The sequence below is a fragment of the Lagopus muta genome, chromosome 6 (assembly GCF_023343835.1).
Source record: "Lagopus muta isolate bLagMut1 chromosome 6, bLagMut1 primary, whole genome shotgun sequence".
NCBI lineage: Eukaryota > Metazoa > Chordata > Aves > Galliformes > Phasianidae > Lagopus > Lagopus muta.
The window spans coordinates 59,042,687-59,114,775 of record NC_064438.1 but is presented as its reverse complement, the minus strand read 5'-3'; the positions used below and the strand labels follow the sequence as shown (position 1 = coordinate 59,114,775).

Sequence of the window (72,089 nt, the reverse complement as noted above, 5' to 3'; positions counted from 1 at the left end):
GTAGCGTTCTGTACGCCCTGTGCTGCGAGCAGCTATTAATTCAGCCAAAATGCAGATGAAGGTAGGCATGATTTGATGAGAACCACAGAATCACAGCATGGTTGGGTTGGAAACCACCTCACAGCCCTCAGATCCACCCCAGAAGGCAAATAGAAAGTGAAAAGAGAACTTTTGAAGCTTCCTTGTAAGTAATCTTTCCCTTAACAGCGTGCTGTTTCCCTGTACCTACCACGTGCAGCCTTATTTAAAAAAGCCAAAAACAAACAGCGTGAACGTAAAATGTAAGAGATACCTTGGAAATGTTTTCATTTCCAATAGATTTTGGAATGACAACTTTAGCTTCACAAATAGCAACAGAAGCAAAGCTACAGTGCAGCAAGAACCATTCATTTAATGCAAACATTACTTTGAATGTGAGCTTGGTCCTTTACAGAGCATTTCCAAGACAAACTGCGCAGCAAGGAAACCCAAACTGCCTAAAATGTGTGCTTGTAGCTTGCAAGTTTCTGACTGTCTTTGTGCATATTCCAGTTGTGAGTCTAAAGGGCAATAACTGCAAAGAATGAATGCATACGTACAGCTAGGCCAGGCTGGATGTGGCTTTGGGCAGCCTGGGCTGCTGATTGGCAACCTGCACACAGCAGTGGGTTGGAAATAGATGAGCATCGTGCTCCTTTGCAACCCAGGCCATGCTGTGATTCTGTGACTTTGCAAAGTAGAAATAAATACACACAGTGAGCAAATAGAGCCCAGCAGAGCAATCCCCTCAGGCTGGGGTCACCCCGTGTGCCGCACAGCTGCCCTCAGCCATGGTGAGGCTGTCTGCTGGGGTGGGAAGGAGCTGAGAATAGCCTGGGTCTGGCAGGAGGAAGGTGACCACAGCGACTGAACTGCTCTGGCTGGTTTTCTCTCAGCAGCTTATCTCACACACCACTGTCTGAAGACTTCCTCCTCTCCCTTGTAAGTAAGAATCCCATCCGTGCAGATGGGGACACTGGGGCTGTGCCGTGCCCTGGATCCCTGGTGTGACCCACATTATATAACTCAGGAATGTGAGTGATGAAAATAAACCTGAAGATGAGACAAATGAGCTGTCATATGCAACTGAGCCGCTGTGCTTTCTGAACAAGGCAGAGTGCAGTTAGCTTTTAGCTGCTTTTAGCTGCTGCAGAAACAGTCCCACAGTACCTGAGCATGCATTATTTGGGAGACAGCACATCCATGCAGCTCTGTGGGAGCTCTTTTCTCTTACTGTTGTGCTTCTGGGGCCTGTCGAGCTGGCACTGCCTTGCTGTAAAGGCACATTGCACCACTTCCCTGTGGTTGATGGCCGTGCCCAGAGATGTCCTGCAGCTGCTGGTGGGTTCTGAGGTGCAGCTGCTCAGCCCCTGGGCTCTGAGCACTGTGTGTGCAGCTACAGGGAGAGCAGTGTGGGGCTCCTGGGGGCCTGCAAATAGGAGGATGCTCCTGCTGGATGCCGGGTCCCTGAAGGAAGTTGAGTTGAGTGGAACTTTGCTCTAAAATAAGAACCTTTGACTTCTGCTTCAGTGAAGGAGATCTCTTCTTCTCCAATCTGCTCTGCAACCAAGCGGTTCAGGCAGGGTGAAGAAAACCAGGTCAAAGCCACCAAGTCAAACTGCAGTGGAAGGATTTCTGGTGAACATGTCATCTGTTTTACTCGTCCCAGCTTAATAACTTGCTGCTATTTGTAGGTCATGCCTGCAAACAATGGGAAGAGAGTGTGAGAGGAAGAGGACATCATTTCTTTAAAGAAAAAGGCCCTACAGCCTGCAGCAGCCAGAGAACAGGGAGATGCCCTTTGCCGGGCAGGGAGGCAGGCACAAGGCTCAGATACACTTGCTCATCTAATGGCACAAAAATGTTTCTGCTGGGGTTGCTTTTTCAGACACAGAATTTCCTCTGTATCTTTAGCCTCAGAAACAGATATTGGAGAAGAGTGCTTACTGTTGTCAGTATCGATGAGAAAATGAGTAAATCTGGCACCGAGATTTCTCCTGGGATTGCAACTGCACCGAACTGATCTACAAATAGTAGCATATCTATAATTTCAACAGAGACCAACAGCATTGATTTCTTTCAAAACAACAAATTAGGCAGTAGGGAAAGAGCCATGAATCAAGACACGTCACCGCTGTTTCTTCAGCAGAATTTTGTCACTGTTTTCCTTCGTTTGTGCTGAGCCAGCCCACAACCAAACCCCTCCTGACCAACGTGCTCCATGTTGATGTGGTGGTGGTGGGAAAACAAAAGCTCTGTGCCCCAGGGTGGGCAAAGCACCGAGGTGCTGCTTGGCAGGGACCTGCACCCATGGCAGATGGGATCCTCACAGGACCTGCACCCATGGCACTGCTTCCAGGGGAGGAGTGGGATATGTAGAGCCAGGCAGCTATTGGCTGGAAGCAGGGTGAGCCTGCAGGCCTCCTCTTCATCTGGCCACATCTGTGGAGACTCGTGGCTTGTGATATCCGGAGAGTGATGGAGCTGGTGCTTTATACATAAAAGCTCCTTCTAACAAGCAGTTCTGTGATGTATTCTCTGCTCACCATTCCCTCACCTGATTTTCTGCTGTGCTCAAAGACAGACCTCTCTGTCCTCTGGAAACCAGCTAATCAATGCCACGAGATCTGAGCTATCCCCACTTGATGTGCAACAATAGAAGCATTGTGTTCATATTGAAGACATATGACTTCTCTGCTGCTGAACAATACCAGCTTATCAGTATCTTCTTGATCTAAGCTGGACCAATCCACTCATCTGGGAGATTCCTATAGAGCTATTTGCACTGCTGTCATAGATGTTTTGATAGCATACCATCTTAATCTTCGCCTTTTTTGTAGTATGTGTGGGGGGAAAAAAAGAACCTGTAATTAGGTATCTCTCAAAAAGAAGCTGGGAAAATTGAGTTGTGCCACCTCCTTGCAACCAAAAAGAAAAAAAAAAAAAGCTTAGAAAAATGGAGTCGGAGGATAGGAATGTGTAAGGAGAGGTGAGAAGTGGCTGTGTGCAGCTGGAGCAGGGCTGAAGATTTCCACCTTCAGCTGCCCATGGAGCAGACAGAGCCAGGGCTTCCTGGGGCCTGCTCATGTTCCAGAGGAGCCAACGGGACTGGGGAGGGGGCTGCATCCTTGGGAGTACTCAGAGCTTCACCAGACAAAGCCCTGTCAGCCTGATTAGCTCTGGTGTTATTGCTAGGTGAGTCAGATGTTTTGCTTGGGAAACTGCTGGGTCCCTTGCCAACTGAATTTGTCCACTGGTTCAGTCCATGACACTGACTAGAAGTGTGATCTGGAACACATGAGCAGGGATTTGCCTCCTGAAGTCCACATGGACAGAGAGTGGAGATCCATCGTAGAATCATAGAGTCATAGAATCACAGAATCCTAGAATGGCCTGGGTTGCACAGGAGCACAGTGCTCACCCAGCTCCAACCCCCTGCTGTGTGCAGGTCGCCAACCAGCAGCCCAGGCTGCCCAGAGCCACATCCAGCCTGGCCTTGAATGCCTGCAGGGATGGGGCATCCACAGCCTCCTTGGGCAACCTGTGCCAGTGCCTCACCACCCTCTGGTGAAAAACTTCCTCCTCATATCCAACCCATGCCTACTCATGTAGGCATGACCTACAAACCTCCCCTGTCTCACTTAAAAACCATTCCCCTTGTCCTATCAATATCCACCCTGTAAGCAGCAGCCATCCCAGAACCATGTCCGATACCTGCTGGTGCTTCAAGTGAATATACAGCAATAAGGGAAGGAATTGTAAGATGCCCTGTAGAAAAGGCTTAAGGATTTCAGCTTTTTTTAAGTACTATTTTTTAAACAAATCATCCTGAATATTCTTGCCTACAGGTGTCAACACGCTGATTAAATCATAGACATCTACGGGAAAACAGACAGAGGTGTGAGTGTGCAATGGGACTTTGCTCTTCAGAATGGAGGTATCCAGGAAGCCCAGTGACAATATCTGTAATTAATGATGCAGACTGTTAAAAAGCCACTTTATTCCAAGCAAACATCTGGCTTTACCTGGAGTGATGTGAGCATAACTCTGTAAGTCCAAACTCAGGGCAAAGCTTGATGTACCATGTTAGAAAGCAGAGCTGAAGAATGTTTTAAACCTCCAGTAGGAAATGAACAGATGTGAAAAGCTCTTCTGTGAGAAAAGAGTGGCATTTTAGAAAACCTCCCTGCAGTCCTGTCATACTGAAAGCAATGAAAATAAGCTCAGATTCTTGTGTTTTGTTCTTGTTGTTGGGTGGGTTTTTAAAAAATGTTTCTCAGAAAAGATTTCCAATTGCGAGATTGTCAACAGAATTTATTCTCACCTATATTAAGACAGTGAGAGCTCCCCAGGAGTAAAGCTGGTGCCAAGTGCTGCAGAATTCACTGTCTTCAATTCAGACTCAATTATTCTTTGGTGTTTGCATAGCAGACGCAGGAGATGGCTTGAATCAGTGCTGAGTCTTACAGAGGTTTCCCCTGGAGGTTCTGCTTGATTTCAGTGCCAAGGCAGTCAGGCCTCTGGACCGAAGGGACTTTTCTCCAGCACAACCAGGAGACACAAAATGAGGACAAGAGGAGACAGCGGTGATACTTGAGTGGGAGATCACAGCTCTTCCATCTCCAGCTCAAAGATCATCCATTAAATGTTAGCTAGGGAACTCGGCCATGGCAAGTAGTGGCAGAGATGGTGGCTGTGAAACAACATTCCTGGAGCTTTACTTTTTCTAGGTTGACCCACAGTGTATGAAGAAGAAAGGTTCTTCAGACTGGGGTGGGAGGATGGAGGTCTGAATGGGGCTGCCAGAAGATGCAAAGGGCCATGATTTGTTTCTCACAATAGAAGGCACGTTGTGATCTGACAGCTCATCTAAAACAAGCCACATCATTGTTCTCAGAGACCTTTATTATCTTTGAATCCTTTGTTATTCCGAGGACAAAACTCTGAAAGAATCCAAAGGAGATTAGGGAGCACCAGCTGGTACTTCACCCAGGGCAGAGGGCCCCTGTGCTCACTGCTGCTGCTTCTCTCCCCTAACCAGATGCCAGTGCAGGCGTATATGTGTATGTGTGTACTTCCACAATCCTCATTGCAGCCATGGCTAATGATCCAATGGGTGCTCATTGCCCCCTTGTCCTGGTTCCCAAAGCTGGAGCATCACCAGGCAGTGCCACCTGGCATCCCTTGCACTGCAGCACCGGGCACTCCTGCTGCTGCCACACAAACATCTTTGGGTACAGTGAGTGTGCACCAGTGGGACAGCTGTGACATACCCCAGGAGCTACAGAGAACTAATTAGTGAGCTCATCAGGGTATTGCTTTGCTTCATAATTCCCATTTTCTTATTCTGTCAATTAAGGATGCTTCCACTAAACCACAGTGGTTATTAGAAATTTTCTGCAGTCATCTTGAAATACCAGCTGCGTCATAAATATTTTATAGAATTTTTGGTAACCAAGGATGACTTACACTGATCCCCAGAGAAACCCACTGAAGCCAGGAGAGCGTTCCAGACCAGCGTGAGGTGGTGGCAGTGGTGGCAGCCATCTGACTCTTCTCAGCTATGGCAACACTCCTGCTGACAGCCCAAGAAGAGGAGACGTGTCACATGAGTGTCCCTCTGCAATCAGTACACAGCACTCCTGGCTGTCCCTGCTGCAGGAGCAGAGCTCAGAGGAACTCCTCGCTTGCTCTGCCTCACTCAGTCCAGGCGAACTGGCACGGCCACATGGTGACAAAGCCCTGGAAAAACAAAGCAGCACAGCAGGGAGCTGCCCAGGCTGGCAGGTCTGCAGTTCTGGAACTTCCTGGGGAGATTCAGGTTGGATTTTCTCTAAATGAGTGGTGATTGGCACAGCTGCCCAGGAGGTGGTGGGGTCACCATCCCTGGAGGTGTTCAGAGCCTCGGAGATGTGGATTCAGGCACTGCAATGGCTGCCCAGGAAGGTGGTGGAGTCGCCGTCCCTGGCAGCGGTCAAGAGACGCCTGGATGAGGAGCTGTGAGATCTGGTTTAGTGCTTGTGGTAGCAGTGGTGGTGGGAGGACGGCTGGACTGGATGGTCTTGTAGGTCCTTTCCAACCTTGTGATTCTATGATTCTGATTCTATGACTGAGGGATGTGGGCAGTAGGCACAGTGGGGTGGAGTTGGGTTTGGGGATCTTTGTGATCTTTTCCAGCTGGAATGACTGTGTGATTTTATGACTGAATGATTCAATGACCTACACCTTTTCTGGGGTTGGAACCAGGTGGGCTTTAGGGCTCCTCCCAGCCCAAGCCATTCTGTGATCCTTTTTCATTTCTTCACCCAGAGAACATTGCCTGAGGCTTGGAAAACATTTCTAACACAGTATTACTAGAACCAAAAGGTATTAAAAATGCAGTCATGATCAAGCCAAACTGCAAAGACAGTTCCCATGTATTTCTCATGCGATCCACCCTCTAGGCCTGAAGCTGAATACACCATTGTAACACTGAACAGCAGCATGGCAATGTCTGATGAGCTGATGTAACCAGTGGTGGAAATGCTTCAAAAGGTGTGCGTGCCATTTTGTAGTCAGAAATTCTTTGTGCCATGCAACCTCCATGGCTTTCCTTACAGACTTTGGCTTCATGCTCAGCTAGAGGGAGAGCAGCGGCTGCTGCCCCATGGAGCCCTGGCTCTGCCCTCACCCCACTGTGCTGCTGCAGGTGAGACTGCAAAGAGAACCTCACAGTCAGCATCAGCAGACCCTGAGGGTTGCAGGCAGCATTTCCTGGGGTACGTCATGATAATGCCTCAGCTCAGAGGTGGGGGGTCATGGTGCTGCTGCCATTGACCCTTCCCCAGGCAGACAGTGGGCTCAGGGCTCACTCCATGAGCTGCAGCTCTCTCCTTTTGGGCTCTGCAAGAATCATAAATGTTAAGATGGAAAAATTGCCACCTGTACCTTGGGACAAATCTCTAGAGATAATTAATATCTGGAGTAGACTTGCTATCAGGCTATTGGGCTGCGTGTCTGCTGTTCCCATGTTCTGCATTACAGCATCCCTGTCAGGCAGTGGGGCTACAAGCAGAGCTGCAATTCCGGGGCAGATAGTGGTATGAGCAGGAATTTAACCTGCCTTGGGCCTGAGAGGATCCCAGGAGGTGCTTGTGTCCTGCAGTGATTTTGCATGAGGAAAATGCTGAGATCTGAAAGAGCTTTCCCAATGAAAATGAGTCCTGAATCTCTAGATAGTGTCTCAGGTGTTAGCTTTTCCTGTCTTTTTCTTACAGGCTCTTTAGTTTTAAGGCTGCCTGGAGGATAACGAGCTCTCCCTGGCACACTGGCTGAGCTACTGGGTACCCCTGCTGGGGTCTCAGTGCCATGCAGCTGCGGAGGGAGGTGGAGGGGCACAGGCTGCACAGAGCAGGGCCTGGCCCATGAAGGATGGGCCGTGTTATTTTGCTGATGTCACTTATTGCAAAGGCAAAATCTATAGAAATGGAATGCATTCCCCTGTGTAAATACAGGAGACGTTTACTGTCACAGAGCTAATTAGGCTCCTGGGAGAATTTATGCAGAGCTAATAACAAGCAGAACTAAACATTGTCTTAATTTACCCTCAAGCTCACAAAACTGTTGTTCATTCATGCTGCACTAATGAAGCCAGCAGCCATTAACCCTTTCTGTAGAGTGGGGACATGGGCACCGATGGGCATTAACCCGCAGGAGCAATCCCTCACCTGGTGCTGTGGGTGCTCGGTCTGTGCAGAGCCACTGATGGAACTGGAAACCCTTCTGGAAGCCAGCTGCTGGCTTTCTGCACACTCAGTTGCTGCAAGAGATATCAGGTAGGATGAGAATCTTGCCCAAGGTGTGTTTATTCCTGGCGTGTTTCAAGGTCAGTTTTGGAGATCCACACCTGGCACAGTCTGGGCAGGTTCAGGCAATTCTTCTACCTTGGGAAGCTGTGCTAAGCTCTGCCTGGGCTCAGAGCATTTCTAGGCGTGTATGTGTCTCTGGTAGTTTGCAAGTGATGGATAAAGTAGGACTTACTGGGGGTATTGGAGAGCTGTAAACAAGAAAAGAGATAGAGGGCTTTTTTCTGTTTTCCTTTGCTTTTTTTTTTTTTTTTCCCCATCAAGCAAAGAAAAAACATAACTGAAGGTAAGCCAAGCACAGAGGAGGGGTGACCTGCCATCCCATGCTGGCTCACTGCTAACTGAAGCTGCCAGCAGCTGTTGCCCTGGCCCAGGTGTGGCAATGCAGGGCAGCCCCAGCAGAGAGCGAAGGGCACTGCATGGCATTTACTGCCTGTGTGCTTTGCAGAGCAGAAGAGCACCCTGAAAGTGAGGCAACACGTGGAGATCTTCCATGTCCCATGTTGCAGAACAACAGCAGTGAGCCTCCTCGAGTACACTGACAACTGGACACAGAGCTGCCCCCAGAGGAGTGCACCTTGTGCGTCTGCCCAAGGTCTGAGGGCAGCAGTAGGGTTGTTGGCAAAGCAGGGATGTATTACTGTGCCTTTTCATTTGAATTTGCATCAAATCAACTACTAAACTCATCAACAGTTCCCTTATTTAGGCATTACTGCTCTTCTATAAGCCGCTGGAGGACTCCAAGCAGATGACAAAGAAATAAAGCTTTTATGAACGTGTAAGCTATTTGCCCATCTTTTTCTATTCAGAAGGCTTTTCATTACTTTAATCATCTTAATGCAAAATCTTGTAGTCACAAAACGTCAGCTTGGCCTTTCTGCACTGCAGAGGTGTGATGGTGCTCGGGCAGCACTGTGGGCACAGCGCGGACCTGAAGCGGGCTGTCAGTAAGGATTGCTTCTCCTCTGAGGCGTGAACAAAAATCTGATCTGTTTGTTTTGGAGGGGTTGGTTTGTTTTGTACACAAACACAGCGTATTCCCTATCTAACGTGAGGGGAATTGCTCTGAGCTGGGGGTGGGAGGCAGTTTAGGAGCTATTTGCTATGTGTGCTGAAGGCAAAAACTTCTGCAGACTTCTTAGAGAGAGGGGCCATTCATATTCTGCAGGTCGGTGTGTGAGCTAGCTCCCAAATTATCTATTAAATCTGAATATGAGCCAGAACAAATCGGCTGGGAAACATAAACTCAAGTAATACTGACGAAATTTGTATTCATTTTAAGTGTTTCTAATACAGCTTCAATATTGTATTACAGTGATATTCATATTTGCCATCAGAACTTATCAGATCGAATCACTGGTAGCTGATAGGCTTTTATATAATATTTTTCAGATATGAATCTCCTCTCTTCTTTGCAACTGGAATATATTTGTGATGGTAATGAGGCAGCAGGACAAGGCCATTGCAGTGCGGCTGTCCCCGCTGCGCCTCTCGCTGTGCAGCCCTCACAAGCTATTTTCCAAAGGCTGTTTTCCAAATTTCCTCCTCCAATTTGGGCGGTGGATTTTTTTGGGGGCCATTCTGAAGTCAGGAAAAATCTCCCTCATTTTCAGTAAGCGTTTTTATGTTTGTACCTTTTTTAAAAAGTCAGTCCCACGTTCAATTAATTTCATCATCTGTTGACAGGTGCTGCTGCTTAGTCAGTGATGGATCACGGGAGGTGGCAGTTACTTTGCTGAAGAGCACATTGATTTCTGTGTACCGTTACGATGTACCTGCTCGGTCCTAACAGTTTGCCTTGTTCTCGTCCATTTTGTACATAGATTTTATTTTCAGCTTGGGTGTTACTGAAGTCAATGGGTTCACAGAAGCATGACTGCACAGATTGTTTGGATTTTCTGGTCTCACAAAAATGGGACAAAAAATCGTTTGGGTTGAGGTCATCTTGTGATTGCTTTGCAGTAATTACAGCGGAGCCATTGCAGCCACCAGCTGCTTACAGAGCTGCTCTGCTGGCACTGCCCTTCCTGGAGTGCAGCAGCAGGCAGGTTGTATCACGGCAGCATCGATGTGCTGAGGCCAACGGGATGAGGTTCAACACACCAAGTGCCTGGTCCTGCAATTTGGTCACACCAACCCCACACAGTGCTGCAGGTGTGGGGCAGAGGGACTGAGAGCTGTGTTGAGGAAAAAGCCCTGGGGGTGATGGGCAACAGCTCTGAATGTGAGCCAGCCGTGTGCCCAGGTGGCCAAGAAGGCCAACAGCATCCTGGCTTGTGTCAGCAGCAGTGCGGCCAGCAGGAGCAGGAGGGGATCACAGTCCCTGGAGGTGTTCCAGAGCTGTGGAGATGTGGCACTGAGGGACGTGGGCAGCAGACGTGGTGGGGATGGGGGGGTTGGGCTTGGGAATCTTCGGGGTCTTTTCCAACCTGAATGATCCTATGATTCTATCGCTGTAATTTGCATCCCTTCGTTCTGTCCCCATGCCCGGTTAAAACTAGCCCACCTCAGAGGTGATTAGGAGTGTGCTGTGTGATCACAGCCATCAGGGGGCCGTCCTCCAGCTGCCGATGGGAATTCAGGCTGGGCAGCTCGTTTCCCATGGACCTGGGGAGATAAATTAGAGTGGGGAGGCTGCTTAGGAAAGGAAAGCAAAACCAAGGAGAAGATGCACTAAACTAAGAGATGCCATTGTGTTATATGCAGAACTATGTAATGTGACTGTGAATATATATAGCGTGTGCAAATTAAAAGGTGTTAGCAGCAGAGCAATGAAGGTTGGTGAGAACTCAGAAAATGCAGAGCATGAGAAAAACAGACTTCTGACAGAGCTGGGCGGTGTGCTGCTGTGGCTGGGAGCTGGGAGAACTGCAGCTGGAACACTGATCTCCATCTGCATTTTCATGGAATAAAGGAACTATTTCTGAGCTTATTTTTCCTTTTCTCCTTGCAATCTTGTGAATATTTTTAAAATGCATAGACAGGTTGGGAGTTATTTGTTTGAAAATGAAAGCCAAATTTTAGAACAACGTATGCCTGGCACATCTTCATGATGAGATCCTTGTATGCAGGAGTTGGATGATTCTTATGGGTCTCTTCTACCTTGAGATATTTTATGACTCTATGAAACACTTGGCATGTGCTGTGTTTCACTGGTGGCAGGGCTGGGAGATGCATCCTATCACATCTGTGCTTATATGGTCGATTTGCATCCTGCTCTGGGATTTCTGGCAGCATCCATCCCTCACCCCACGCTGCTGCTGACCATAGAGCAAGATCAAAATGCAGCATTTTTTGGTGTTTGGATGAGCCAGGCTTCACAGGAGGTCAAAAGTGTGGCACACTCTTGATTTCAAGTCCTGTGAATCAGGAGATGGTCTGGAAGAGTGAGAATTTCATGCTGCTTCCTCCAGACCACCAGTGGTAGAAATAGGAAAACCCTTCCCAGCTGGTCTGGCGTGGCTGTGCAAGGTGAGGGCTGAGCAGCAGCAGGACAGCTGTGCTGTCTGCAGAGAGACAGGTTCACATGCCTGACAGTCATGATCCCCTGATGGGAAGAAATGCAATGCTTTCCCTGTTTAGCTCTGCTTAGCTGCAGTTTCCTATGTTATTTTAGCAGGGAAATGAAAGCCAGCAGCTTAATACCTTGAGAGTGAAGCTTGCTGTCACATCCGGTCCTTTGAAAGAATTGAGAGGAATTCTGCTGAGATACTTGGCAAATTTTACACGTGGACAATTTCTTGCTCACTGTCCATTACCCTTCCATGAGTTGCTTTAGTTGTCTTTACATCTGCCTGCTGCTCTCCCTCCTTCCTGCAGCAGCAGTGCATTAACGAGGCAGAAGGGCCAGCAGCACAGTGAGACCTTTGCTTTGCTCCGAGCTGACAGCAGGCCAGGAGAACCTGTCAGTGTGGGGATGTGCAAACTTCTTTCTTACTGGGAATGCAAGGTATTGGGTACGTGTAGCTAAATAATGCATGCAAGTCAATCATGTTCTTGCACTGACCACTCAGGAGATGAGAAGAGCAGCTGCAGGGCTACTACATCACAGTGCCATGCCCAGCTGTGCTGCCCCCTGATTGCTGCAGTACCCCAGGTGGCAGTGGCCATGTAGGGCACCCCGAGCCACCATGGCTCCAAGCACATTCACTTCCTCTCCTCCTGGGTGTGAGCAATTCCAGCAGCTCCCTGCAAAACTGCCCACCTGTTCTGCGTTTCATAGAGTCATAGAATAATTAAGGTTGGAGAAGACACCTAAGGTCATCCAATCCAACTGCCAACCCAGAGGGTGTTGTATCTTCAATGACATTTGGTTGTGCAGTTCTCTTCTGAAAATGTATGGTGTGTGGACCTCTGTTGTTTGGACAAAACTTCTTTTCCTGATGAAGATCTTCCCACTGTTTAATGTCCTCTTTGCAGTGATCTTTTTGCCTTTCATGAACATGAGCTTTGGGTTTATTACTCTTCTGGGGACTGAGAGCTATATCTGATTTTCTTCTAAATCATCCCTGCTCTCTAGCTACCATGTTATTTTCCTTACAACCCACACTTCTAATGCTAGGACAAATGTAACGCCCCCACACCCTCCTCCAAATGACTCATCTTTGGGTTTATTATGTAAACCAGCGTAGATAATTCACATACATCCTTACAAACATTTTACACAGATTTTTGGGCTGTTTTTGGATAAAAATACCTCCTATGCTCACCTGGCACAACCTGACGCCTCAGACACTGAGCTGTTATCTTCCAAACCTCCACAATGCAGGCACAGGAGTTTCTCCTGTGGTGCACTCACTGCAGGCACAGCTTGCAGACCCAACCGTGTGATGCTCCAGCCCCTGAGCAGCCCAGAGACACGGGGACACATGGACACAGTGATGGGACTGGCCGCACTGGTGACAGCAGCCTTCTTCCTCCTGGCCCACAGCTCTTTCCCATCCCTCCTGCCCTTAACCTCCCCCTGCGTGGCAGTGCTTCTTTATGCAGGGTGCTGACACGCAGCTCCCACAAGCCCTGGCTGTGTCACATCACAGTGTCCCACTGCAGCCTCCTGATAGCCCACAGACAGCAGTTTTGTGTCAAACAGCTTCTTCTAGCAAACTCACCAGATGAAAGACTTCTGCCTTCTGTGTGATATTTCCCCACATTTCTTTTCTTCAATATTTCTGACTGGTCTGTTCCTCATTACTATGATGCTCTGAGCCAAAAGAAACTAAAAATTTCTTCTCATGAAAAGGAGAAAGAGGGAATATAATTAAAATTACAGGCAAAAAATGGCTAACCTTGTACACAGGTGGAAGATGCAGGACTGAGGGTTGGTGCACATTCAGCTGTGATAATAAACACCAGGAATGCCAGCAGTTTAAGGTCATCTGTACAATGGGATTACCTGAAAAATTAGCATACCAAAATCACCATACTGACACTATTTTCTGAAGTGGGATCTGTTCCTGTGTTGCTGGTGGTAGTTATGTGGCTCGGTGCCTCTTCTGGGCTACGTGCTACAGCAGGGCCCTTAGAAACCAGGCATTTAGGTAACACATCAGTGTATGAATGCATTGCATGTGCACCATGGGGCCAATGGGAAAGCTGCAGCTCATTGGCCCTGGCAGCACTGGAGAGGTCTGCATCTGCCTACAGAGCACTCAGCCCCAGACATGGCACTGACATGGGGCTGTGCATGCCAAGCTGCTCGTCACGACCACAGGAGTCGAGTCTGTTGCAAACAGCACAACTCTGGTCCCAGCAGTGTGTGTGCCCAGCTCTGCTCTGCTCCCTGTGCTCGAGGTGCTGGGGCTGCAGAAGCTCCTACCCAGCAGCTAACCCTGCTCTGCATACCTTGCACCTCCTCTGTACATTTCTTTTATTTCTCATGGGTCTTACTCAAAGTGAGTAGGAATTACAGTCTAGGTACATATTTTTTTCCCCATTTCCAAAGACAGAACTGGGATTGTTTCCTCCCGTGATTTGTACAGATCTCCCCTCCTTGCCTTGCATGTGGTCTTCACTCTTGGTAGAACCAAAGGATGGGCACAAGCTGGGGCAGTTTGCAGTTCTGCTTTGGAAACAATCATATTTTAACTGAGACAGGGGAGGTTTAGGTTGGATATGAGGAGGAAGTTTTTCACCCACAGGGTGTTGAGGCACTGGCACAGGTTGCCCAAGGAGGCTGTGGATGCCCCATCCCTGCAGGCATTCAAGGCCAGGCTGGATGTGGCTCTGGGCAGCCTGGGCTGCTGGTTGGCAACCTGCACACAGCAGGGGGTTGGAGCTGGATGAGCACTGTGCTCCTGTGCAACCCAGGGCATGCTGTGGTTCCATGATTCTATGATTCTGTATTCTCACATAGGAAGTAGGAGCTCATTTCCCTTCAGCTGAATGAAGTCCCTGAGGGCTGGAAATAAATCTGACCATTTTTAGTTAAACTGACACCTTTAAGTGATCAGTTATGGAAATGAATTTGTGGACTTCTCAGTTGTACTCAGCTGGGTTAGAAGAGAAAAATGCTTGTGTGGGTATGCATCTTCCAAAGCAGATGTTCAGTTAAATCCTGTGCATCGTATCTGAGCTTCTGCAAAATAATTGAGACACAAGTAGTTATCAGGATCAGTACGAAGCCTCGATGTTACATGTTCTACAAACACAATGAGAGCACTGTCATTCCCAGAGGGTCTCAGTGTAAAAAAAGGTTTTTATCTCTAACTTCACCCAACAATATTCAAAAGGTTTCTCTACAGGTACAAACTTAGGGAAGAGATTCTGGATGTGCTCCATATCGGTGCACTGCCTTTAAATATGGCTGTGGCTGGTCAGACACAGCCCTGCACATCCCTCAGTGTGACACATCAGTGTTTTGGGCCCACGCTGTGCAGCCCCTCCGTCACTGCAGGGCTCATGCAAAGAGGAGCCCGGTGTGTTTGTTCTCCTTTGTATTCAGCACTCAGTGCTCTGAGATGTTGACTCCCACAAATGGATTTCTTCTTCATTTGGGGAAAGCGAGGTGAGCCATAAACCAGGAGCAAACACAGTGCTGGATTGCAAAGCTGTGCTACTGTGTGCTTTGAGACAGCCTGCTTTTCTCTCCAGCCATGCTCTGTTATGATTGGTTTTAATATCCAATTAGGGAATAAATCCCTGAAATATGTTCTAATGGGAAAAAAAAAAATGATATCTTTTAATTCTGCAGATAAAATCTACCCTATTTTATTCCTGCTTTTGTTGAAACGTGTTCTAGAAATCTTTTCCTTTGCAATGCAGTGCAGTATGACCTGGGATACCACCTTTTAATGTCTGTTAGTTCCAGCTGTGTGTCTCTAACAGGAATGTAGGAATGAACCGGCGGTGCCACACTGCCCCTTCCCCAGCTCTGGGCAATGACACTCCTGCTTTGAGCAGAGTGCTTTGCAGGGAGCAGCAGAACAAACCTCACCCATCACCTGGGATGCATTGCTTACAGAAGGCTTTTTGTGTTCCCCGTTTTTTGACTAACGAGAAGGTAAAAATAAGGACCTATTTTCTCTATGATTTTCTCTCTGTTTCTATTGGCCCTTATTACTTATTGATTTTTCCTCTCCTACAGCTGTGTTCGGAGTCAGCGGAGCACCCACTTGTTCTTGGCTGCCATGGCTCATAACATTTCTCATGTGTTCATCAGCTCTTTTTAATGCCCATTCTTCTGGCTTCATTGCTTTTTGCTGCATTGTGTCACAGAAGATACAGCTGCAAACAAACCTTAGGATTTATCCCCAGCCCAGCCGGGTGCTGCAGCAAAGTGTGACAGTGACCACGTGCCGCTCGCCCCTCTTTCCTTGCACTGCTATGGGAAAGCAATGAGAGAAGTGGGCAGCACTGGAATTTCCAGCTGGGATTCCCACCTGGGTGAGCCCCTCCACCTCCATTAAATGCTCTTGTATCAAAACCCAGCCATTAAACATTGTTAACTCAGTTTGTTTGGCAGAGATGCACTTACAACAGGCCGGCAACTGCGGAACAACCGGTGCTGCAATGGTGGGAGCAGATTATTTCAGTCCTTGCCTTCATTTAATAGCCAATCTGCCATTTTATTTTATGTAATGCCCTAAATTTTATTACCGAAATTAAAATGGAAATAAAAACACAACTTTCTCTTTTTAATTCTTTCTTTTCCCCCACAGAATTTTCACCCAGTCTATCTTTGAGATGTGAGGGCTGATCCCTAGCTGAAAAAGAAAAAGGAGATTTTTTGGGTATTTTACTGTTCTCTGTTAAAAATAACGGCTGTGTTCCGTACTGCTCTGCCCAGTGCCTTAAGTGTTATGGCAAAGCAGAAACCAAAGTGTTGAGAAGGTGTCAAAGAGCCCAAGTGGCATCTTGTGTTGCTGGAAAATATGTCAATTATTTATTTTACTTATTTGTTTTTTTTTAAACACAGATGTAACTGCTATGATAGGGCAGGAACACTTTGAAGAACTTGGACACAAGTAATTTATGGGGTTGCTTTGCGCTGTGATGCACACAAATCACCGCTGTTGGATGGAAATGATTTTTAGCACTCCTCTACTTGGGGGCAGTTAAAACAATGCAAACACCTTCTGGAGGACAGGAGGTGATTCTAACTTGCTTTGTATCACTGCATTCATGATTTAAAGTTCCTAAATGGCAAAAAAAACCCTTACTTTTTTTTCTTCCAGGAGAGCATTTCCAATCACCTTACACACCAGCAGAGATTTGTTCCGGTTTATGGGATCCCATAATTAGCACTGTAGAATACAGAACTGTCCCAGGAGAATATCACTGGTTCCCAAGGACAGGTCTGATGGATGCTCTTTGAGTCCCGCTGCCACCACAAGCACTGGGAATGCCACCTCCCTGTTCCCAGAAGCTGGTGGCCACAAGAGAGAAGGCATGTAAGACGGCTCCAATTCCCCTTTTTGTGCCTGTTATTCCTTTGTGTTTTTCCTCCCAAATGGAATAGCAGCTCAGCAGCTCTGCTCCACCACTGGGAGTGCCTGGGGCCCATGGGGGTGTGCAGGGGCAGCAGTGGTGGGAGTGCAGCTCACATCTTTTCCCTCCTGCTTTGTGATCTGGTCTCACTGGAAATAACTTAACAAATAGTTTAAAAGCTACCTTTCTGTTCAAACAAGCAATAAGCTCCTGTTGCTCAGGAGACATAACAGAGGGGGGTCATTGCTGAGGTATTTCCATCAGAACAGCATTACCTTTTGATTAAAGCCACCAGAAGCTGAAGAGCTCCCACACTGACTGGGGTTTGCTTCTCTGCCTCAAACAGCAGCTCTGTGCCCTCATGGCTCTCACTGAATGCAAAGCCTTGGTGACTTCAGAAGGCAGAGAACCAGGGCCCTTCATTCTGGCAGGAAAGGGCACAGGAACCAATTAAAAATTCATGTTCAAAATTAGAAGCACATCTTTATCAGAGAAATTGATCAAACACAGAACAAACAGCTTTGGAAGCACTGGAATCTGCCCATTGGCATCCTGACATCAGGGCAGGCTGGTTGGAAGGTGACGTGCTTGATCTGAACACAGTCTGTCAACCGTGATGTGGGCAGATGCTGAGCCTGGCCACGCTGTCCCATGGCTGGGACCCCCTCGTCTGCATTGCTGCTGCATGGCAGAGCTCCCTCTGGGAGCCATTGCACCGCCTCCATCCTGCCCCAAGACTTTCTTCTGTATTCTCTTGTGTTTTCCCCCTTCTCCCATAAGCATTTTGGAGCGGTTGGTGAAAGGTCTGGTGGTGCTGTAAGGCAGCTGCTAGCAAAGGGATGCAGCAGTGATACCACATGGACCAGGAGGCAGTGGCAGCACGATCCCAGCACAGCTGCTGCTCGGAGCCTGGATGGGGGGTGGTTGCAATGCCCAGATTTATGCAGCTGTATGAGGGGGCAAATAAAACAGGTTCTTGGATCCAGGTTCCGCCTGTGGAACTGCATTGGGTCCCTGCAGCGCAGAGCTGCCCACCCCACTGCCCCCACTCACAGCTCTCCTGGTAGTTCTGCACCGCGAGCGCTTTTCTGAAGCAAATCTCCCACTTCTGTTGCTATCTGCTCCTTACACATCGTGCTATCAGCATTTGCATTTACAGGTTCATGCTCCTCCTAATCGCACATGCAGCTTCCCAGGCGCCTGAACAGAGGGGCGCCTGCTAGATAAAATAATTATAATCAAATAAAAATAAATACTCATTATCTAAATAGCGTATACAACAAATAGAACCTTTCCATTTAAAGGCTAAATGACAGACTTAACGATGAATGATACAGACTAATTACAGGTTTCATAACTCATTAGCATGGAAATGCAGAAGCGCTTTTAAGGCAAGATAAATTGCTTGGGGTAGCCCTGCAGTTGTGGGTCACAGCCGCCAATGGAAGACACAAAGGCAAGAGCAGATTCCCCCCCATCCAGCCAATTTTATTTAAAAATTGTCAACAGAGATTTAAAAAAATAAAATAAACTCAGAAAGAAACAAAAAAAGAGAAACATCCTGCAGAGTCACTACCAGCTATATCCTAATTTTAGTTTTATTTATAGCAGATTCTATTGCAAAAAAAAAAACCCCTCGAGATAACTCACATTCAAAGGCAACTCTTATGGAAATATTAATTATTACTGTTATTGCTTATTTTTATCATGTTGTCTTGTTAGGCAACCAGATAGCCTGATTTGTTAGGCAATATCTGTACCACTCCGCTGGCAGCAGTTTGTGCAGCAGATGCGGGAGCTGCCGCTGATCATCCCAAGCACCGCACCGCAGGTGAAGGTTGGTGGGAGAGAGCTGTCTGCAGGGCTCTGTGCCTCTGCTCTGCTCTAAAAGCGGCCGTGCAGACACTGCTGACCCCCAGCAGAACACTGGCAGGCCCTGCAGCTTCACCTTTGGCGGTGCAAGGAGAGGATTTGTTGGGGACGGCAAGCACTGCTTCCCAAGGCATATCCAGAATGTGGGAGGCTGGCCTGCATCACAGAGCGCTTTGGTTCTGAGAGGTGGGAAGCACTTACTGCTCTTCCAAAGAAGGAGAGACCTGGATCTGCCAAAAGGGAAGGGTCCCTCACTGCTTTCACATTCATCCCTCCCAGTTGGTGCGGTGCTGCTGAGCTGTGTGTGCTCCCTGCGGGTGGCAGGAGGGAAAGCAGAGCTGGGAGCACAGCTGGGCTGCCTGAGATACAGGGAGCAATCTTCCCCTCTTTTCCAAATAAAATAAAGCAAACCAGCCTGTCCTGGGCTGCGAGAGCTTGGAGCCTCCGGGTCTTGGGAGATGAGTCTTCTGGAGCCAATGGAATCTGCTGCTGAGTATCCACTGTGAGACTGAAATTCTCTGTAATGTATATAGAGATAGAATCATAGAATCAGAATCATGAAGGTTGGAAAGACCACTAAGATCATCCAGTGCAACCATCAACCCATCCCACTGTGCCCACCAACCCTTGTCACTCAGCGCCACAGCGTAGCTGAGACCTCATCAGAACTTTGCTGCTAGAAAGCTTACAGCACCCAGACACCTCAGGAAGCTGCAGAGTGGTTCCATCAGGACTGGTGTTTCGGTCTTAGCTTCATCCCAAGCTTCATGCCTGCATCCTTTTCTGAAACTGAATGATGTGGATGAAGGAACACTTGGAGCATCCCTGATGGATATATAGAGATAGAGAGACAAAATGGTGTTAAACACATGGGGGAGAAGCAACACAAGTGAAGCAGTTGTATGAGATTTACTCCCAGCAGCTGTTCAGAGCCCCACTAACTGCTCACTACTGGTGATGTACACTTGGGCACATGATGGCAGTTCTTCAACCCTACTTCTAATCTGCAGCAGAAACAGCATAAGAAAATACTCATTAGCCACAAAACCCCTTGTTTGCATTCAGATTGGATGAGCATTTACATCTCAACAATCCATTCCTCAGACTATTGGGGGAAAAGAGACCTCCTCCTGTGGGTGTTTGTGACTAGGCACAGGAAGAGCCGAGCTCAGGCTGCAGTGCAGCAGCTGGCAGAGCTGAGCAGATGTTGTGCACCATGACTGACTCGAGCAGTTAAGCAGCTCCTTTGGGAAGATGCAGTGAACTTCAAGTGTTCTCTAATGTATTTCATCATTTTATGCCCTCCTCCTTCCAAAGCTGCACCAGACAGGGAAGATGCTTGCAGCCCAAGCCTGAGTCCTTGCATGTGATTTTAATAGAGTATTTTTTTTTTAGAATGTTCTTTTTAAAAGAAAACAGGAAGGCTGAATCCTTATTTCTGTAATGTCTAAAAAATGATATCTGATTTTAGATATTTCTTTTGCAAAAGGCTCAGAGAATGTTGCTTTCTGATAATGCTGATGCAGTAATGACATAGAGGGTATAATGATTAATCTAGCCATCACTCACTTCCTTGGATATGTAGGCTGGGTAGCAAAGAGCAGCATCTGAGTTGGAAGGGATGGATCTATTTATTCCTAGCAGTGACTTCACTGTTCAGGACCACTTTCCTGTGTAGGTTTTCACTTCTTTTTGACTTTTGGCCATTGGAGGGCTGACACATCTGACCACCTTTTAAACACGATTAATGTGATCACAACAACAAGAAGCTCATTAATTCAAATAAACCTCATCAAAGAGTCATGCAAACTAAATCAGATATACAGTTAGAGCAGGAGATGCCATCTGTTCAAACTTTCTGAGGGCTAAAGTAACTGAGATGGTGCCAATTTCAGTAAGCAATCGTAAAGTTGTGCTTCAGAACGTCAGGGTCCACGTCTCAGCTTATCCCTTCCCACAAATGATTATCCTCAATCATATGAATACAATCACCTTCTATACATCACCCGTTCTGCCTTCTTTTTGGCTATTAAATGCAACAACCTTTGTTAGAGAAACGTAGAACAGGAGTCTGATAGCTGCTGAAATGAATAAGAAAATGTCTCATTAACTTCCAGCAGCAGCAATTTCAAATACTTTATGTGCTTTCTTCCAGCAGTCACCACTTGTTCACCACAAGGCGGACATTACATTACACATCTGCCCCTGGCAGATAGTGCATCCAGTACCAGTGGGTTTGTGGGTGGGATGGTGTGGCACAGATGTGGTGAGCCTTACAGTGACACGCACTGCATCAAAGGAAGCACCTGGGAGCTCTGTAAGCCCAAAAGCCGTTTGCTGTAGGAACAATTTACTGTCAGGTTCACAAAACCCACCCAAAGCTGAGTGTGGCTCCCAGACATGATCCCTCCTGAAGGCAGCGTTATCTCTGCACTGATTTTGGCACAAACTGAGCAAAGCCTCCTTGGCAGCACTGGGACAGTGGGGGTGGCTGCAGCCGCAGGACTGGGAGCAGGGCTCTGGTAGGTGCTGACATGTACAGCCTTAAGGTGTGCTGCCACTTGTGACCTCCTCACTGCTAAAATGAAGGATATCTTCTTGAAAATGGATTCTAAGAAGTTTGAAATTAAGTCATTTTCTTCCTCTGTCTAATTCAGAAAGAAGGGGCTGAGCCCCAGTACAGATCATAGAATAGAATCACAGAATCACAGAATGGCCTGGGTTGCAAAGGAGCACAGTGCTCATCCAGCTCCAACCCCCTGCTGTGTGCAGGTCGCCAACCAGCAGCCCAGGCTGCCCAGAGCCACATCCAGCCTGGCCTTGAATGCCTGCAGGGATGGGGCATCCACAGCCTCCTTGGGCAACCTGTGCCAGTGCCTCACCACCCTCTGGCTGAAAAACTTCCTCCTCATATCCAACCCAAACCTGCCCTGTCTCACTTTAAGTCCATTCCCCTTGTCCCATCACCACCCACCCTCACAACCAGCCATTTCCCCTCCTGTTTATACACTCCCTTCAAGCACTGCAAGGCCACACTGAGGTCTCCCCTCATTCTCCAAACTCAACAAGCCCAGTTCCCTCAGCCTTTCCTCATAGGAGAGTTGCTCCAGCCCTTAAAGCCCTCCAGATCCTCAAGCTGGGCTTGGCTCATGGCAGCTAGCACTGCTCCAGGCACCTTGGCATGGCTTGGGATTTGGGACAGGCCAAGGAAGGTGCAAGCAGGTGATATGGAGGCAGCCATGGGTCTTGGAGGGATTTAGGGTCATGGCAATGGCCAGCTCCTGCTGGGGACAGCCTCAGGACACACTGAGCCTGAGGGTGCTGCGGGAGTGCTGTGAGCCCCCGATCAGAGCAGGCTGCACAGCACCGGGTCAGGGCTGCTCAGGAAGGAGCTGCTGCTTTGGCTCAGGAGCTGGCAGTGGCCTTGCTTGTGTAGGCCCCCAAACACTGCGGAAAGCCCATCAGTATGCAGCGAGAAGGCCAGGGAGCCCCGGAGTACGGGGAAATAAATTAATTGATTTAAATATAATAATTATTATCAAACTACGGTTAATAATCTATTATTCATAACATTAAATCATTCATAGTATTGACTCAGCGTGCTTGTTCTGTTTAAATTGACCTCATTTAGAATAATGTGAGCACAGCTCTGCCTTTCTGGAAGGACGAAGGGAAACCACACACACACAGAGCAGGGCGGTGGGGGCTCCGGCAGTGTGTGCACTGCATGGGGGCTCTCATGTTCCTGGCAGGGAATGGGAGCGTGCCAGATTGCAGCTTTGGCAAAAGTGCCACAGAGAAATTCCATTTGTGAGAAGGAACCAAAGAGAAACAGTGAACTTCTGCTCTGTTCTGTTTCTTCTTGTCTTCCTCCATTCCCACTGGTAATGATAATAAGAGTCATTCTTATTTCTTTGCTTTCATCTGCTCCTTGTGTTTTCCTGGAGCTGTCTCAATTGTACTTCCTCCAAAATAAGAAAAAGAATGGAAATCATTTAAAAAAAGAGAGAAAGAAAAGATGATGAAAATCCTTGGAGTTGTTTCTTTCACTGAACTTTGAAAAGAAAGGAGAGAAATCACCTGGAGAAATTGGGGGATTCCATTCCTTGCCGGACCTGAGAAGACTTAAATGGAACATGAACTTTTTGGAGAGGCTGATTTTCCTCCAGAGCTCTGGGTCGCCATGAGCAGCCATTTCACACAGTGACCACCTGCCTCAGGGGCTGATCGTGTTCATTCTGCATGGAAACAGATGAAGTTCAATGGGGTGGAGCTGAGCTGAGCACTGAGCATTTCGCCCCTTCCCCTGAGGGAGCGGAGGAAGGAATGGCAGCTGTTTTAATTGAAAATGGAAGCAGACACCGTGAGCTGCCCTGTGAGGAGCACTCTGTGAGCCACCATCGGCCTCCAGATATGTGGAGTGGTGGCACAACGCCCAACAAACATCCTCTGAACACCACAACCTGCAATTCCTTCTGACTGCTCTGGACGTGGTTGACCCCCAAACCAAGAACTCAGCATGCAAAGTGTTCCTTCTGTGCTTCAGCCTTTTTAGTCTTTCTTCCTCCTTTGCTACTGTGTTACAAAGAGGCTGGAATGCTTTGGTTATTATGTTGCATCTTGCGTAAACATCCATAGAGTCCTAGAATGGCCTGGGTTGCAAAGGAGCAGAATGCTCATCCAGCTCCAACCCCTGCTGTGTGCAGGTTGCCAACCAGCAGCCCAGGCTGCCCAGAGCCACATCCAGCCTGGCCTTGAATGCCTGCAGGGATGGGGCATCCACAGCCTCCTTGGGCAACCTGTGCCAGTGCCTCACCACCCTCTGGCTGAAAAACTTCCTCCTCAGATCCAACCCAAACCTCCCCTGTCTCACTTTAAAACCATTCCCCTTATCCCACCATCCTCCCTTGTTAACAGTGCCTGCACAATGACTTTACCACATCGTGCAAGTGAGTACCTATGAAAAGTGTCAGGCACGTGATGTGTGACACCAAAGTGCCTCCAGGGCACTATGGAATACCAGGCGAGGGGACATCTCCTCTCTGCCTTTAGATTGCAGGTGTGTTCTCTGGGAGCAGGATGGCGGCTGCCAGGAGATGCTGGGGGCTGCTGGCTGCAGTCAGCATGGCAGCATTTGTGTCTTGTCCCAGGAGCACACATCCCTGTGCTCTCAGCCTCCTCCTTCCTGCTGAAGTGCAAATCAATCTTTTTTTCCTTTTCTTTCTTCTTCTTCTTTTCTTTTTTGTTTTGTTTTGTTTGTTTCCCTATTCCTTGTGCATTGTCTGTGCCAGATTTGAGGAGCTGCTCTGACTGACTTTCCCAGGTATTTATCCGCACAAGGGCAGAGGCTGACAACGACGACATCAACCCAAAGCTTCAACTGGTGAGAGGGCAGTGAGCCCCAGCAGCCAAGCCTGTGCCAGCCAGTGTTAAAGCATTAAACACCAGCCCAGCAGTGGTGTTTGACACTTTTCATAGGTACTTGCATGATTCTGCAACATTAGCAAATCATGTTTCAGCGGATGGGTCTTCGTAGCTTGAAAACAAAAATAAACCAGGAGTGGCACTGTGTAAATCTAGAACACTGAAAAGGGGCCCAGGGAAATAGCAGATCTGGCTTAAAGATGAATTTCTAATGAGGTGCACTGAGAAATTAACGCAGTGCGATTTGGGTGATGAGCACTGCTGTGTGCAGAGGTGAAGGAGGCAGTTTTGCAGCGTCTGGTGCTGCCCCATATCAAGGAGCATTTCTGCCCTCAGTGAATGGGCTTCAGGTCAGCAGCAGTCCCAGCTCTTCCATCCTGGTGACCCAGGCTGAGGTTTCCAGCTTTCTCACTCTTCTGTATCAGCTCTCTTTGCCATCCTGCTTTCTCCCTGCACTGACACTTTGCTCTCCTCTCCAATTTGCTCTCCTCCCTCTGAGCTGCCCTCCCTGCTGCCCACCATCCCACAGCATTTTCTTCTTTTGAACACCCTCCCAGCAGACACAAACCCATCCTTGCCTTCTGCTGGCAGCGCCTGGCACAAGGAGGACACACACACCACCAGCATGCAAATATCATCACTGAGAACTCCAAATTAAGAACAGCTGCTAAAAATCCTCAAATGAAACGTGATATAGGGTGGCTTTCTCTTTTTTTTCCCCCCCAAAGAACATAGTGAGCATTATAATTAGCTCACAAATACATGTAAATAAAAAAGACTGCTGTAATAAGAAGCCTGGATACTCGTGATCATTGCAATAGTAAAAGTTGCTGCTGTGATGAAAATTAATTACATTTGAGTGGTGTTTGTGAGTAGGCCATTTGGTACAGAATAATAGCTAGAGCAAAAGAGCTTTTACAATCCTATTCGTTGTAATGGATTGGTGGGCTCAAATATACGTTTTTTCATCAGAGTTCCACCCAAAATGAAAAGCAATACATAGAGTTAATTAATTACCGGGCCCTGTAATTAACTGCTCCCCAGGTGTTCGACAGCAGACACTGCTCACTTTGCAGAAGCCCTGCACAAGGCAAGAGGAGGGCCCTGAACTGAATGAAGCCTGAACGGGGCTGGGAAGGGGCGGCTGTGGTCCTCCTGCACGGCGCTGTTCTGCTCTGCCCCGTTCTGCTGCTGTAAGCGAGGAATGATCCTGGCTGGGGCAGTGCAGCTGGGTGCAGGCACATGCTAATTGTTTTAGCCCCGGTTTGTCGTGCAAATGCTTTCCCAGCACTAAAGCTGCTGTCTCCAGCTGCATCAGAAGTCCCGGTGCTTTACGAGCTCAGGCAAGCATCAGCATGGAATTACAGCTGAAGCCTTGATTCTCTTGAGACTGCTTTGGATGGATTAAATACACTTCCCAGATACTCTTCTAAAGCTTCAAGGCAGTAGGAAATAGGAAAAAAAAAACAACACCAAAAACCAACAACAAAAAGCCAAGTTGAACCTCTAAGAACTGCGCCTTTATTTATCAGCTGGAATAAAGCTGATGCATTATGCACATTATGCATTAATTTCATGTTGCATGTGAGAAGGGAGGGCTGGGAGTGCAGCTCTGCCTGCAGTACCTGGGGCTGCTGAGCCTGAGGGATGGAGCTGGTGGCTTGCATCCAGCGAGCACCCACAGCCCATGCAGCCCATGGAGGGGGACTGGGCTCCATCCTCACATCCCCAGAGCCCCCAGCACCATGCTGCTCCTCTGGAAGTTCTGGGGGTGCTGAAGGAAGATGGGCAAAGTCATTCCCATTAGACTGAGGAGGTCCCTCAGTGGCTTTATGGCTTGGTGCTTTCTGAAAGAAACACAATGCTTTGATGACATGCCTTCAAATTGAGATTTGGAAAGCTGGCTTTGCTGGGAGGGGCATCCCGGGCCCCACGGGACCATGGGCTGCATCCTTCCAGGACCATTGCCCATGGAGAGCAGCGTGCAGCAACAGGGACAGAGCATCACCCACATCTGGTGCCCACACCCGGTGCACACGTCGGGTGCCCACGTCTTCTGCTCAGTTCTGGTGCCCACATCCAGTACCCATGGCTGGTGCTCACACTGGGTGCCCACATCTGGTGGAGTCTGCTGGCCTGAGGCAGCACCTGTAAGAGTCTCATCCTCTCCTGCTCCACCTGGGATGGGGATCCTCTCCCATCACCTTCTTGCCAGTCAGGAACATCCTGTTTTCATCAACATAGCTGCAGTTACATGGGATGGGGGCAGATGTCCCTGAGAGGAAATCCCTGTCCTGCCCCAAGCCCTGCCCTGGGGTTCACTGCTGGGCCTCTGCACTGCCCTGCAGCTCCTGAAGCTCCCAGGTGCTGAGCAGCCCCTGTGGATGGGAGGACTGAAACTGGAGCAGAAGGGTTTCTGGTTACTGAGATACAGAGAAATGTGATGGAATGAGTTGAGTTGGAAGGAACCTTGAAGTCCACCCGGTTCCATGGGCAAGGAAACTTTCTACTGTTTCCTGTTGCCCAGTCACAGAATCCCAGAACCAAAGGTGTCCAAAGGGACCTCTGGAGCTCCCCCAGTCTAACATCCTACTGCATGTCCCCAGAGCAGGGCGCACAGGGCAGTGTCAGGCAGCTTAGATTATCTCCTGTCCCACTCCTTCCAACATGACGGATTTATAACAGAAATTTCTTCTGGATTCTCCTTTCCTTGCAGAAAGACTCAGAGGAGAGCTTTGCTCTCAGTGCTCACTTCCCAGCTGCTGTGTTTTTATACAGGTCCAGGTGTAACCCATCCCACAAGGGCTGCCCCTTCTCAGAGGTGCTCTAAGCTGCCCCATGGAGAACATCTTACACCTCAACAAGCTCAACAACAGCTTCTCAATGCATTTCTCTGACTCATGTTGGCTCATTCAGTCGCGTTGCCTTTCATTTTAGTTCCAGGTACTCTAAAGATATTGGCCTTGGACAGTAAATGCTTGAATGGGCATGAGAGCACTGCTCAAAGGGATGAAACAATATCCTTAAATACTCATTAAAAGGAAAATAATGATAATATCAGAAGGAATATGAAATAGAGAAGTGATGTGATCTTTGAACGTTTGCAATACAAAACCATCATAACGAGCTAAAAATAAAGTGCTTACATTTAGCCAATTAGCTCAATCAAATTATTCCTATAGTAAGGCCCTATGGAGAGACACGCAATCTGCCAGACATAATGCTAACTGCCCCCAAGGACAGGACTGAGGTGCCCATATGGGGGTGTCAGCAGCAGGGTAATTCCTTGTAGGACCACCACCACCTCTCCAGGGCCAGAGGTGCCCTAGCAGAAGCACCAACCTGGTGCTGCTGTTCTGCTGGCTCTGGCCTACCCAGCCACTGCGGGTCCTCAGTGTCAAGGCCTCCACCACCCCCACCTGCTCATCCTGACCGTTTGATGTTCAGAGCCACAGTGTGACAGCCTGGGGCTGTCCAGCCAGTGCGGAACAGTGCTTCAGTTTTATGCATGCAGAGGGCTGCGCAGTTCATGTGAGCGTTTGAAGGGAGAAGGTGGGTGATTCATCGTTATAAATCACAGTTAGAAGACACATAATCGTTTGTTATTAAATGAATGGAGGATAAATCAAGCACTGAGCGTGAGTCTAAGAAATGCCACAGAAGTGACGGGGCAGGCAGCAGGACAACACGCTCTGCTCCATGGGCAAATGGTGTGTGGCCCATGGGCTGCTGTGCAATGGGGAAAGGGTCTGTGCTCACACCGTGGCCCGCATCATCGTACCAGAGATGCACTGGGCTGGGTTCAGAGTGCAACATCCCCAACAGCGACAGCTTACGGGAAGAAGGGGAAGTTCTGCATCTTCTGCCACCAAATCAATCATATTTTACAGAAAGTGGAATTGCTATGACCTCTGCAGTGCTGGGATGGCTGATGGACAGCAGCACCAGGCTCCAGCAGCACCGGGCTCCAGCAGCACCACCCGCAGCAGCTGCCTCTGCCAGCTTTGGGCAGCTCTGCCCTGCACACACACAAAACTGAGGGAGCAGCAAAGTGTTGGTCCCTGCCTGCCTGCCCTGCAGGGGCTGCATCTGGGGAATATGCACTGCTCACAGCCATGGCATGCTGTGCTGGGCTCCTGGATGCTGCTGTGCTGTGCCATGCTGAGCTCCCTGTGGCCCATTACCAGCTGTGATGTCACAGCTGGTGCCAGGAGAGCGGCAGCTCCTGCAGTGCTGGTGCACATCTGCACTGTGCTGCTGGGCACACAGCAGCCTTGCACACATCCCTGTCCCACAGTAAGTGTGCTGCAAGGTGTTCAGTTTATCTGCATCAAGCTTTCATATATTCTGCTACATCCTATCTGAAATCTCATTAATCGGTTACAAATCATTATGTTTGAAGCTCATCCATGGTCTAAAGATCATTCCAAGCTACTCATTGGTACAGGTGAAGGAGAACAGAGTTGTGAGTGCCAAAATCAACTTCTACATCATTATGGCAATCATTACATGTGCAGAAGGCATCCTTGGGACAGCACAGAGTCAGCTGCAAAGTGAAGAAATGAGGAGAGATGGAGAAGCAGTGAGTGCAGTGTGCCCAAGGGGGATGAGCACAGGAAAAACTTTGTTTAGAGATTAACCACTGCTTTCGTGCTGCTCTTTGGTTTGGTTTTCATCCTGCTTATGTCCAGTTCTCTTCTATTTCCACTTGTGGATCATCTGAGCCCATTCAAAAGAAGGCAGCAGAGTGTGGATACAGCCAATGCTGTGCCATCTCCAGGACGAGACTGCTGCCACCTCAACTGGGTCTCAAAGGGAAGGAACAACAAGAAGATGATAAATCCAAATTGCTGTCAGAAATATTCTTTATTTTTCCACATTTATAATGTTTTCTCACAGCACAATGCCAGAGAGCTGTTAAACACAAATGTGAAGTTCATAACTTGGTAAAATTTCCAAATATTTTCCTTCTGGAAATTCATGATTGTGCACATGGGAAATGTGTTTAAATTGAAATAACATTTTCAATCCGGCATGCAATGACAGAAATGACATTTTAAAGAGCTGCAGTATGAGTGTCCCAGCAAAAATCACATGCAGGAGAAAAATGAGAGTATTGTAAAGCAGTCCCTGCTCAGAAGAAATGGCATCCATGAAGCACCAAACTTTGGGCACTTTGGGCACTTCGGAGTTGCACAATTCCATCCTGATTCTCTTCTCTTTTTTCCATGCATCTTTCTACAGTGCTGTTTAATTTTCAGTTGCAGAGGTGAGGAGTGCAACCACAGCACGGTGTCGCACCAAATGAGGCAATAACTGCACCTCCTCTCTCTCATAGCACATTTATCACTGTGGTGCCACCGTGCTTCCCAAGCGCGCACCGAGCGACGCACGCAGCGCTCGTGGAGCTGCTACAAGTTTCCCTCCTCCTCCAGACACAGCACAGAAGAGGAGAAGGAAGCAGCAGCGAGCTCCAAGATAGCTTTACATTCCTGTTGACAGCATTAAGATTAATGCTATCTCTTCGCAGTTAGCAGATGGCGGGAGCATGTCCAGTAGCTGGGACTGAAGCCACGCTTCTCCACTAGCTGTAAAAGCATTATTATTTTGGTCATGTTGGAAAAATGTTCTTCTGCTTATTTTATCAGAACTGTGCTCGTAAGTCATGAGTGCCCATGTCGCTATCTGCCCACCTGCTGCAGTCCCCACTCGTGCCTCAGGCAAAATGCAATCACAGCTTCTCATGAATAAGGATTTGGGGTCACTCTGTGGCAGCAGCTGCAGGCCCTGCTGAGGCTGTATGGCGGTGCAGCACAGCACTTCTGGACCTCAGCAAATGATCCCATTAAAGATCTTCCACTTTGACCACCAACCCACAGGTAAAAATAATAAATTGCGTTAGAATGACCTTTTGACCTCAGATTTGAGGGCTCAGAATGTTTGGCAATACTGTTTGCATCCAGATGAAAAGTTTTGTTCCACCTGTAAGAAATTCATTTTATTTTCCATTTGGCAAAAGCATAGCAGTGCATTTAGATGGGTAAAGGCATCTCTGAAAAATTAATGTTGCTCCAGAAGCCTCATATCCCCATCACATCTTTTCGCTGCCTGACCCAGAGGAAAGACATCCACTGCAGGGTGTTGCCATGACCTGAGGTGGCACCTGAGACGTTGCCTCACTCATTTGAGCCTGACTCAAATCTGTTGCTGAGTTTCCAGCTCACAAAGAATCAAGGGCTGCTCCCATCACCACTGTCACGAAGTGCCAAACTATCTCATGACCTCAAACCGTGGAACCTGGCTGCTGTGGGCACAGGGAGCTGTGACGTTGGTGGGCTGAAGGTCAGGAGACACTCTGATACTTCCATTCAGAGCAAAGCATTAAAATGCACTGGAGATGCAAAACACTGGCACTCCTGGTCAGAAAAAAGTCCATTTGGCCGAGACCCCAGGAGCCCAGTACAGAGTGCTTCCATTTGCACCTTGCTCACTTTAACTCATCTCTCCTTTGCCCAGAGGTTCCAGTCCTCCCAGATCCTCCCATCCCTGGTGCAGGGAGGCACAGGGCAGGGGCAGAGCTGTTATCCTGGGGGCACAGCAGCTCTGCAGCGAGCTGTGGCACACTGCTGGAATGTCGTCCTGTCATCCTTATATATAAGAGAAATAAGGTTGCCTTTCTCAGACGTCACAGCTTCATTCCGACTTTGTTTTAAAGCATCCACACTGAAGGAAACCTCGAAGAAGGAGTTCCCATAGATTACAGCATTTAGCTTGGATCCCAACCATCACAACAGATGTTCCTCGGCAGTAGCAAGCCACATGTTTTCTCAGATTGATTTCCAGAGGATGTTTTTCTTTCTCACACGTTCAGGTCTTTCTGTATGAATGCTTCTAGCAGTCACAGCTCTCGGGGAAGCACCCCGTAGAGTTCCCAGGAAGTGGTCCCAAGGTTGGGCCTGGATTTGATGCTTGCAGGAATCCAGTCCCACCCCAGCACCTCAAGCAAAGCCAGAGCTGCACAGCCTGCAGCCCTTTGGGTGCTGCCCTGAGCCTTGCCTTCACCGTGGAGCTTTTCACGGACCCATTCGTTTTCCCTCGGCAGAGATGATGCTGTGCAAACATGTTATACTATACTATAACATTATAACATATATATATAATATGTAATAACATATGTAATATGTAATATATAACATACAACATATTAACTATATACTATAGTAACCCTAATTACATGACATGTAAGTCAGTGGTTTTAACCGAAAGCGAGAGAGAAGCACCACAGCTTTTTGGTCTAATGGTTACCCAGGACTCCTTCCCTGTTCATGCAGAAAGTTTGCTTTCCACAAGTCCCAAAGGGATTTTATTGTAATGCTGATACTTTCTAAGCACTCAGAGCTGCTACATGCTGTTACCCCCAGCAAAGTGCCAATTACTCACCATTCTGCAGCTGATGTCTCCTCTTAGCTGATGTGTGCCAATGACTGTTCCTCTCCTTAGCCCACGGCTCAGGATTTTCTATATATACCTCTTCCTGATTCCTCACAATATTCGTGAGTTTCTAATCCCTATCAAATTCCATTTCTGTTTTTAATGACTGCCTCACTTCAACCAGTTACCTCATACAACAAAAGAAGGGAATTAGCAGTAGAAAATTATGAGAGGTCATGCAGAAGTCTCCTTGCCAATGCATGGCTGTTCCCTGGAGTCCATTTGCTAGAAAGCTTTAAAATAGATTCAGATTAAATGAATTTTTAGACATGTGCTCCCTAAATACATGCTGAGAGCTCAACGTGTGAATCACAGGTGTATTACAACAGTGGCACAGAATGATCTTAATGTGAAGGTCTGCGTTTCTTCCTCACTACTTGGAAAATCCTTCCTGAATTTGAGGAATTTTCAAGCTGCTTGGAGAGCAAAATGCAGTGTAATTCCCAATGTAATTAATTCCCAGTGTAATTCCAGTTCTGTGCTCAGTGAATGTGGAGCCACAGAAGGCGGGGTCAAACTTGGTTTCATTATACATAGCTGCTACATTGTGCCTCCTGTTCTCAACTTTCTTTTGAAACACGGTTTCTATATGGATGACTTGTGAGATACAATGCAATGTAATTGCAGACACGGCTGGGAGGTGTTACCTTCACACTGGGGTGGAGCACTGGGAATTGCAGGGAAGGCAAAGATGAACAGCAGGCAACCCCACGTCCATTCCAGTGTTCTGCATTCTCACACAATACCACTTCCCCTGAAACTGTAAAGAACTGATAGGCTAATTTTCTTCCCGGAACACTCATCGTGCAAGACGAATAGAGAATGTAATAATGCTTTACATTTTGTTCACTTTCATCCTCCTGTTTTGACTTGAAATAGTTTTATCACAAAAATAAGGCAACGTGCAGCACTTTGTGCAGGGGTGAAACACGATGCTCCTCGTTAACATCTCTGCATTAATTGGTGACTGGGAAGACTGAGCCATCTGAGAAGTGCCTGCTGGTGAAGGCCATTAGTCTCTCTTCAGGCAGGATGGGGAGGGAGCAGTGCGGTCCCTGAGGGCCCAATATCTCCCTGCTTTCTTTAGAGAGTAGTGAACGACAGGATGACAGGGCCATTATACGACCGGGTAGTGATTGCAAAACTAATTGCCTGCAAATTAGATTAATATGTTTAAAAACACGTCGAGCAACCGTGCGGGGAACCTGCGATGTGTTTTGTGTCTGTTGAGAATACACACAGCAGACTGACAGCCGTTCTGCGCGGTGGCTCTCACTGCTGTTTGCAGTGGGGTAATGGGCTGCTTCTCCAGGCACGGTCCCACACGCAGCCTTGGCATTCTGGCCTTATTCACCACCTCGTTTAGAGGTCAAAACCCAGCAGAGCCAATGCTGGAAAGCAGCAGGAGCGGCCAGGCACAAACCGGCTCAGTGATGTGCTCGAATGGCAGCGTCTTGAAAGATTGCACATAACAGCTCTAATGCAGCAAACCACTTAGTGTGAGAGCCCTTCCTGGAGCCTGGGAACATTTATGTCCATTTTTGCTTATTTAACTCTTTAGAAATATTGTGTCACTAAATTATAATGCTTCTAACACCTCTTTTTTTCCTTCCAGCTTTTGTCTCGATCAGCCACAGTTAAAGCATCAAACAGAGCTGGGCATAATTCACTGGGGATGTCAATGGGGATTCCTATGAGATGATTTTACTTTGGTAAAAGCGTGTCTTAGCAGTAACAGCCCATCAGCAGCCATTACCATGTTATTGATAGGAAATCACTGAGTATTTTGTAAAGTGAGCTGAAGTTCAGTTCATCGTTGACTGTTTCTTTTCTTGAGCGTGCCTTCAAACAGTGCTGTGTGGTCAGCGTGCAGGCTGCACCTCTCCACACACATTAGCACTGCAGTCCAGGCATTGTTGATCCAGGCATCTCAAAGGGTGGTCAGGCACTGCAATGGCTGCCCAGGGAGGTGGTGGAGTCGCCATCCCTGGTGGTGTTCAAGAGGTGCCTGGATGAGGAGCTACAAGAGATGGTTTAGTAGCTTGTCGTACTGGGAATGGGAGGGTGGTTGGACTGGATGATCTTGCAGGTCGTTTCCAACCTTGCGATTCTGTGTGATTCTGTGTGATTCCGTGTGATGCCATTACTGCTCTGTGTCTTTTTGATCATCCCCTCTTGCACTCACTGATTTTTCCCCTGTGTAATCCTGTGTATTTTTTTACTGTAATTCTTTTTCAGTCATTACCCCTGGAGGTAGGCATGTTCTGCTCCATAGAACACATCCTTTGCCCTACGATACACCGCATCTTGTTGGCAGCCCTTCCCTCTGTCCTTCAGGCTCTCTATCTCTGGGACACCCATTTAGGTCCCTTACAGCTCAAAGCACTGCACTTCCTTTTCAGGTGTATCTTTTGTTATCTGAAGGAATGAACTGTAGAGAACTTTCTCCTCCCATCAGCATTGCCTACTCTTTCAGCATCCACAGGAAGCATTGCATACTTTTCTTCCAAGCATTATTTTGCTATATCTAAATTATTAAATTACATTATTTTGCTACATCTAAATTATTAAAATACAGCAATCAAACTCCTTTTGTTGCTCCTTCCTTGGTGGCTGGCAAGGAGTGTGTTACTATTTAGGCCCATTTATGGAAGGGAATCAAGCGGACTATTGCTGTACACTGAGGTGTGTTTCTGCACTTTCCATCCTTTCCCAGTTCCTTGTATTCACTTGGTGACTAATAATGGACATGCACACTTCATCATGTGCAATATTACTGCAAAAATGATCTGGGGCTGTAGTGGAAATGCTAAGTCATGACCTGAAGCAATGATGGAGCACCTCATGGGAAGGCAGGGCCAGCCCAGGGAGCTCAGGTGCATGCAATGCACTGAGTGATGGAAGGGCTGGAGCCAGGATCCTCCCCTTCCCAGACCTCATTTAAGTCTGGCAGTGCGAGTGAGGGCTTTTCTCTTTCTGGAGATCCCTGCCTATGTGAGGCCTTTTAAAGGTAAGCAGCTTTTCTTCTTCTCTTCAGTGGCTGCTGTATTTGGACTTGTTCTTATTTGTTTTTGCTGAAGACTTTGCCTCCCTGCTATTATCTGCACTTTCCCTCCCATTGTAGCGTTACAAGGACACATTTTTAGGAAACTCTGGGGCTGCTTAGCTCACTTCACTCTGTCAGAGGAGCTTTTCCAAGAAATGATCAAATTTCATTCACAAATGAGTTTCCAGTAGAAAGCTGTTCCAGGAACTCAGCTACTAGAAACTGTTAAAAGCCTCTGTTTGTAACCCAGTGTGCTCACAGGTGTTGCATCTTCTTTATTCTGGTGCCAAAGTTAACCTTAACAGCCCTGTTTCTACCACAGGAGATTGTGAAGTCATTTGTGGTACACCTGTGTTTTTTGGAAAAAAAGATAATTCCTTGTGATTCCAGCAGAAGCAAATGCATTTTTATAGGAAATCCTGAGTGCAGAACCTGGACTTTCATCTGCTTCTTAAACACCAGTGCCTACAGAAGCCCATCCCCAGTGCCCAGCACTGCTGTGTCCTGATTTCAGCTGGGAAAGTGCTGAACAAAGTTCTGGACCAGAAGCTGATGGCTTCAATTCTGACTGCCATCACTCTGTGCCCTCTGACTGATAGGACTGTCATTGCTTGCACACACCTGAGCAGAACAAGGAGCAGTGACTGTGCATTTCTGGTTGTGTGAGGAAACACTGAAAGTTCCCAATGGAAAATTGAGCAGGGAGAATAGCAGGACGGGGTCCTCTTGCTTTGTCAGCCAGAACAAATGTCTGCCAGGATCCTGAGCAGCCTGCTGCAAGCAGCATGACCCAAAGCTCAGAGAGCCAGAGGAAAAGGTGGGGGAAAGCTGAAGACGGCACCGTTTGTTGGGGATGCTGATTCCAAGCTCTGAAATAGGCTCTGCACTGAGGCTGCCTTGTGTTTGCTGTTAGCAGCAGATCTCCAGCTGATTTTAAAAAAGGACAAATTCTGTTCTTCTGTTCTGCAATTTTCATTGCTGCTGTTTGCCCCTGGCTGAATCCCTGCTCCATGTGTTTTAATGCTTGAGAATTTTAGAGTGTGAATTAACATTTTGGAGGGAGCCCTAGAGTCAGAGGCAAAAAACTGCTGCCGGAATGGAGTTCTATAGAGATAACAGAGGATGGCGAAGCGTTTACTAAAAGCTCATTGAAATTGTTTAAAGGTTTGATGGCGCTCAAAACAAATTAGGACCAGGGGAGCGGTTAGCAGAGAGCCATGCATCTGACACAGCTCCATTCCTGCTTCCCACTGCTGTGGATGCACCCCTTATCCACTGTCACACAGCGTGCTGCCCATGCAGGCAGCTCCCCTGCTCCCCAGGCCCTCCTCCCGCAGACAGTGAGTGGTTTTAAAGTGAGAGATGTTCTTCTCTGTAAGCTGTAATTTGGTGAAAAATAACAGAAAATTGTAGGCTTCTTAATTCTCTTGTTTTCAATTATTCCATTACATTGTTGTTGCATGTATGCATAAGGACAAGAAGGTTGGTGTTCCTAACTTATAACGACATGCTTCTAAACTAATTAAAATGCTTCTCCCCATCTTTTGGCTGACCAGCCCCTGGATGGGAAATGGCTTCTTGGAATTATCAAATGTCTTAATCTTTAGAAAAGAGAAGCAGTTGCACCCAGGATTCATCAAAGGCCCATCTACATCACAGCTGTTTTCATTTGGGAAAAGAAGTCAGTCACCAACCCAACCAATTAAAACAAGCAAACAAACACCTGGAGCCTCCAAGCATGGCCCCGAGTGCTGCTCCTGACTTTGGATGACAGCCTGCAGAATGCACAGCAGCAGTACCCCCCCATGGTGCTATGAGAGCCATGTTCCCACCTCAGACATTCTCAGGCCCTTCTATCTGCACCATGGCAGCCATCACAGCACGAGCTCACAGTGCATTGTGGTGCTGGGGTGGCTAGTGGGAGGCTCCTGGGGAAGCACATCCTTTCTCACATGTTATCTGTCCTCATCTGTATTCCCACATGGCCTGCTTTGGACTCTGCTCTGTTGCATAAACATGTCTGAATAAAAACAGTTTAAAACTTCAGAAACCTGGGGGAGCATGGGAGCAGCAGATAACAGCAGAGCAGTCAGGATAGAAGTCACACCAATGGCTGCCGAGAGCCTTCTGCTGCCATCATGGCTATCATAGTGCTCCCTTCTTACTCTGCCATCTTCCTGCCTCTGTTTTGGTAGACATCTCTGCTCGAAAGCTCTTTTGCTGCAGCACTACCAAAGCACTCCTTGTTTACCATGGCAGGTCTGTGCAGCTGGAGGTGGTGGGGGAGCATGGGCGCATTGCACAAGAGGTTGCAGTTTTGCTGCCTTTATTTATTTATTTATTTATTTTCAATGAACAAATCCTTAAACTTATGAAAAAAAAAAAAAAAATAATCCTCTTGTGCATTGTTCTGCTGCTTCACCATTTATTTCCTCAGCTACAGTAGAAGCACTTCTCTCTCCCCAAACAACAGCTGTTTTGGAACGGATTGCTCATGTAGAAGATGCTATAACACAGTCCTTGCTACTCACTGCGTGCCTACCTGTCACCTGACACACATTTATAGCCTATCTGCACTTGTCATAGATGGGAAGTCTGTAGCTCTAATTCTTTCTCAGATGCTTGTTTTTCTCAGCTGTGACAGATCTTCATCTGCTTTTGTGTTGTTGCTGCTGATTTTTTAACTCGAACTTTATAAGCCACTAAATTGGCACGCTCCTGTGTTATGATTTAATTCTCCATGTCAGGGCTGTCACCTTTATAAATATTTCTCATAAGTTTTATGGATCAGTGCATCAGCAGATTATTAGGAAGAAAAAGAAAAGAGAAGTAAATTGTGTTAGGATGCCCTACTGAGCAGCACTGATGGGGCAGTGGTTGCAGTACTGCTAGGAGGCTGCCCAGCCAGGGCAGCACCAAGACAGCTCTCAAGGGCTCACCTGAAAATAGGTGGAGTAAATGGAACTGGGAAAGGAGCGCCTGATGGAACTGTAGGTGTCCCTGCTCACTGTGGGAGGCGGGAAGGGGATTGGATCAGGTGGCCTCTAAAGGTCCCTTCCAACTCAAACCGTTCTGTGATTCCATGAAATCCTACAGGAGCGGAGCTGGAGTGGGACAGGCACAGAACAAGCACATCCCAGCCAGCGCCAGACAGAGCTCTGTGCGCTGGGATGTGGCAGGCAGCAGCCTGGGCCTCAGCAATGGGATGCTGTATGGGAACCCATCCTGGGTGAACCCTGCACTCCCAAAGATGTGGGATGGGGACAGCTCTCAGCTGGCAGTTCAGAACTCTCTCTGAACCTGCAGCAGGATAGGAAACAATGAAAGCAACATACCCACGGCAAAAACACATCCCAAGGAGTGGAGCATCCCAGCACGCAGATATCCATCCACACTGGGGACTCTGGGGCTTGGCAGCTCTCGCTGAGCATCAGTGATACAGCTGATGTGCTTGTTCCGATAGCATCCCTGAAAGTGAAATGTTCTTGGAAATGGTAAATAAAACTTCATTATCGTGACAGATAGTGCAATAAAGTGTAACAACAGTTTGTTTATTAGATTCGTAGGTGGTAAAATGAGGGTCATCCATTCAAATCTGCTTTGATAGGTACTGGGCCCCAAGCCGGCTCCATTTTAGCACTCTGGTGCAGCAGTGATGAAAGCTGATTGAGATTTGGAAGAGCTGAGCATGTTTTGCTTTTTATGAAGACCTACCAGCTGAGTTCACGATAACTGCACACAGAGCAGCACTCAAACTCTAAATGCACAGTGAGCCCAGGAGATGGATAAATGCAGAGAGAGAGCCTGACCTTATAGCAGCACTGGTGGGCAAAGAATGCCGCTTTAAGAGTCACAGCACAGCCTGGGTTGCGAAGGAGCACAGTGCTCATCCAGCTCCAACCCCCTGCTGTGTGCAGGTCACCAACCAGCAGCCCAGGCTGCCCAGAGCCACATCCAGCCTGGCCTTGAATGCCTGCAGGGATGGGGCATCCACAGCCTCCTTGGGCAACCTGTGCCAGTGTGTGAAGAAGGCAATTTATGGAAAACAATCAGATCAGATCTCAATGTTACACAGCTTCCTACTTACAGAAAGGCTCTTTTGGATGAGGTCAGGAAAGCTCCATCCTCCAGGAGCAGGGGTGGGAGGTCAGGACCAGTACGGCCCCTTGGTGTCCTCAGACCCAGCATCTCCTTCCTGCTGCATGCTGGAGGTGCACGCCTGTCAGCCTGCAGCCGCACACTCCCTTCTCTGAGATTTGTGCACTGTAAATCTTCCTGCAGGAGAACAACCTCAGCAGCAGGACTCCCAGCCTGGGGCTGGATGAGTATGGGAGGCCCTGCAGCACTCGCTGCTCTGCTCCTCTGCAGCTGCTTGGGACTCCAAAGCAGCACAGGACGTCGAGCCAACCTCCTTGTCGTGAAAATTCTCTAAAAGCTGTTATCTGAAATGGCATTTGGCATTTTTTATATCTTAGGCATTTATCGTTTGTGGAAGGAGCCGCCATTTGGTTAATTATGTGTATATTCCTAGTTGTGCCTGAGGAAAATACCAAGAACAATTGAAATAAAATTACTGTAATTTTAAATCAAAAACTTCCCTATGTTTGAAATGATTAAAAAGCCCCATGTAAATACCATCGGGCTTTTGATTCATTTTTCCACAAGGTTTTAGTTAAATTATTTTCTCTGGAAGGAGACGCTGGTAACAGCACCGGGAAATGGAACATCAGGGCTTAACTCTGAGGCAATAAATCAACATCTAAAAAAGGTTAAGGGTTGCACATTGCGAAAACATTTCCACAGATAATTACAAGTTAGAGGCGTGTGTTGATTGAGTGGGAAATCTTAGAGGATTGACAAGGCTGGATTCACAATGAAGGTAATCAGGTAAAGCACTACTCAGTGATTTTAGAGGAATAAGTCTGTGGAACACCCAAAATAATTACCACAGTGTTTCTGCAGAGTGGTACAATATACCCAGAGTTAACCAACAAATCTTCCTCCAAATCGAGTACATGTGCAAAAGCAGCCAATGACTGAGATGTATCAAGCTGTCACTCACCACCACCTTCTGCTTCAGGATGGCCTGTGCCAAGATCCACAGCTCTCAGACTGAAATTGGAGGATGATGTGTAGTGTTTCTCATAAATCTGGATGTACCAGCCCAGACTCTGGCACCATATGTCCATTTGCAATGAAATCATTGAGCCAAGGACATGCCTGGGAGGAAAGAATTCAACCCTTGAAGTTTTGGAACATGTTTTTCTGGTGGGAAGAATCTGTTTGATTGCAGCTATAACCTGCTGTTTATGACTGTATATTGCCAGTGTTCAACGCGCAGTACAAGAGATAAGAAAACGTGGCAGCAGAGTGAATCATCTAAAGAAAACCCCTTATTCTTCTCTCCTGATTTCAAGGCTGCATTGCAGAGAGATGAAATCAGTACTGGAGAGCCCAGACCTCCTAATGATGTACACGGAGTGGATGTGTGCTAATCCATCGCAGCCCACCTCCTGCTAACAGGATTTGCAGCAGCCTGAAGCAGGTATAATTCGGTTATCGCTCAGTCTAAAGCGGCCGGCCGAACACAAACACAGTTGTTACCAGCAGGTATGCTTTAATTCTGCAATGTGCAAACTGCTTTAATGACTTCCCTCTTCTCTCGGGTTTGTCCAACTTCCAGGATGAGGAATTTCCACTGCCTGGTTTGCATTGCCACGTGCTCAGGTTTCAATCTAGAAAAAGGAAATAAAGAGCTCTGGAGTTCCACACAAAAGATAATTACATATCTCCCTCAGCAAACCAAGATCCATTCCTTCATTGCTGCGAAACGGAGCAGCAGTATCTTTAATCCCACTCTTTACATTGCCCTTTAATCCTATTAAATCCCATTTAATAAGTGTTTCTGTTAACGTCACGATCCTGAAGTGACTGGAATGAAGGTGATATTTTGGCTTTTTCCCAAACTTAGGTAGCTTAGGAAATGCTCAGGAAGCCACATTTAAAAGACAACAGATTGCTGGCAAGCCACTGCAGTCATCTCATTAAGGCTGAATAAATAGGAGAATTTAATATTAATTTCATTTTCATATACCCAAATTAGAAAGCAGCAGAGAAGAAAACAACATAATCTGATTAAACAAATTAAAATCACACTGCTAACATTGCCCTTTGGTATTTATTTACTTTTAACCACAGTAGCTGAAAACATCCCAGCAAATCAGCTCCCAGCTCCCATCTCAGCACCCATTGCAGGGCTGCCCCATGGCCCAGCAGACCCCAGCTGTGTGATGAACACAGATCTCTTCATATCCAAAGCATCAGTAACCACCGGCTTCCAGCTGCTCTCTGCAGTCCTTTAGCCCCAGCCAAGCCATGGCTTCCACAGCCACCTCCATCCCTTGGGATGATCCTGGATCTGGCTGTGGGCATCCAGCACAGAACATAAAGCACTCCCACGGGCGGCCACGAGCTCATTAGGGAGCTCGTTATCAGCAGGGCCTTCTGCTGCTCACTGTCTGAAGCTTGCCTGCCTGGATGGGGGAGCAGGAGCCAGCGATGACTTCCCTGTGCCTACCCCAGTGTGAAACCTGTGACGAGGCCCCTAGTTATTAATGCCTGCACCACTGCATGCACAGAAGGCAGAGGGCACAGAAGGGATATTGCTATTACAAACTCACTACAGCACGGGTCTGATTTCCAAGGTCTGAGGGATGAGGGTGGGAACCGCATCAGCATCTCCACAGCTTCCAAGCTTTCAGCGTCTCTGTGCCCCATTGCAGCATTCCGCAGCATGTGCATGCAGTTCCCCTTTAGAAGCAGCATTCTAGTGATTAATCTCATGCTTAATTTGCATGAATGTCTCTGGGCTTTCCTTGTGTGGTGTCTTCAGAGGCTCAACCTTCCTCTGGGATCTGCTGCACAGAATGCTGCACAGTTCCCACAGGTGCCGTGGCAGCCTGCTTGCTTCAGGCCATTTTTGTACATGGAATCACAGAATCATGGAATTGCTCAGGGTGGAAAAGACCTTAAAGGTCTTCGAGTCCAACCACATCCTGACCATCCTGCCCTAACAGCCCTCTGCTAAATCACGGCCCTGAGCACCACACATGAGCTGCTTTCCTTCCCCATGCCTGGGTGCGATCTCCTGCACAGCTCCGGCTGGCGCGGATGGGTTCCTTCCTCTTTTGAGCCATCAACTGCATGTGCCTGTCTGTACAAATAAAAGAAGTAAATGGGCAGTCAAAAGGAAATTTGGAATTTCCAGTGATATTCTAAAATGGGTTTAGAATTGAAAAACCTCTTCATCTGCAGTTCCCCACCTCATCACCCTGAGCTCTGAGCAGGCTCCTTGTGTCCCCAGCACAGAAATAGCATTTCACAGCCTGTTTGCTTCCCTGGCTGCATCTGAAGGAGAGCACTTTGTCCCTACAGCCTGCCTGGGCCATGCATTGCAAGTGCTCATGTTGGCTGTTCCACTTGTTTGGTTGTTTTAGAATTAGTAAGTGACTTGTTATTCTTTAATAACTTTCAGTTGTAAAATGTTTGAATTAATTATAAAGAATAACATTTTAAAATGTTTTATCCTAGGCTTAGTTATTTTTTCAATTTCATTAAATTATACTGAATTGTATCCACTATAGTTGAGACATTGCATCGTATACTACACGCAGCAAAAGCTACCTCAGCAGTCACTTTAAGTGCGACATCGTTGTGCAACAGAAGATCCGTCTGTATTGCAGATGCTTGATGTTGTACAGATTTTCTTGAGTGTTTTTCCAATGACGTGGAAGAAAGCAAAACAAATTCTGGCAAAATGACAAGGGCAAGTCAGCCATACAAATGTAGGTAGAGAGCCTCGTAATCTCGGCTGGCTTGGGCATCATCTACTGCTCCCAGCGTGACATATGGCCTCCCCTCTTGTTAGTGTAATAAACAGATAAGAAGAGTAGAAGAGAAGCTTGCTATCAAAGCGGTGTTAGTAAGGTCAATTCTGTACTGCTATTAAAGTGTAAAGAAGGCCAACAAACAGGAAAAATCTCAACAAGGGGCTGCCACCATGCCTGCAGTTGGAAAGCATTGTCTTGAGTCAGTTTTCTTGAGGCTTGAATGCTATTTCGAAATTGCAGAGGAGTGCACAGAGTGGCAGCAGGGAGGTGAAAGACTTCTGCTGAGCAGGAGGTTGAGCCTTCAGCCGTTCTTATTCAGCGTGCAGGAGGGGCTGATGCCTGAAGTCTTTACAACAAGTCTGGGAAACACCTAAAAAGCTGCGCTTTGTAATTAGTAGAACTTCTCTGGCATCCCTTCCATGTCTGGCAGAGTCACTTGGTCATAACACCGCTTCTGGTTTAGGTTTTCTTGTAGCCAAATCCTATTCCAGCAAAGAGCCTCCAACAGCTCTCCCACAGCTCTCAGGCAGAGCCACACCACCAAGGAAAACTGAGGACTTTTTTCCCCTGCTTGTTTGCCCCTTGTCCTCCCCGTCAGCAGCCACAGCTCCTGCCTGCTGATCTCACATTCTTATGGAATCCACTGGTCCTTCAGACTTTTCTGCTTGGCTCTTCCAACCTATGCAGCATTTGGCAATTTTCTCTCCTCATCCGCCAACTTAGGACTTATCCTAACAACACAGGTGACAGTTACAAAATACATATATATATATATATATGTTTTTTTGTTAAAGAAAAGGACAAAAGCGAGACCAGCTAACTGCCCAATGAGCAGTGCAGTTTCTTAACATGCAGAAGGGGTGTGCAAGAGTACATAATTGCAGCAAAAGCACAAGGACCCTGCACAGTTACTGCGGCACAACCCAATTATACGCAACTAGATTATATTGGACGTTGATTTCATGCCATTTTCAGGGCATTTCATTTAATCCTGAGTTTGTGATGGATCTGAATGCTCACAGGATCCCAGAATCCCTACATGGCTGAGTCTGGGGACACCTCAGTGCCTTGGGTCCCACCCTGTCCCAGTAGGAACAGCTGGAGCTGTGCCCAGGGCACATCCAGGGGCTCTCCAGGAGGAGAGTCAGGAAAGCAGCACCAAAGCTGAGGATCAATGCCTCCACGGGGCATTGCTACCAATGGAACCTTCACTGCCCACTGCTAAGTGCAGGTGAGTGCCCTGCAGCTGCAGGGGTACAGATCTGACAGAAAGTGAATCATGCAAGCCACAAAACTTCATGGGATCTGCAAGAAGCTCAGCTGATGTGAGGACAGCCCGATGCCAAAGCAGATCCAGTAAGAGCTCGGGGCTGTACAGCTGTTATTAAGCATGTGGTGAGACCCTCATACCACAGCAATCCAAAGGTGGACCATATTAAACAGATGAGGTCCTTACATTATGGGCTTACATCTGAGGGCTTCTTAAGCCTTAAAATATGCCCATAGTCCTGAAAATGGTACAAGATCAGTGACATGAATATGAACATTCCATGGTTAATGGCACCAGTAACCCTGTAAATATGATATCAAACTTGGTGAGCTTCATGCAGGGCTAGGATTTATTTTGGCTGTAACACTGAAGTTCATTTCTTGCCACAGAAATCTGAGCGGTGCCATGGAGCATGATACTGAAGTTCATGCTTCATGAACACAATTTAGAAGCATTAGTAAACCACAGCAATTTCCTTCACACAGGGGTGACTGCTTGTTTAATGAGCTCTGAGCAGCCTGGTGGGGTCAAAGCTCACAGCAGGCTTGGATGGAGGCTGCCGTCTAATATTTTAAGTGTGTTAAAGCTGCAAAAACCTGCCCCCAAACGGTGACCAGAAGATAAATAAACATTGTCATAGGGAAATAATGAGAGGGATGCCTTCTGGGTTCAGGTAAGAATCAGGTATCAGGATCTGTCTTTCCACAGAAGTGCTCACATCACCCCTGGGTGCATAGAGAGCCATGATGCTATGGGTGCTATGGGTGCTGTGGGTTCTGGGGGTGCTATGGGTGCTGTAGGTGCTGGGGGTGCTGGGGGTCCTGTGGGTGGTATGAATGCTATGGGTGCTGTGGGTGCTATGAGTAGTAGATGTGATTAAAGGACATTCTGTAAACCCTGCCTGTTCCTCAATCTGATCTTTAATTATTGCTCTTATTTCTTTTCCAGAAAATGAGACTGGGAAGTTTTGGGGAGCAGCAGTAGATCTTTTGTTTGGCTTTGGACATCAGTGAGGGCTGTCCCAGCTTGGAGCAGCTCAGCCACAATCACTGCATAGAGTTAATGGACATGAAGTCACAGTTAGTTCTTCTGGTTTTGGAAGAGATGCTGCTCAATGAAACCTCTCAGTATAATATGTGTTGGACTTGTTCAAGTGCTCCCATTATTAATCCTTTGAAGAGTTTTGCCAAACAGCAGGAAATCCACTGGAAAGAACAAAACCAGCGTCCATTTCTTGAGGGAAGACTACAAGGACTGATGAATTCCAGCTGGAAGAGTTCCAAAACTTCCAAATGTGTTCTCTTTATGTAGATTTCCAGGATATACATTATAAAAATAAAAAATAGAAAAGGAAGGAATGTGAGAGAGGATCCTTCCCTGGAGGGCAGGCTTAAATGGAGTGAGACATTAAATGAGATACAGCAGTGCAATTTTTCTGCACTGGCTGGATCACTGAATTAAAGAGCTCTTGCCCTAGGGAGTTTCCTGAGCTGCCAAAGCCCAAACAAGAGCTGCGGGCACCCAGCTGCTGGCACTGCCTGCAGAGATGGGGCTCAACACTGTGAGCATTGGGGTGCAAGAAAACAGCAGGGCCTTTCCCCGTGGCAGCTTTCCCCTCCTGAGAAGGAGACACCGCCTGCCACTTCACTGCACATCGTCACTGCTGATCCTCCTCAGCTTCCTGCAGAAGGAATAGCAGGAAAGCTCCCGTGGTAGGAGAGCTCAGCATCCAGCTCTCACATTTGAGGTGATGGTGAAGAAAAGCACAACCCTTTAAAACAGAAATGTAAAAAGCTCTGTCACTAATTATCCTTGCATGGCTCTGAAATATCTAAAGATACATTCTGCCTGTGGTGAACACAGAACAACACTTTATGGCCTTTGGTATTTTTCCATTTTGTTCTGTGCTGTTACACCGGCTAGATGTGGGGAGCACCAAACCCCTGCTGAGATAATTTGATAGAATAGACGTCACATAAAGCATTCTATGCCAAACATAGAAGGTTGTGCAGCAAGCTTGTGCAGCCAGAGGATTTGGGCAGCCATACCCCTTTACCAGGCAGTCCTGCACCAGCCCAGTCTCCACCTGGCTCCTCAACTTGATTTTCTGTTGGCAGGAAAGGGTGCTTTCCACATCCAAGCCATCCTGGTCACTTCTGTATGCGTGGAGAAAGATATTTACCCATGTGAGCTGCCTGTTACACAAACACAGACCTTATCTGAGCCAATGAAACCAGGCTGCCTTGCTCCCAGTACTGCTGGTCCCACAGTCCTGCCTGCCCTGCGCAGCTCTGCTGCTAAACACCTGGCCATTTGTCACCCCACTGTTCCTGCAGCAATTAACACTAACGGAGCACTCTGCACAGCATCAAGCACCGAGCCCAGGGCGCTGCTCCCTCTGTCAGAGCTGCAGGCGGCCGGGCCTCATGGGCAGAGCATGGCAGGTGGGCACCAACAGCTTCACAGCAGCTGTGGGGATCAGAAGTCACCCCAGTTTGGTCTTGGTCCTTTAGAAGCCTTCAGCAGAGGCAGCTCAGCTTCGGGACAGACACCACATAGGGCTGGCAGCTGCCATGGACACTACCGGCAGTTGGAGGGGCTTCTTGGACTGCTTTGTTCATGGCATTCATCCGGTCCATGGACATCACTGCTCTCTCTTTAGACAGCCTTAATTCCACCCAGGTGTGCAGTGGGACCGCGGTGTAAGTAAAGAGGTGCCTTGTTTGAAGGTATGAACATGTGGCCTGCTGCAGCTGGGCTTGAAAGTGAGAGACTGAAATCTCTGCAGTCACCAAGTGTGGAAACAGTGCTCAGCATTTCTGAAAAGTCAGCGTTCAGTTTGGAAACACCCACAATTTGTGGGTTTTGCAGACATTGTATGTGACATTAATCTTACTTAACTATGATGTGTTCCTGTGGTCTTCCTAGAAATGGTGTGAAGACAAGAGTGAGTGTGCTGCCCCTCTGCTGGAAGGAAGGCAACCTTGGTCTGCTAAATCACGTGTTATGGGAACATTTGGTCATTCTTTCATTTTGTTGTTCAGTCTTGGGTTAAATGTTTGATAGGACAAGGGGGAATGGTTTTAAAGTGAGACAGGAGAGGTTTGGTTTGGATGTGAGGAGGAAGTTTTTCCCCCAGAGGGTGGTGAGGCACTGGCACAGGTTGCCCAAGGAGGCTGTGGATGCCCCATCCCTGCAGGCATTCAAGGCCAGGCTGGATGTGGCTCTGGGCAGCCTGGGCTGCTGGTTGGCGACCTGCACACAGCAGGGGCTTGGAGCTGGATGAGCACTGTGCTCCTTTGCAACCCAGGCTGTTCAAGGTTCTGTGATGATTCACACAGCTCTGGAGCCCTCATCCCTGGGAATATTTCCCTCCACTTCTCCCAAACTCCTTGCCAGACCTCAGAATAGCTTGCTGTGGTGTCAGGGCTGACTCCATGCCTCCATGTTTGATTAGGTAACTAATTGCTGATAATTATATGTATATACACACAAGAAGACTATTCTGAACCCTGAATATTATAAATATACTATTCTAGGATTCTATGATTCTATGATTCGTTCAAAATTGTCTCACCCATTCAGAAGGCAAATCATACAAGCTGACTTTCCATTTAGGATTCTTTCATGAACCTTTATATTGAGATTAGCAAAAAGAGTAATTTTGCATTTACACCATGGAAGCAGGCAGCAGACCCTGACAGCAGGTAGCCCTGTTGGATGTGTAAGTTCTTTCCACACAGTAAGAGCCAAGGTGCCAAAGCTTTTGTTTCCAAAAATGCTTTCGTAAAAGAGAGATACTTGCGTGGAAACTTAAGTAATTCAGTATCATGCTGTTATCCCTGGGGTAGGAAAATTATACAAGGAAAATTATCCTTGCATGAAGGAATTTTCACAAAATAAAGCCCATTCCATCTTTGCTCTGTCCTCCGTGCTACCCACCTGCTGGGGTAGCACCATGCCCACAGCACAGGCTGCTTGCAGCACGATGCATGCTTGTAGCACAGTGCTTACAGCATGATGTCTGCACGGTGGTGTATGCCTGGGGTGATGCAGCAAGGTGCTCACAGCACAGTGCTTGCAGCACTGCGTGTGCCTCGATGAACTTAAAGCCCACCTCCCCGTGCCTTGATTCCCAGTAAGGGTAATGGTGATAAAAGCACTCCTACCTCAGAGAGAGAGATAAACGCATTAAGGGCTGAGGCACTCAGATGTTGCTGTGATTATCTCTTTGCAGACAGATGAGCTGAAGAACAATCAGATGCTGCAGAGTGCAAGTCTAATAATAAGTACTATATATTTCTTACAGTAAGTAAGAGATGACCTTGCCTTTATTACTGTCTGTGCTGTATAAGGACTGGTTGATTCGATAATAAGACGCCCATAGTAAATATTTATGAAACATCACATCACATAAAAATTATAGGTTATTTAAATTTAATTTGCATTTATACTTTCAAATCAGGTTATTATATAGCAAAAATGTACTAAAATTAAATTCATAATGCGCATTACAACAATTTGAGCAAATTGTACCTCGAAGCAATTTGTATTTAAAATGCAGCCTGTGTGCTTCTTCACTTTCCTGCAGCCTGTAAATAAATTTACAAAGCATTTCCAGTGACAGCCATAGTGTTCCAGTTGTAAATTGATGTAGTCTGAAACAAAGAACAATTACCACTTAAACAGATCCTGTGTTACACTAAATCTTGAAGCATTTGAATTCCCAGGCGAAACACAAGGAAGTGATTTTTCTCTTCCTTAATTCGTGGCAGCAGTTCTCGTCTGGTGCAAAGCTTCCGTGCTGCAACTCCTCACCTGTTCATCTTGCCAGGCAGTGAGCTCAGTGCAGGGGCTGGGCTGCAGGTGGGGAGGATACAGCGGTGGGAGCCACAAGCCAGACAGATAGCAGAAAACTCTGCTGCCTGCTCCTGTCCTTCTAACAGACGAGATGAAGACAGTTGTACAACTTCCCAGCAAACAGCTCCCCCAAAAGAGAGCACCGTAACAGTTCTGGCTGCTCTGCTGCTGCCACAGCCCCAAGAAACTACAAATCCCCCTTGTCTGAGGCTGTGCCAGGAGTGGAATGGGTAGAACAAGGGGGAATGGTTTTAAAGTGAGACAGGGGAGGTTTAGGTTGGATATGAGGAGGAAGTTTTTCAGCCAGAGGGTGGTGAGGCACTGGCACAGGTTGCCCAAGGAGGCTGTGGATGCCCCATCCGTGCAGGCATTCAAGGCCAGGCTGGATGTGGCTCTGGGCAGCCTGGGCTGCTGGTTGGTGACCTGCACACAGCAGGGGTTGGAGCTGGATGAGCACTATGCTCCTGTGCAACCCAGGCCATTCTGTGATTCCATGATTCTATGGAAAAGGTGCGCCAGACCTGGGGAGGTGCCTGGGAAACCCACCCTATGGCAGCAGCACTCCTGGCTGTACTCAGGAATACAGTGAGAGCACAGGCACCCACACCACAGTCACACCCTCCCGCAGTCCTTGGCATTAGAGCACAAGCCTCAGAACCGTAGGTTGCTCCGAAAGTAATGCCTCCAATTTATTTCCATGAAAACTGCAACCACTCCAAAAAGCACGATGGCACTATTTGACAGAGCAAATCCTCAGCTACACAGCATTGTTTCTCGACATAGTCACCACCATTAGCTCTGCACTTTCACCAGCGATGAGTAAGAACTGCATGCCACACTCAAACAATCTGCACCAGCAGATGTGAGCCACTATCACTGCCACTACTGCTTCAAATGCACCACTCACTAAACTCACACCCACTGTTTGGTCTCTGTGAACATTCGGCAAGAGTTGAAGAATGCCAATGGTGCCATTTTCTTATCAAATAACACATCTTCACTTTTCATACTGGCAATACTGTTACTCATTTCTTAATACAATGAAAAATCTACACTCGGGGAGGAGGAGGTACACGCATTCAAAAGCTCAGTTACTCCTTACCGCTCCTCCCAAGGAGATAGACCACACCTAAACAAATGCAAATGCTCCAATAACGCCTCCCTTTTGTTGACGGCAGCACACAAAGGCAAGAAGCTAAAAAAACTGTAAACACCACACCTAAGTTACAGTTCACTCCTTGCAATTCCAGGAGGTGCACACAGCTCAAACCACTCCTCTCTTTGTAGTGGGAGCACAAAAAATGTGAAGCTAAAGCAACACTTTCCAGGTTTCAATAGAGTAAATAAAACTTCTTGGAGAGGCACACACGTTTAAGTCACAAAATATCACTTCAAGTTTCGCACTTCAGTCACCAAATAACCAGAGAAGTCTTCCCGAGGAGGCACACACGTATTAATCAAAATGCAAATAGTCAAAATACGCCCCCGAGAGGTACACACATAGAAGGTAAAGTTTCAGAACATGGAGCGGTCTTCCTGGAGAAGGACTCGCGTCTAAATATTCAAAACTGCCGCTCCTTGCAACTCCAGGAGGTGCACACGGAAAAAAAGTTCCAAACTATATCTGGAAGGACAGCACTCTCACAGCGGGTATCCGGGTATCCTGTAACCATTATGCCAATTAATGTCTCGCTCCAATTTATAGGAGGCGGATGAGGTTCTTTTAATATCCGTATACCCGGCGTGAGATTAAGAAACAACGGTTCGTATGTTGTTCCATCCAGTTTATTACCAAACCTAATCAGGGAGACGGGGAAGGGAAGGAGGGCGATAGAAAAGATGGGAAAGAAGCAGGAGTTGCGTAAAGCGGGGAGAGTCACCAGCAGGATCCAGCAGTGTCCTGTTGCACGGCGTTTGAAGGTCCCGGGCAGAACGCAGCAGGGGGATGGGGAGCAGCAGCGTGGCCGGCCTTGGGCAGCAGGCAGGTAGACGAGGAAGTTGAGAAGCCAATCCTAAAAGCAGCAGCAGCGCTCAGGCAGCAGGCACAGGAGAGTTCGACAGCATGCAGAAGTCACCTCACGAGGAATCTGATCGTCAGGAATCCCTCTTCTTCTTCATGATGAATCTGCTGCCAGAAACCTCCGTTCTTCATGAGAAGTCTGTTATCAGAAACCTATCCTCATGGTTTTCAGTTCCTCTTTTATCCTCCTTGCTCTCCTGCCTACTGACAAGGATGGGCCTTGAGCAAGAGTCATTGAGTACCCCTGAGATGGCCATCATCCTGAGATATGTCCACACAAAGGAGCACTTCACAGCTATTGAGCTGCAGCTCATCTCGCTCTGGTTGCCCCTGCCCTTGCCCATCTGCGTCCCCCAGACAAAGGATCTCACAACCTTTGCCCAGGACTTGCTGCACTTGTTCATGTGTGTTCTTCAGACACAGGATTTCACAACCCTTGCTCGGGACTTGAACAAGTCCATCTGTGTCCCCAGCAAGCTTTGAGACACAGACATTAACAGAATAATATCTTGCAGTGCCTCTCTGCAGCCAGCTGTCACACAGTAACAAAGTGCAATGACATATTGGTGGGAAGGTTCAACCTTTTCTGCTGTCCCACCAACATCCACTTCCAACATCATGGGCCAAGGGAAAAAAAATACTTTTGGAGCAGCCCCTATAGCACGAATATCAGAACTGAAGAAGCCCCATTCTATTTCCACGGTGAAGTAGAATCATAGAATCACAGAATGGCATGGGTTGAAAAGGTCCTCCATGATCATCAAGTTTCCCAGGGCCAGGGTGGCTCAGCAGGGACCACAGGTCAGCCTGAGCACCGAGAGAGCAGTTGTATGTATGCACACACTGGGAGGGAGGAATGAATGGAGAGGGCGTGGAAGCAGCCAAGCAGAATGAAGAGATGGGTTTCTCCTCACCAGAAATGGTGGTTTAATTGCAGTGAGATTTTTATGCATAGAACAGCACTGATTTCAGAGCGATGGATCAAACAAACGTTTCCATTTGTGCTGATGTTTATTTGAGCATTTTGTTTCACATGTTGAAATGTTTCTTTCTTAATTAGCAGTTTGAGTTGTGCCATTTTAAACCGATTCCTAAAATTGTGTTTGTTATACTTTATTTATTGGCTTTCCCCTCCCTTTGGAATGAAAGCAAACTTTGGTATATTTCTTTGAGACACAGGCTGCCTTTTTGATTTAACATATTTAGAAGTCTTTTTCTCTTGTATGGTCAATCTTATTTTGTTGTTTACTTTTTGTTCTTTGCTAATGCTCTTTCCTCTTTAACAAACCAAGTGTGATTTTCCTGACAGCCCATTCATATTCCACACCATGCACATGGAAAAAATCTCAAGGCCTTCAAGTCAGCACAGGAAAAGACTTCTTCTGATTCCCCGTTTGCTTTTGGGACTCCAGTGTATTTCTTTTACAAAATCTTCATTCCTAAGGGGGAAAAGGATGAATAAGCAGACCTGAGCACATGGGTTTTGTTTATTGAATCATTGGTCTGGGGATTCAAATGTAAATCCAAAAAAGTGATGGTAGAATTTATATTCCATCTTAATAGCAGATATTCATACACTTCATACATCCATCCTATTGCAATGGGTTGGATTTCCTCTTCCACCTGAAATCTTTGCTATGACCTGCTCATCCCTCGTGGAATGGGATGGGATGGGATGGAGTGGAGTGGAATGGAATGGAATGGAATGGGATGGAGTGAAATGGAGTTGAATGGAATGAAATGGAGTTGAATGGAATAGAGTGGAATGGAATGGAATGGAATGGAATGGAATGGAATGGAATGGAATGGAATGGAATGGAGTGGAGTGGAGTGGTATGGAATGGAATGGGATGGAATGGAGTGGAATGGGGTGGAGTGGAATGGAATGGAATGGAATGGAATGGAATGGAATGGAATGGAATGGAATGGAATGGAATGGAAGTGGGTGGAATAGTTGGAAAGAGCCTAATTCACCATTATCATTAGGTCATATACAAAATGATAAGCTGCTTTTCAAAACGACATATTACTGTTCAAGCAGAAAATAAGGCAGGGCGGTGCAGGATCTTGCAGAGTTATAAATGTTGCAAAGCAAGGGTTTCATACACTGGGGACAGCAGACCCTCAGAGTCCATGCACTGCCTGCTTGGGATCCATGGGAGGCGAGGAAGAAAAGTTTCTATACAACACAATGTCAGCCACGTATGTGAAATTTCTATGGTACATTTCACTTAGCTAGAAATGTTCAGGGGATGCCATCCTGAAAACAACTGAAAACGTTAAGCTTTGTATAACTGCTAATGCATTGTTCTGATAATTTACCCAGCAGCACAGTTTCTCCATAAGGACAGGAATGGTCAATGGATAATATGCATACAGAAACACAGAGGTTTGAAGGACGGTTTTATTTCCCTTCAATAGTTGAGACTTTTGATTAACTGAGGCCGCTGAAGCCGTCTTGGCACTTTTCATCAGTGAAGCTCATTAAGTCGAGAGTCTTGGCCAAATTCCTTTGTGTCAGGCTGGAAGTCCCAGACTAAATGCCTGCAGTACGCCACGCAGTGATCTGTGGCTCACAGAGCTCGTCCTAATAATGGCTCTCCTTCCATGTCAATGATATTAAACACTTGTCTGCTTATCTGTTCGAATTATGCTGATGACCATGCAGTTGTGGGGAATGAAGTTCACGCGAGTAATTGTCCGTAACGTTGGAAACCCTTTTCTGTGGGAGCTGCCACACACTGCAGCAAGCACAGCTCATTGGCTCACACCTGGGCTGCCTGGGTCTTACAGCCCTGTCGCACAGGGGTGGGCTCCATCTAGAGCCGTCTGCTTCCCACTGGAGACCAGAAACCAGTGTTCAGATACAGGCAAACTCCATATAGACACACACACACAAAAAATCTATCTTTTCTCCCCACCCAGGAAAGTGATAGTTTCAGGTTTCTGAATGCAGCAATAAATAGAAAGACTGTGCATCACCAGCTTTGCAAATGGTGTTGCTGTGCTCTGTAAGGTATTGACAGTTAAATACAGAATCTACAACCTTGGGGTCAGTGGAACAAAGGTGATTTTAGTTTAGCTTCTGAAATATTGAATCCAGTCAGCTATGAGAGTGAGTAATTGCCCGTGCCCTTATTTCACACGCGACGTGACAAAAGAAATGAACTTTCTGACGGAGGACAAGGGTGTCTGCTTCACAATTTACATTACCAGAAGCATCACCTAATCCATTTTTAACCTGATAGTGCTAAACTGTGATGGCTTCAGGGAGAATTTCAAACACTAACAGCATGCAGGAACAAAAGATAAAGATATCTCTCCCCTTTGAACAACGGAGCTGCTGTGCAATGCATGATAGTCAGCGATGCTCCAGTAATTCAATGACATTTTGACATTGCCTACTCTGCTCTCATTACTGCACTTCTATATCGGGTTTCCTCAGTTCAGCATGAGAACTCATGTATGGCAGAGAGACCAGTACAATTTTGGTGCTGCTTTTTAATTTTTTTTTTAAACAGTGATGCTGGTGCATTCAGAAAGTAAGGCAAAAGACCCTTATCACAAGAACCGTATAGCAGGCACTGGGGAGTGAAACCTCATCTATTTTGGATGTCTGTGAGTAACGGTTATAAGACAGCCTGGATTTCTCTAAACCTTTACAGATCTGGAAAATAAGTGGGAAGAGAAAGTCATGCTCTTCCCAGGGGCAGGCTGAGGTTAACTCATGGCCCCACTTGAAGATGATTTGGTTTCCAATACTGGATTCAGCGGACCATTGCATCAGTGATTTATTTCAGACTGCGTGTCAGGAACTCTACTTCGTGACTGATGATGGCTGCCCACGTATTTCTCAAACAATGAAAAGTTAAGGACTGCTGCCTCATCACAAGCCTTTGAAATGAGGACTCCTCCCACCTTCCAAGGTATGTGGTCAATTTCAGAGCTGTGCGAACAACACCAAACCACGTCTCCGTTCCTGACATCTCAAATGGTTGAGGCTCCTCCTTTAGAGCATCTCCTCCGACCCATGCAGCTCCAGCACTGCCACTGGGGCTGGCTGCCCAATGCAATGTGTGTCAAGACTGTGATCACACCCCAGGGCAGACACCACACAATGTTTCAGGACAAAGTGCTCCAGTGTGCGACCACTGCTAAAAAGAAGACAGTATTTTCCCATCTGCAGATGGAATTTCACTTGTTTTAATTTGAGCCCATTGCGTCTGGTCCCGGGTAAGAGCACTACTACAGAGTCTGACTCCTCTTTATTCCTTCCCATCCAATACTTATATACATGGACAACAACTCCTCTGAGCGTTCTCCAGGCTGAGCAGTCCCAGCAGTCCCCACCTCCTTGCACCTACAAGCTCCTGTTAACATGAGGGAGATTGAACAAGCATTATGTTTAGAACAAGATACACAAAAACATACAGAATAAAATGCACAAAATGCTCTTGGTTCATGTCAGGTCAGGTCACGTTGAATAAACTGATGCATCATTGTTCTTAATAGCTTCAGCCTTAGGTAACTGCTCTCCTATCAGCTTGTATGCGTTACTGAAATCAGCCTAAAAAGAGCAAGTATAACCTCAGCCAGATCCACCCCTGTCCCCAGAGACAGACATTGCTCACCACGTGTGCACGCACCCATAGTAGATCCTGCTGCCCCTTAGCATTGCTCCAACTGCCCGTGTTGCTCATTCATGGGTTTCTGAAGATGCTGAGAAACGCTTTAATCTGGGAAGTAAAGCGGAACCATGTGCAACAGCCTGCCCAAAAATGCCTGATCTTTAAGGCCCTGTTCATTGTGAGAAGACAATGTGAAATCTTGGTCTGTGCCTAGAGGTGCAGTGTGTAGTCCCAACTACACCAGCATTAACTCTCAGCATCTCAGTGTAACCACGGTTTGATGGGGTTTGTGTCCTGCTCCATCCATGCTGAAGACAGAAGTCAAAAGCTCTTGATATCAATGAGAACATAAATGGCCTTTGAAGTGCAAGTGGTGGCCACACACAGCCAGAGGGGCACTCTGTGCAACCTGGTGCTGCTGCCTAGAGGAAAACTCAAAAGCGCCAAAAATGGACCTGTATATAAAACCATTTGTCACAGATAACACAGAGCTTTCTAAAAGGACAGGCAGATGTCAGTCTGGGTAATGAAGCCCAGCTGGAGGGGAGTAAACTGGCTGAAATGTTTATGGGTCATTGCAACAAAACCTCACCTGCTCAGGTTTTTATGTGAATACATACTGAACAACTATTGGTCCTGCTGTTATAATTTCACACAGAATGGTGACTACAGGAACAGCAAAACATTTTTCTCTAAAAATAATCTTCTTTTGTCATGTTCTGTTAGCAAAATCTTCTCACATTCTGTTCACAGATATTATTCAGCATTTGGATGTCTGGTTTTACTTCATGGAAAGCCATGCCTTGCACTTAAACAAACATGATGCTATTTTGATTTTATTTTTGAAACAGGTTTGATGTGATACTTACCAGGATCCACATTATTTGTTAAACAGTTCTGTGGTGAGAAAGTGAAGATGGTTCCAACTGAAAGTTTCCATCATCAGCCTTGCTGGACAGTCCATCGTTTCGACCTGTTGGGTGATGGCAGAGCCTGCACTGTCCCTGCTCTGTCCCTGGGGGCTCTCCCCTGGGAGCAGCATCATTTATTGGGTCCCAGGTTGCCCCCAGGTCCCGGGTTCAGTTATCGGCATTTTTAGGAGGTGGTACCAAAGAATGGGGCCCATTTTGCTCTGCAGTAGTTTTCTTTCTTATTGTTTCTTTTTATTTTTTTATCTTGATCAATACGCTGAATTTTGCCCATAGGCAGGAGAGGAATTTCTCCTGACTGTGACGCTGAAGTGATAAGAAATGCCAACAGAGGTGGAAAGGCTATTGTTCAGTAAAGGTCAGAGCTAATTGAAAGATGTCAGTTGGAAGGCAGTATTAATAACTTTACTCCATTGAAACCGAAGATTTCTCCAGCATCATTTCTCTCCTTCAAGGGAAAGAAGGCCAAGTAACAAAGTGTTACTTCAGGTCAAAATGCGACTGCTGAGCTCTCAGATGAAAAGCACGGATGGCTTTGGCATTCCAGTGGGCGAGCTCAGGGTCGTGGCACCCAGCACAAAGCCTGAGTGCCGAGAGGAGCTGAGCGCTCCTCCAGGGACAGCAGCTCCTCTCTCAGACACTGCCAGCTCAGCACACATCTGTCCCGAGGTTTGTTTGTCGCAGCAAATACTTCAGAGCTGACTCTGCTGCTCCTTCTCACTTCAGAGGCAGCCAAACAGCCCAAGTGTGCAAGAACTGTGGATAACCACATGGTGAAAGGCACTGCGTGAAAGCAGTGTGGCTTTGAATGAGCCCCGGTCCCAGCACGGGCTGTGGGACTCAGCCTGCAGCAGTGGCTGCCTGCTCTGGGCCTTGGAAAAGGGATATTCTTGCTGTGGGAAAGCAGAATTTCTGTGGTCATAAAGGATTTGGAAATTTCAGGTTTTGCTATGAGTCACATCTAAACTGGACAAAAAGATGTGGAGTGGGAAAAGGAAAAGCACAGCACAGTGTGACGGGATGGAATTGTGGAGGATGGAAGAGCATCTCTACAAGGAAACAGAAGAGATTCACTTTTTACTTGAGGGTTTTTTTCATACCCACGCCCAAATTCATTCCACTGCTAATAACAATAATTTGAATATTTATTGAAGTACTTTAAGTCAATTTTTAGCGGGGAAATATTGGTGGAAGGTGGATGGTTGGCCTAGATGCTCTTGGAGATCTTTTCCAACCCTGGTGATGCTATGATTCTATGGTCATGGAGCTAGCAGGTCCCAGAGATAACAAGTTACAGCAACTCGCACCTCTGTAATGGTGCCTAGCAGAGTTTACAGAGGATGATGCTAAGTCAAGAGATCTGCTGCAAGGGATGGCAGCAGAGCTGGGAATCTGAGCAGGTGAAGAAAGGGGAGGGGACAGTGAGCATGGATGTGGGGAACTTGGGAGTGGAGGATGCTGCACAAGGGAGGCCTAGATGCTGCCTTCTGCAGCTTTAACAGGACGAGGCTGAGGGTGGACCTGCTTGCTCTCTGTGAACACACCAAGGCAATATACCAGGTAGGGCTAATATGTCCTTTATTCTAAAAATAATTTTGGCATGAGAGCAAATGATAACAAACATGCCTTGAATAAATGTGTTCTTGAAAAGTGTGGTGTTGACATTAGAAGCAAGATCTCATACATTAAAGCTTGTGGAGTCATGGACAGCGTTCCAAGTGAAGCAGTAAGTGGAGACATCCCCACTTTCAAGCTCAACAAGTTCATAAATAGGAACAAATTTTTACAACCTCAGAGCAGCAGAGCTGGGAACTCCACAGTTTTTTCCAGCTCCGTGTTCCTTTGTTTCTGTGCACACATAAAATTGCTACTGTAGACAAAAAGGTTTGGCATTCAAATTATATTGACTTAATAAGCACTGAATCAGATTGATGGCTGACAGCTGGCCCTGTCCAGCCAAGCTGCACCCCCAGCCATGTGCATGGTGTGGCTTTGTCAGCAGCCAGCTGCATGCAATGGGATGGGGGACATCCAGGTAGGGCAGCAGCCCTGTAGAACTTCTGGTGGGCTGTGGAGGCCTGAGGTGTGTTGTGTCTGTGCTGCTCTGGGCATCATCCCATGCCCAGCAGGAAAAGCAGTCCTATACCTCAGGCCTTGCCTGAAAGCAGGTCTGCTCATTGAAGGAGCATCCAGCAGTGCTGCTGTCTTCTTGCCTTCCTGAGAAATAGGAAGCAAAGCATCCCAGATAGGAAAGGCCATGGCATGGGGACTTGCTCAGACAGTTCTGCACATTCACATCTCACCCAGCACTGCAAAACACTTCGTCTGGAGGATGCATCAACATTGGAACCAAAATGGTGACGACAACAGAGAACAGAAAGTTTCTACAGGATAAAAGAGTTCATCTACAATAGAAGTTAAATTTGTCTTCTGTCATGCAAAGCAATGGGGAATACTGTGTTTTCATCACAGAAAACAAATTTCCAGCAGCAGCTGTGGCAGATAAGAGCCATACACAGAAATAGATCTGCAAATCTGTGCCTTGTTGGGAGCAGGTTGACGAGATGCGTCAGAGTTCAGAAGAATCATTTATTTAATCATGGATGGAATCTCTAAAATATTGTAATTGATTACATCTGCACACAGACAACACAGAGAGGTTGACTGAAGAAGAAACTGTGAGATTGGTTGAAAAGCTTTAAAAAGCTTCTTTTCCTGGATTTCTCTTTGGGAAAGTATAAAAGTTTAATATATATTTCAAAAGAAATTAGATGCAAAACATGTGTATTTACTGAATTCAGCAATGGAATTGAATATTTAACGTTCTTGGCCTTGGGAGAGGTGGGGAGTAAATAAAAATAAAACCTAGTCTTGTAACTATTCAAACAAGGTGATCAAACTGATTAAAGATGAATAAAAAGAGATTTTCTCATTAAAAAAACAGGATATTAGATTTTTCCCTTTAATATTTTTGTTATATTGTAGCAGAAATGCTGTCACAGCCTGAAGCAGCGATGGAGCACCTGGTGGGAAGGCAGGGCCAGACCAGGGGAGCTCAGGTGCATGCAATGCACTGGGTGATGGAAGGGCTGGAGCCAGCATCCTCCCCTTCCCAGACCTCATTTAAGGGCTGGCAGCCCAGGTGGGGGGCTTTTGCTGGATATCCCTGCCTACCTGAGGCCTTCCAAAGGTTAGCAGCTTTTTTTCTTCATTTCTGTGCCCTCTGCTGTTGTATTTGAGTGACTCTTCAATTGTTGAAACCTGGGATCTTACTGTTCTGCTGTCGTTGCGGCGCTTTCCGTTGTGTAGCGCATACATTTGAGCTTTTAAATAATTGAAGAGGAAACAACTAAGCCAACATCAATCTTGATCATCTTGCAAAGAGTATTATCTCAATTGTTAACAATTATGATCTCAGTGGAACTTTGTATCTGAAAATGCATCTGGCTGTGATGTGTAGTGGGGTGGAATCCCACTGAGGTGTGAGGAGATCCCCACAGACATGAAATCTCAACTCTCACCCATAAAGCCTCATAGTTTTTTTATGACTATATAATTCCATTTTTCAGATTTTAAAGCAAGTGCACTGAAAAACATGGTTTGCAAGAGGTAATTTCTTACATTATTTGTTCTCATTTCTCCAATTTCTTGAAATTCTATAATCTGTGTTGGAAACAGACTGCAGGAAAGCCTACCAGCATTCATGTACAGATGTATTAGACTTAGAAGGCAACAAAATGATCCTTAAGTGCAGGAATACATTCCTCCCAGAAGTGTTGGAGCGCATGCTCTGTAGTTGAGAAATGCATCCTGAATTATTAATCCAGTTCTTTGGATATGTGCTCAGCATAAAGGAGCAACCTTACAGCAACCCCCTTGTCTGAGGATCCTGTAAAAAATACCAGCACTGATTCAGAACAGTTATTCTACACATTTAGGTTTCTGAACACAATAGAAGATTCTGTTTTAAGAACTGTGCTTGTGTTGTGAGTGCTGTGCTGTGCTGTGGGATGAGGCACAGAGGAAGAAGCAAGGGACATGCTAGTTTGATGCACTCCAGAAGTGTGGGTTGGATATTAGGGATAATTTTGTCTTAGAGTGGTCAGGGATGAGCACAGCTGCCCAGGGAGTGATGGTGGGGTTAGGGTTGAGGAACACCCTGGAGGTGTTTCAGAGCTGTGGAGATGTGTGCTGGGGTTGGCCTTGGGGATCTTGGAGGTCTTTTATAACCTGAATGATTGTATGATTCTTTAATGTTCTGAGCTGCAAATTACTCCAAACACCTCTGACTTTAAGATGATGCCACTCCTGTCTAACTGCAGCCAGCTTTGCATGTGGCACTGCACTTCTTCCTAGGAAGAATGAGCTGCCCTGAAAGCAAGCTCTCCTAGGATAGTCTGTGCTCTCACTCCTTCAGAAGCTCCAGTGCTCTGTCAGCAGTCAGGTTGCCCCTCTATATTGCCACCTCCACCCACACCCTGCTGTCACTGTCATCATGTCTGATGGATGCTCGTCCTTCTCAAGTACGGGTATGAGAGGACTCTGACACCCAGGGGTTTTGGGGCTGTTCTGTGGGCTGTGCCACTGGACACGGACCAGCCATGCTGCTTATGATGCTCCATTTCTCTCTGAATTCTGACCTTGGCTACACTTTGTCTCCCGTGGCTGAACATTTTTTGAACCTTAGCCCATCAACAGCTATCTGAAAGTCTCTTGTATTTTCTGACAGGGTTTTGCTGTAGTATCTTAGCAGCGCATTGAGACTGAGCTGTGCCATGTGCTGCACAAAAGCTCTTTGCTCTGTCTTTTTCTTTGCCTGCTCCTCCATGGATTTCACTCATAATGAGGACACTTCTCTTTAATCTGTGAGACTTTCCGGGTGCTATTTCTGGGTGAGCAGTGAATGATCGGAGAGCTCTGCAAGAAGCAAACTCCAAGGCTGAGGATGGGAAATAATAGATATACCTATCTTTTGTGTGAGCATGACGACGTTTTTGGGGATATGTAGCAGTGGCAAGCTCCAACCCAGGGTGCCAGCACTGGGGATCAGAACTCGGATCTGCCCAGCTCCATATTTACAATGGCCACAAGAGCCCCAGTGCCACCATGCCTCACTGCTGGCTTTGTTCTGGGGCTGCACTGGGATTGCTCAGTTCCTTCCTGGTGTGCTCAGAACAAATAGAGCAAAACAAAGCAGCAAAGAAAGTGGCACACTATTTACCATATTGCCTAATCAATATATTTGTGTACCTTATAGGTCTGAGGGCTCAGAGAATGCTAATTATTTGCTAGAAACGACAATTATTTGCTGGGGCTGTTGTAATCTAATGGTTGTGTGATGAGTAACTGTAGTGCAGCACAATCAATGTCATACAACAATAATGTGAGTCTCTGGATGGAGAAATGTGTGATTTCTTTGCATGCTGAGAGGGCTTGGCATAACAGCAGTGTCTTCAGGCAGGAACCACTCGACAGCTCACCCCAGCCCTGCTGTTTGGTGCCCATTGAAGACACTCAGTACAGAGTCTGGGGAGGCTGCATCAACAGGGGTAAAGGGGAGCCTGAGAGCACTAACAGTACTAACCCTGCTCTGTACTCAAACTGCTCTATGTAAGCACTGTCCTGAGCAGATTGTTGGATGCAGACCTCTAGCAATCCCTTCACACCCAAATTTTCACTGCTGGATACATGCTTGGGTCACCAGGCAGAGCTCTTCTCTGCTGCTCCAGTAGCACACAGCTAGACAGCTGTTTTCTGGCTCATTTGAGCTGCAGACCTCAGAGCAGAGACCTTGTCTCCCTGGGGGGAAAAGAGCAAGCAGTTAACAAAAGGAGTAGACTTCCCCCTCCCTGCTTCTGGATGTGGCTCCCAAGTCACTTATCTCCAAAGAAAATGGTGATGCTAACATTCTGAATGTAAAAGTATGAGAATTAATTACAGAATCATAGAAATACAGAATCATTGGGTTGGAAGAGATCTTGCAGCCCCTTGAGCTCTGTCTCTACCATGGGCTCTGTGCCCCCCTCACTCCCACAGCTCAGTTGTCCTAGAGCCTCATCCGTGGCCTTGGGCATCTCCAGAGGAAGGAATCCACTGTTTCTCTGGACAGCAGTGCCAGCTCCTCATCTCTCTGTAAAGAGATTCCTCCCAGTAAGTAATCTAAGCATTGCTGCTTTTAGCCTAAAACCTCCTCTCTCCTCCCACAGCTCTGGTCATGGCACAGCTGAAGCACTGACTGCAGTTCTGGGCTCCCCAGTTCAAGAAAGTCAGGGAACTGCTGGAGAGTCCAGTAGAGGGTTGCAAAGGTTATTGGGGCTGGAGCATCACTCCTATGAGGAAAAGCTGAGAGACCTGAGACTGTTCATCCTGGAGGAGAGAGGCTGAGAGGGAATCTTAATGTGCACAAACATCTTAAGGGAGGATATCAACAGGATGGGGCCAGGCTATTTGCTGTGATGCCTGGCAACAGGCTCTAATTGGAGCCTAGAAAGTTCCACTGGAGCATGAGAAACAGCTACTTTACTATGGGAGTGACAGAGCCCTGGAACGTACTGCCCAGAGAGCTGCTGGAAGCTCCTTCTCCAGAGATATTCAGAACTCACCTGGATGTGGTCCTTGGAAATGGTCTCTGGGTAACCCTGCTTTAAGCAGGAGGGTTGGACTAGATGGTCCCAAGTCGACTCTTCCAACCTCAACCATTCTGTGATTCCCCCTCATCCTATCTCTAATAGACTGTGATTAGTCACTCTCCGTCCTGTCTATAGGCTTCCTTTAAATACTGGAAAGCCACAATGGAGCCTTCTCACTAGAATATTTTCTTCTTCATGCTGAACACCCCCAGCTCTCAGTCTTTCTCTATAGGAGAGGTTCTCCATCCTCTGAGCACCCTCTTGCCCTCCTCTGGACCTGCTCCAGCAGCCTCATGTCTCTCTGTGCTGGGCCCCAGGCCTGGGTGCAGCACTGCAGGGGGGGCAGAGCAGAGGAGGACAGCCCCCTCCCTGCCCGGTGCAGCCCGGTGCACTGTAGGCATTCCAGGCTGCAGGCACACACTGCTGGCTCATGCCCTGTTTCTGTCCACCAGCGCTCCGAAGTCCTTCTGCACAAGGCTGCTGCTATGAGTCCTTATCCCACTGTGAACACATCAGAACACATTCTGGCAATTCTTCTGAATGGTTTTAAGGGATTTTGATTTGGTTCATATTGGCGATTTTCATAGCAAACATCACTAAAGGAAAAAAACAAAAAAAAACAAAAAAAAAAAACAAAAAAAACCAACATAGTAATTATGCATTGTAATTGATATGAGATCTGCCAGAAAAATAATCTAAATCACATCCATGGAAAGGAAAATGTTTGATTAGAAACTGAAAAAGCAGGATATGTATTTCAAATTCCTATCAAATATTTTAAAATGTGCACTGTTTGCAGTATACATCAAATGACAGAAGCTGTCAGAGTTGTTTTTAAAAATATGTAGCACTTCCTTGGGTTGGCAGGACATCCTTCAAAGCATTGGCTGTTCTCAGAGCCTGTGCTGTTCTCCTCTTCCCAGTACTGGAGCCTGTCACAGACTCACAGAATGGCCTGGGTTGCAAAGGAGCACAGTGCTCATCCAGCTCCAACCCCCTGCTGTGTGCAGGTCGCCAACCAGCAGCCCAGGCTGCCCAGAGCCACATCCAGCCTGGCCTTGAATGCCTGCAGGGATGGGGCATCCACAGCCTCCTTGGGCAGCACTGAGTTTGCCCAGTTCAGCGCTTTCCCTTTTCTCCCTTCCCTTCTGTTCCCATCGCTCACTGCCCTACTTGTGTTCACTTGTTTGCAAACAAAGCTCAGTTCAGTGTTGCTGAAAAGCTAATTAGCTGGTGTGGTGCTACTGGGAGATGTGTTAGCATGGAGAGGAGGATGTAATAAAGGAAAAGAGCATCGGTCTTCCTGGAGTGGTAAGTCCACCCCCACAGTCAGCTCAGCTAGTGCCTAGAAAGGCTGAAAGCATGGAAGTGCTGTGTGTTGGTGTCCTCTGGGAGCTGTGGGCAGAGCTGGCAGTGGGGGCCTGCAGTGCACACAGCCTTGTGTGGATGGGACGGGCGGACATCCTGCCAACACCTCCTGCTGCAGAAAGGCCAGGGCGCTGGGTGTGCTGGGTGAGCTTCGGTGGGTTTGGGAAGCCGCCTTGTTTGTTTCTGTAATTAACTAATTAGTGTTCGGGGATTTCTTCCTAGTAAAGAAAATCATACATCCAACAAAAATGTTGTGGTAGTTGAAGTTATGTAGTTGTAGAATTGCAGACAAAAATATGTTCAAGTTGGGAAGAAGCCTGTGATGTCTCCAGGCTCAGCTCCTGCTCAGAGGATTGACACCATGGGCTGCTTGGGACAGTGATCAGCTGAGTGTCAGAACCCTCCAGGAACAGACTGCTTATGTGAGCCCCGTGGGGATCCTCATCGTGTATCCTTAGGCATCAGATAGCTGCTATGCAGTCTCTTTGCTCCGTTAGCAAATTAAAGAGCAGGTTGGGTTACAAAGAAAACCTTTGTTAATAATGCATGCGCTCTGAAATTGCAATCAGATCACACTAAAATGGGAGAGTTTTAGCATGAAAAATAGTAAGTGTGTCTCAAACATTTTAAGACTGCTTTAGATTTTTATGCCTGAAGCAAAATTCATTTCTTGAATGAAAAAGATATGATTCTTTTTGCTTGACCTTATTAGTGGGATTTTAGATAGCTGTTCTTCTCGCCCTCGCTTTTGGTTTACATCACATTTCTTTGTCTCTTTTTCTTCCTTTATTTCTTTTTTCAGTATCATGGAAAGCTAAAAAAATATCCAAGGCAGAGAGAAACAATAATAAATACGAGGTGGCAGTGAAATTAGATATCTCTATTAAAGTAAATAGAACTAAGAATTTCTTTATCTAATCTAAACTATGGGAAGCTGTTACTTTCTTTGGCGATCCTTTTTTTCCATAACCATTAATACTCAGAGAGCTTAACGCACACTGCAGCTCCTGATGCTTGAACAATCAAAGTCCAGCATTATCTGTTCTCACAGCACACAGATCTTCTTGCAGTCACCATCAGTTTCTGCAGACACCTTTTGTTTTCCTGCCCATCTCCCTACACCACGCGTTCCATCAGCCCCCTGTGATGTGCAGGTCATGGCATGGTACAAATCTGTATCTGGTCTCCAGGTTCTGATCTTCAGTTGTTCCCTTTGAGCTGTGGCCATTCCTCTGCACATCAAAGTTTCCTTTTCATAGGAACCAATGGATTTCCAGAAACTCACATGTGCTGTGGATACATCAGTAGTGACTCAGAATGCTGAAGGCGGTTTCCTACAGTCTCTCCTCAGCACCTTTTAAACTGCTTTGCTAGCTTCTTGTTCAGATTATCCTCATATCATACCACAGGAAAATGTCTGTTTATTCTCCTAAAAACAGTTCCTATACATGCAATCACTGCCTTGGAAATTATGGAAAATTGTGTTGTTATTGTTCATCAGCAATTATAATTCCATTTACTTTCAGGAGTGCAAAATGTATGGGGCCAGGAGAGCTCAGCTGGAATCATCCCACCTCTGAAACCTCCCAGTCCAACTCCACACAGACATACACACACATTCACACTGATAATTACCTGCATTTACTGAACAGGACAGGTATGAGGAGTGGCAGGATGTGCCTAGGAGCATTGGCAAAGCATGTTTTCTCTTTACCTAAGGTTGTGTTGGACCTAAATACTTGCCTTGTGTATATTTGTGTAAAGCATTGCTCTTTGCTCAGGAATTAAACCTAAGTTGAAGGCAAACAGGCTGCTTACCAGCCAGGCAGGTCTGCTGGTTCTCCCCTTTGCTGAGTGGGCTGCCAGGCTCTGCTTTGGGGCTGTCCTGCTCCCTTTGTCCCCTGACTCAGCACAACCAGGGTCACACAACCTCTATAAAGGGAGGAGTAGATCAGAGAGGTGACTCAGGATACCCCACTTCTCTCCCTTTCACATGGCACCAGTTGCTTACTTCGCTAAAAACCGAGAGAAGGGAAGGAATTATTTCCCCATGGTGTCAGTAATCCCACGCCCCAAGGGCTGCTGACCCACACAGAGAAACCTGGTGCTCTGGGGCAGAGGGTTGAGCTGCAGCCACAGCTGCATGGGGCCTTGTTCAGGATTGCTGTGTGTTTGGAGGCACTGATTTCAGCGATTTGAAGGGCTCTGATGAAATGATTCAGACTGCAAAATAAAATAACGCACCTGCTGAAGGGGATTTCAGAATATGGCTTAAAAACACAACAGGCGAACCACACGTCACGGCCAGGAAACAGCATCAGCCTTCAGGCACATGAAAAGGGTGAACTCAAACATTTGCTTTTGTTTATTTCAGTGAAGGACTGGGATGAAGTTTGGGGGAAGGGGAGGAGCTCACCCTCAGCATGGCGTAAAGGCAGCATAAAAAATACTCTGACACACTGACCTCCACCAGCAGCACTGCAGACTCCAGCCTGTATTTAAGTCAGTGCTAATATAAACTTCCTCCTCTTCTTTGGGTGCTTCTTTGGGCAACTCTGTTGACAAACTGCAGAGCAGATAGAGAAGTGTGGGCTGTGGCTGTGCACCAGGAACTGAGTGGTTCTGAACAGCCTGATGGCAGCACTGCCCAGCTGGACCCACTCACAGCAGCTCCTGGTGTGGGGCAGAGCTCTGTGCAGCCAGCCCTGGCTCTGCTGCTGCTGTGTATTCACACTTGTCCATTTTACATTCAGAATAACAGAAATTATTGCACTTCCTACTGTGAGGTTTGCTCTAATTAAGTGGAGTCACAGCCCATAGCAACTTCAGCACAGCCACTGCTTACACTGATGTGCAACTTCTGCTTCCTATCAGTGCACTGAGATCAGCACAGGTGAGCTGCAAACATGAACACTGCTTGTATTAATGAAGACTGTTTGGAACTGGGTAACGTTGTCATGGATGTGAAAGCCATAAAAGCCACAAATTTAAACATCTCTGTGTACTTTCTGATATTCTGAAAATGACATTTACTTGCAGAAGGTCTGAGAATTAATAAAACAGACAGCGGGGAGAAAGAGCCATCAGGCTGATCCGAACTGTTGCCTTCATGATCCATTTTTCAGCAGAATAGAGGTGTTCATCAGCAGCGATATGTTTATCCTGATCACAGCACCTCTCTCTTGGTGGTAAAGCAGCAATTTGGGAGGTGAGAAAGACTAGAACTGCAAGAATAACCAGAATAAATTTTCATAATGTAAATCATTTACAGAAAATACAGCAGTGTACTTGGAAACAGGAAAGGATGATGGATGAGAAATGTGTTTCCACCTTGTCTGAAACATCTTTGTTCCATCTCACCCCCTTCTGGACAAGCACACAGCTGTGTTGTAAGGGCTGTGGGTCAGCCCTTTGCTCTCAGAGCCTTCACAGACATCTTATTTTTACAGGTTGTGTATGTGATACAAATATTTATACACACACCTGTGATAATACATAGTCCTTTACAGCTTGGGACTCCTTAGATTCTACTTTATCAGTGTTTCCCGAAGGGCCACGGAAAGATATGGTTTGCTGACAACTGCCCAAACAAGCACTATCCTAAGAGTTGTTTTATTTATTTGATACCTTTGCTTAAAAATAAACAAATAAAAAACTATGTCAGGTTAAAGCTGGATATTCAGCAAGACCCAAAGTTTTCCCACCCTCCCTTACTCCAGCTGAAATTCCAGCTCCCTGAAGCACCGCTGAAGCCCACATTTGGTTGCAGTGCAGCAGCACCTCCTGGCACAGCTCTGCTGCGGTGCTTCCATGCAGGGGGCTGCACTGGGGCTGCCCACCCATGGCGGCAGGCTGATGGCACAGCATGAAGCCCCCCAGCCAGCTGCGTGTGCAGAGCTCAGATGTGGAGCAACAAAGGAGGAGGGGAGAAGGACCGGGTTGGATCCGCAGTGAGGTCTATGCAGTGGCTCAGGATGGAGCCAGGAGCAAACCGTGTGTATCCACCACAAATCCTGGCAGAGAGAGTGCAGTGATGGCTTTGATGTACACTCAGCACTGACCACTAAGATTGTCAGAGGGCTGGAGCAGCTCTCCTGTGAAGAAAGGCTGAGGGAACTGGGCTTCTTTAACTTGGAGAAGAGAAGGCTGCAGGGAGACCTTGTGGTGGCCTTCCAGTACTTGAAGGGAGCGGATGAACAGGAGGGGAACGGCTGTTTGTGAGGCTGGATGGTGATAGGACAAGGGGAATGATTTTAAAGTGAGACAGGGGACGTTTAGGTTGGATCTGAGGAGGAAGTTTTTCAGCCAGAGGGTGGTGAGGCACTGGCACAGGTTGCCCAAGGAGGCTATGGATGCCCCATCCCTGCAGGCATTCAAGGCCAGGCTGGATGTGGCTCTGGGCAGCCTGGGCTGCTGGTTGGTGACCTGCACACAGCAGGGGGTTGGAGCTGGATGAGCACTGTGCTCCTTTGCAACCCAGGCCATTCTAGGATTCTATGACTCAATTATTCACTGTGCTGTGGAAGGCACCCATAGTGGGGATGCCTATTAATCCACCTGTCACACTGGTGTAAAAAGAGACAAGACAACAACAGCAAACTCTGCCTTTATCTGGCAGAAGCCTATTTTGAAATTACTGTAAATACATCTGTGCATGGTGGCAGGTAGGGGGGTGCCCTGACCCTCACCTCACTGATCCAGAGACTGTTTGGCAGTGGTGCTGTGTGGCCACAAGCAGGGATGGTGCACAGAAAAGAAAAATGTTTTTGCAGGCACATGAAAAAACAGCAGAGAATGGGGAGGAGGATGGCCCGGAGCAGGGCTGGGAGCTGACAGTGCACTGAGGCAGGCAGCAGGAAGGTGCCTGTTTGAAGAGCAAGAGTTCAGGCACTGGAATGGGCTGCCCAGGGAGGTGGTGGAGACACTGACCCTGGAGGTGTTCAAGGAACAGTTGGACTTTGTGTTGAGGGACATGATCTAGTGAGTACTATTGGTGATGGGTGGATGGTTGGACTGGATGATCTTGAAGGTCTTTGGCGATTCTGTGATTCTGTGAGTTGCTGTTCACAGATCTCACTTTTCTCCTGGAAAGCTGCGCTTGCAGGAGCGCACACCTTTATCACAGCCTGTCATGTCTGGGGGCTGTTGTTTGTGATGGAAATGAGTGCTCCCACTGCCTGCCATGAGATAAAGCAGGACCTCTCTCCTGGCTGGGGCCGAGCTCACATCACCTCTGCAGGTACCTCCTGTCCTCCAGACAAGGCACAGCTGCAAGATAAATAGATCCCAAGTCATCCCACCAGCCAGGTACAGCAGTAAAGCTGCATGATTGATAACCTTTCAATGGGGAAAAAACATAACGTAAATCTTCATCTGACAAGGCATAGTCTGAGAATTGGACAATTCATTTTGTTGATATATTTGCTTTTATGCTGCATGAAATAATTTGTGTTACAGAGCCCCACAGTGTCACTGGGAGCTGGACTTTGCAGCACTAAGCATCTTCATAGAATGGGTCACAAAGGAGCACAGTGCTCATCCAGCTCCAACCCCCTGCTGTGTGCAGGTCGCCAGCCAGCAGCCCAGGCTGCCCAGAGCCACATCCAGCCTGGCCTTGAATGCCTGCAGGGATGGGGCATCCACAGCCTCCTTGGGCAACCTGTTTATACACTCCCTTCAAGCATTGGAAGGCTGCAATGAGATTTCCCCAGAGCCTTTTCTTCTCCAAGCTAAACAAGCCCAGTTCCCTCATTCTTTCTTCATAGCTTTCTGGGTACCCGGAGCTGTGTTCCATCCCTGCCATGGGCAGCTGGGGGCACAGTGACCTTCAGGTGTGTGGGTTGCCCACGGCTGGTGGAAGAGAGTGGTTGGTGCATGTGGGTGCTGTGAGCACAGAGACCAAGGTGAGGAGGAGGGAGTGCTCCTCATGCCATAGCTGGGGGAACTGAGGGCAAAGCAGAGATCTGCTGCCCACAGCTGCCCAGTGTCCAATAGACAAAGCTGCTCTGGAGATGGGATGACCTCTCATAAAGCACCAAATCAACTAACAAAGAAGTTTGTCTTCACATTTGGTATTCACAAGAAAAATACTTGCAAGCGATCCTTTACAAAACAAGTTTAGCCCTCTCAAGGGCTCTGAATTCAATGATCTTTTTTGCTTCTTCATTCTTGTTTTCCAAAAGGCCTCCTGTGACTTTATAATCACTCTGCTACTGGCAATTCTGTATAAAAGCACATAGGACGTTTCCATGGATGTAATCACGGAATCACAAAACTGTGGGGGTTTGGAAGGGACCTCTGGTGCTCCCTCAGCCCAAGCCCAGCAAAGCATTCCCTACAGCAGCTGCACACAAAGGCTGAGCCCCGCAGCCACGATCCCGAGGGCAGCTCAGCATGGGATTTCCCACAGAGCCTTCAGGTGTGTGGAACAGAAGCACAGGCTTCTGATGGCCCCTGGGAAGGTGTCAGACCCCAGGTACTCTGGGAACAGTGCCACGTCCATTTCCAAAGCCTTGGGATGGTGCTCTTGAACACATCACAAGGGCGTTGTTTCGGATGAGTTGTTTATATGCCTGAAAACGTACTTTGTGAGTTTGGGCTGAATTCTGCTTTTATTTCGTTATTGATAAGAGGGGCTATTATCTCCAGATTTCAAAGGAGGTGTTACTTTGTATGAATATTTTCATCAAAAAATGTTGCCTTAGTTTGAAATTTGAATATCTAAATTCTCCCCTTCTACTTCAGATGGTGATGCAAATGCTTTCTGCTTCTATTTTCATCAATAAGCAGCCCACATTTATCTTCTGCTTCTTGTTAACCATCCTTTCCCACCTGTGATTTTAGTTCATCTTCTAGACAGTACGTGTCCTAGCTGTTATTTCTATGTCTTTTGTCGCCTCCTCTTATGAAAATGCTTTAATAAAAAATATTCAAAAAGAAAAAAAGTGTTGTTACTTGCATGCATGAGCTGTATCATATATTTTCTGTGCGCCCCAAGACAATTCCTCTCCAGTCTGTGTGGCCCAGGCAAGACAAAAGGTTGTGTGCCTGTGTTGAAAGTGGCCATTACTGGAGTTATTCTCACCGTCTCAGTGGTATCTGTGCAAACCAACATCCTGGCGCTCACATCGGGCTCCTCCCAGGTCTGCCAAACTGTCTGACGTGCAGCACAGCTGAGTGTGGGTGAGGGATGTGGGGCCGGGCTGCTGAGCGGCACAGGGGATTTTTGTGCTTGGAACCCACTGGTGCACGGAGCAGCAGTGGTTCCCAACGTCTGCAGAGGAGTAAAACACATCCAATTCCACTGCTAGATGGAGGGGAGGAGGAGGTGGGGCTGGAAAAAGAAATGGAAAAGAAAGAAAACAAAAGAGGTAGGCAGAAGCCCTAAGAACGTGAATATGAAAGAAAATCTGTTCATATCCTCTGCTGCCTTTCTTGCTCAGATCTTCTTCCATTCAGGCAAAAATTTTCCTCAAAAGCCAACGCAGATGAAGTCTGAGCACTGATCTGCAGCCAGTGAGCACCGACTATAGCTTAGCAAATAGGATTTACGTGAACTAAAAATGAGTTAACAGAGGAAAAGGCACAGCAATTGTGAGAACACATTTCAACTTCTTGAACTCACCATTAATAGCAGCCTTTTATGTCACACATTTCTAAGCAGAAAAAGATGCTTATCTGAGTGGGAAGGTTTAGCAGCCGGTCTGGGCTTACAGCTCGATTCAGCAGCCTGAGCTCTGTGCTGAAACCCATCCAGAAGCGTTTGTATGCTACGTACTACACAAAGCAATAGCCAAAATCTCGTGGCACCCACAGTTCAGACAGAGCTTCCTGCCTAAGAGCAGAAAATATTACAAGAAAGAACTCCCCAAAATGA

The 72,089-nt window shown here is 47.1% G+C and overlaps 2 long non-coding RNA genes across 2 annotated transcripts; both read left to right on the top strand.

The window, feature by feature from the left end:
• Positions 1-34,550: 34,550 nt before the first annotated feature.
• On the top strand, positions 34,551-37,183 carry LOC125695129 (uncharacterized). Its single transcript, XR_007377816.1, has 2 exons — positions 34,551-34,584; positions 34,943-37,183. It is a non-coding gene; the product is annotated as an uncharacterized LOC125695129 (long non-coding RNA).
• A 22,184-nt stretch (positions 37,184-59,367) lies between these two features.
• LOC125695133 (uncharacterized) lies at positions 59,368-67,338 on the top strand. The gene is made up of 4 exons (XR_007377821.1): positions 59,368-59,406; positions 62,253-62,366; positions 64,546-64,661; positions 65,197-67,338. It is a non-coding gene; the product is annotated as an uncharacterized LOC125695133 (long non-coding RNA).
• The last annotated feature ends 4,751 nt before the right edge of the window (positions 67,339-72,089 follow it).